The sequence below is a fragment of the Prionailurus bengalensis genome, chromosome B2, assembly GCF_016509475.1.
Source record: "Prionailurus bengalensis isolate Pbe53 chromosome B2, Fcat_Pben_1.1_paternal_pri, whole genome shotgun sequence".
In the NCBI taxonomy this organism is placed as follows: Eukaryota; Metazoa; Chordata; class Mammalia; order Carnivora; family Felidae; genus Prionailurus; species Prionailurus bengalensis.
The window spans coordinates 31,590,796-31,657,246 of record NC_057349.1 but is presented as its reverse complement, the minus strand read 5'-3'; the positions used below and the strand labels follow the sequence as shown (position 1 = coordinate 31,657,246).

Below are 66,451 nucleotides of genomic sequence, written 5' to 3'. Positions count from 1 at the left end.
TATTGTTTATTTATTTTCAAGAGAGAGAGAGAGAGAGCACCAGGGAGGGGCAGAGAGAGGGGAGACAGAATCTCAGCTGTCAGGACAGAGCCTGATGCGGGGCTTGAACTCACAAACCTCAAGATCATGACCCGAGCCAAAGTCAGGTGCTTAACTGACTGAACCACCCAGGTGCCCCTAATGGACATTTTTCATCTTTGCTTTGCTTTTCTTCCCAGGAGCATTTGACCTTGCTGACTGCCCTTTGAAGTTCTTTTCTTTGCTGGCTTTTGTGAAACCACTCTCTTTCTCTCTCTCCCTCTCATCTGGCCTCCTACCTCTCTGCCTGGTCTTTCTCAGGCTACTTTCCATGACTTGGTCCAGGCTCCCTTCTCTCCTCATCTGTACACTTATCTTAGTCACTCGCGTACCCATCGCTATGCTGGTGACTCTGCAATGTGTATTTTTAGCCCAGATTGCTCCCTTGACCTTCACTCCCCGATATCTGTCTCATGAATCTCTCCAACTGAATGTCCCCAGTTGCTTAAAATTAATGTTTCAATTTAAACTTATTGAGCAAGCACCAAATATTCGTTAATTTGAAACTTGTCTCTTCTCCCAAACCCACTCCTTCTTCATTATCCCTGGTTTCGTAGACAGAATCACCAACCACACAGTTGCCCAAGCCAGAAACCTTGAAGGATCCCCAGATCACACTCTTTCTTACCTTCCCCGCCCCACCTCCCATTCTAATAAGCAAGTCCTAGCAATTTTACTGTCTAGCTCATCACCATATCATTATTTTAGCAACCCTGCTGCCACTCCCTGCCTACCTACCTCTGGCCTTTCTCCAGCTCCGGGCACCATATGTCCACTGTCTTCATGGGTGAATCACAAATGCTCCCTGGGCTTTGCAGTCTCTGCTCAGGACCTCCCCTGGTCGTTCTTGACTTACTCCCTTAATCTTGCTTCTTTCTAGCTCCTAACTCTCGGGCCTAGGGCTCCAACCTAAATCTCATCTCTGGACTTTTGGATTCCAGGGCCTGACTCAGTTTCCCCTACTGGGTTGTGACTCTAGTGCTCTATGTGCTTCAAAGACAGTCTTCATCCTAGTTCTGCCCCTGAACCCGACTCCCAATCTTAGCCACTTGGCCAGCCGCAGGTGGCCTGTGCTAGTCCCCACAAGGAGGGAAGGCAGCACTGCTCAGGGCCCCCCCCCCCCAGGCCTTTGAAGATGTCTCCTTACTGGTCCTCTGACTTCTAGTTTGCCAGTCCCTCTTTGGCCCAAGCTCCTCCCAGCCTCTGACGTGAAGACCAGAACCTCTCGCTCTCCTACTCAGTTCCTTAGTGGCTGCCCCTCCCCTTCAGGTAAAATACTCGACTTGTTCACTTCGCACGCAAGGCCCTTCAGGATCTGACTTCCTCTGTGAAACCTTAATGTCCTCACAATATGGTGGAAAGAGCACAGGTTTTACAGAGTGGCTTTAAACCTCGGCTCTGCCATTTCTTGGCTCTGTGATATTTGGCAAGTTACTCTGGATTGCAACCTTCTCCTGTACAAAATGAGACAGGGATGTTGTAAAGGTTCATGATTTATAGGATTTTGTGAATCATCTGTCACTGTGCCTGGCACATAGTAAGTGCTCAATAAATGTTAAAGATTGTTGTCTCCCTTCCCTCCCATCTTTGTAGTTTGTGCTTCAATCACAACACTGACTTACTAGGGATTCTTAATTATGTCCTACTTTTCATTGTCCATGCTGTGTGCATGCTTCTTCCTCTATCTGGAAAGTTTACTACATACTGTCCACTCCCCCTCCACACACACACACAAAAGCCAACACATGCCTTTTTTCAAGAATGAGCTCAACTCTCAAATACTATGAAGCCATCTTTGATTCTTCTAGGTAGAATGAGACATCTTTTTTTTTTTTCTTTCCTCTTATTTTATTTATTATCTATTATTTTTAAAGTTTATTTATTTATTTTTTAGAGAGAGAGTGTGGGAGGGGCAAAGAGAAAGAGGGCGAGAGAGACTCCCAAGCAGGCTCTGCCCCATCAGCACAGAGCCCGATGCGCGGCTCGAACCCACGAACTGTGAGATCATGACCTGAGTTGAAACCAAGAGTCAGATGCTCAACAGACTGAGCCACCCAGGTGCCCTGAGACCTCTGTTTTCTAATGCTGCCTGTTTGGGTTATCTATTGCTGCTCAACAAGCCACCCTAATATGTAGCGTGTTGGCAGAAATGCATTGCATCTCACAATTCTGCGGGTTGACTGGGCAGTTCTGCTTCAGTTAGTGTCAGCCGGGATGGTGGGGTGGTTGGATGTTTCAAAAGAGCCTCAATGGTTTGGCAAGCAGTTGACACTGGCTGCCAGCTGGGGCTCAGCCACTGCCAGCATCTGTGGACCTTGGTTCTGCTTCCTGTGGGTCTCTCAGTGGGCTGCTTGGGCTTCCTCACAGCATGGTGACTGGGGTCCAAGGAGGCATGTTCCAAGTGGCAAAAGTGGAAGCTGCAGATCTCATAAGGCCTGACCTCAGAAGTTACACATTCACTTCTGCCACATTCTGTTGGCCAGAACAGGTCACAAGGCCAAGCCAGATTCAAGGGAAGGGGAGACAGACTATACATCTTAATGGGAGGAGTCACAAAGAATCTGCTGCCATCTTCAACCCCGCCCCCCCCACTCCCATGGCACTCTGTCACTCACCTTTATTGTAGCTCTAATTACACTGTAGTTTTAAGACCCGCTCATGCATCTGTCTCTGTGCCAGCCTCCGTCTCACAGCTCAGAAACTGACAACCCACTCAAGTATTTCATTTGGTTCACAATGTGCTTTTATTATTCTTTTGAATAAATTATAACACTTAAAAATTGAGAAATTTTACAGAAAAATTGGGATTTATAGCTTTTCAAAAAAAAAAAAAAAAGCTTTAAATGTGCTAATGCTGGCTCCGAATTCCTTCATGGCAGCACCTGACCAGGAGCTGCTGCCTCCCCAGATAACCTTACCCTGGCACTTGGCACATTACCTGCCTGGCCTTCACAGAAATGGGAGTTTGCAGTCCTTAATTTAGGTCCTTGAAGGCAGCGTTTGGGTCATCTCAGATACTGGGCACTTTCATTGCCAAATGAGGTTCTTATGAGATTTTAAAACTTGAGATTAAAAAAGAAATTATATGCAGCTGGAGGTGATAGTTAAGAACACTAACATCATCGTTGTCAACAAGAACAAACTTCTAGAGTACTTAGTCTAAGTTAGGGAATGTTCCAAGCACTTGCCAGTAACTTAACATTCTCTGCAATGTCAGGAGGCAGGCACTTTTAATATGTGCATCTTATAGATGAGGAAACTGAGGCATATAGCACTGAAGCAACTTGCCTAAGACAAGCAGGTATAAACAGGAGGAGATTCACATGGAGGAGAGAGAGAACAGGTAGGGGCAATAAATCTCTCCGCATACATAGCCATCAGCATTGGAGTCTTGCAAGGAGATGAACAACTAACCTTCAGGACGCCCGGCTGGCTCAGTCCCTTGCCTCTCTTGATCTCAGGGGCATGAGTTCAAGCCCCATGTTGGGTGTATTGATTATTTAAATAAATAAACAACTAACTTTCATTTAGCCCTTTTATTAGCTCGTTTAATCATTACAACAACCCAATTCAGCAAATCTTCCCTTTGGCATCACCGCTTTGCTTCACATCTTTTCCTTAATAATAATAATAAAGAGCATTACAGTTACAGCTAAAGCCCATCCCATTCCTTCCCTTTTCTTGGTGGTGATCACCATTTTATTGGAATTATTCCCATGCACATTTTGTACTTTTTACAGATGTTTGTTTTCCTAAAGGTGTATCATTGTTTTGTGTCTTTAAAAACCTACATAGATAACATACATCACCCATTTTTGCAACTTTCTTTTGCTCATTATATTGGTGAATATAGCTATAATTCATATTTTAAGTACTGTGTAGTAGTCCATTGTAAGAATAAACTATATTTATCTATTCCCTTGCTTTAAGGACAGTTAAGTTCTTACCACTTTTTCTTGACAATCAAATCATACTGCAATGCCCATACTTACTCTTGTCTCCTTGTGCACATGTAGAAATGTTTTTCTGAAGAACACATCTCAAAGCAAGCTTGTTGGGCATTAAGGTATGTGTGTTTTCAGCATTAAGTATGTTGACTCTTGAACAACATGGGTTTTAACTGCGTAGGTCCACTTATATGCAGATTTTTATATATTATGGTACTATAAATGTATTTTCTCTTCCTTGTGATTTTCTTAATAACATTTTCTTTTCTCTGGCTTACTTTATTGTAAGAATACATATACAAAACATGCGTTAAACATGGTAAGGCTTCCAGTCAACAGTAGGCTATTATCAGTAGTAGTTAAATTTGGGGGATTCAAAAGTTATATGCAGATTTCCCACTGCACAGTGGATCAGCAACCCTAACCCCGCATTGTTCAAAGGTCAACTGTAACCTTCAAATTTGTCATAGCTGTTTACACTTTCAAGCAGAATGTGGGAGTTCCTATGGTCCCACATTTTTGTCAGTCTTTGGTGTTATCAGAGTTATTTTAATTTTCCTGAGTTAGTGTGTGTAAAATAGTATCTCATAGTTTTTTTTTTTAAATTTTTTTTTCAACGTTTATTTATTTTTTTTGGGACAGAGAGAGACAGAGCATGAACGGGGGAGGGGCAGAGAGAGAGGGAGACACAGAATCGGAAACAGGCTCCAGGCTCTGAGCCGTCAGCCCAGAGCCTGATGCGGGGCTCGAACTCACGGACCGCGAGATCATGACCCGGCTGAAGTCGGACGCTTAACCGACTGCGCCACCCAGGCGCCCCTCTCATGGTTTTGATTTGCATTTGTTCATTACTAATGAAGATGAGCGTCTTTTCATCTATTTATTGGATGACTTGCCTATTCATAGCTTTTGCTCATTTTCTCCTGCCTTGTCCTTTTCTTATTGATCTGCAAGAGTTCTTTATAAATCCTGGGTACCAAACCTTCATTGATTATATAGGTTGTAAATATTCTCCAAGTCTACAGCTTATATTTTTTATTTTTTTGTGATGTCTCTAATCTTATAGAAGTTTAAAAATGTTTTAAAGATACAGTCGTACGTGTCCACATTTCCTTTTATTGTTTGTGCTCTTTGTATCTTGTTTAAGAAATCTTTCCCTACTCTGATACCATCAATATATTACCTTACAGGTTTTTTGAACAGTTTAAAATTTTGTTTTCCACATATTTAAGCCACCTGAAATTTATTTTGAGGTATGTTGTAATGTAGGGATCTATTTTTTTCTATGTGGGTAGCCAATTACCCCGAGACAATTTAACAGACAGTCCATCCTTTTCCACCGATCGTACATCACTTTTGTCATATGCCAAGTTCACATGTCTTTAAAGGTCTAATTCCAAGAAGTTCTAGTCTGTAACAGTGGTCTAGTTATTTGCCCATGTGCCAGGACTACACTGCTTTAATCACTCTGGTTTTATAGTAAAGTTGTGATATGTGGTAAGGCTAGCACCCTGGTATTCTTCCACTTCAAACTTGTATTGGCTTTTCTTGGCCATTTACTTCTTTATAAAAATGTTAAGAACAGTTTGTCAAGTTCCGTAAAATATATTGGTGGGGTTTTGATTAGAATTATACTGAAATTTGTATATTTGAGAAAAGTTGCCAACTTTATATTGAATTTGCCTCTTCTTGAGCATGGAATATCTCTCTGTCATTTTTTGTCTTCTTTTCAAAATGTTCTCCAATCAGGTTTTATCATTTTCTCCATAAAAATCATGTTGTATTTATTTCTAAGTATTCTATAGTCTTCATTGTTATTACAAATGACATTTTCTCTCTTTTAAAAAAATTGATGGGGCGCCTGGGTGGCGCAGTCGGTTAAGCGTCCGACTTCAGCCAGGTCACGATCTCGCGGTCCGTGAATTCGAGCCCCGCCGTTGGGCTCTGGGCTGATGGCTCAGAGCCTGGAGCCTGTTTCCGATTCTGTGACTCCCTCTCTCTCTGCCCCTCCCCCGTTCATGCTCTGTCTCTCTCTGTCCCAAAAATAAATAAACGTTGAAAAAAAAATTAAAAAAAAATTGATTTATTTTGAGAGAACTTGCGAGTGCTGAGTGGGGGAGGGGCAGAGAGAGAGGGAGAGAGAGAGAATTCCAGGCTGACTCTCACTGCCAGAGTGGAGCCCAACACATGGCTTGAACTCACGAAATCATAACCTGAGCTGAAACCAAGAGCCAGAGGCTTAACTGGCTGAGCCAAGCAGGTGTCCCCAAATGGCAATTTTTAAAAACAAAATCTTCTATTTGTTGTTGTAATATAGGCATATTGATATTTGCATATTAATCTTGTCCCCAGAAAGGGGTGTATTAGTTCTAATTATTTGTGGGTTTTCATAAATTTTCTTTGTCACTAATCAAGTATCTATGTGTAGTGATGGCTTTATTTCTTTGTTTTCTTATTGTGCCAGGTCAGACTCCCTAGAACAAGTTGAATACAAACAGTAAAAAGCAGTATCCTTGTCTTGACTTTGGAAGTTATTTTCTCATCTTAGTTAACTGGATTTTTTAAAAAAAATAATGAATTAGTGTTAAACTTCATCCAGTGTGTTCTCTGAAGCTACTGGGGCAATCATTTTTTCCTATTTATTTATTTATTTATTATAAAGTTTATTTATTTATTTTGGGAGAGACAGAGAGAGTATGAGCTGGGGAGGAGCAGGGCAGAGGGAGAATTGCAGGCAGGTTTCTTACTCTCAGCTTAAAGCCCACACAGGGCTCAAACTCATGAAACTGTGAGATCATGCATGACCTGAGTCAAAATCAAGAGTTGGATGCTTAACTGGCTCTTGAGCTGATTCTTTTTTTTTTTTAGACATTTATTTATTTTTGAGAGAGAGAGAGAGAGAGAGAGAGAGAGAGACAGAACGTGAGCAGGGGAGGAGCAGAGAGAGAGAGAGGGACACAGATCTGAAGCAGGCTCCAGGCTCTGAGCTGTCAGCACAGAGCCTGATGCGGGGCTCGAACTCACGAACCGTGAGATCATGACCTGAGCCAAAGTCGGACGCTCAACAGACTGAACCACCCAGGCGCCCCACTTGAGCTGATTCTTAACTGACTCTTGAACCACCCAGGTGCTCCCATTTTTTTCCTTTTACTACATCCAGTTGTAAATATCTTTCTTTTTTTGTTTCTTTGTTCTTTCTTTTTTCTCTCTCTCTCTTTCTTTCTTTCACTTATTTTTCATTAATAGATTTTTAAAGTACACCATCCCTGTGTTCCTGCAATAAACCTTCTTGGTCTCACACACACACACACACACACACACACTTGCACGGATTCTTCCAGATTCAGTTTGCTAATATTTTATTTAGGATTTTAATTTTATAAGTGTGACTGTCCCTCTTTCTCCATCGTCTGGGACAGACGTATTATAAATAAACAAATGGTTTGTAAGAGTTGGCAAAATAGGGATGTCTGGGTGGCTCAGTCTGTAGAGCTTGTGATTCTTGATTTCAAGATCGTGAGTTTCACATTAGGCGTAGAGTTTACTTTAAAAAAAAAAGAGTTGGCAGAATAATACATCTGTAAAATGTGTGTGTGTGTGTGTTTTAACTTCTCATTCAATTTATTAGAATTTACAGATCTGTTCAGGTTTTCTGTTTCTTCTGAGTCAGCTTTGGCTGCTGTTCATCTAATTTCCCTACCTCTTCAGGACCAAAACCTCCTGTCCCATCCTTGGGTGGCTGGTAAAACATTTCTAAGTTAATAGAACCAATTCTCTCCCAGTCCCCTTCTAGCAACCATGGTCAGCTTATCCTCTGGCTTTCAGTTTTCTCTTCGTTTCTAGAACTTGGGATTTTAATTTTTCTTTTGAAAACTCAGTCATGTTTACTTTCCCCCCATATTTTATCCAGTATTTCTAGGTGATGGTACATTTAGATTTTTAATTCCTCCATCTTGCTTGATTCTGTTCTCATTTTATAGATAACAAAGCTTGGGTTCAGAGTGGTTCAAGAGCCTGAGAAAGGCCACACCACTAATACTTTTGAACACAGTACGGTTCTGAATCCTGGGCTGTTGCCACATTATTCCATGCTGCCTTCTGCAGTCAATGAGACAAGACCAGAAAAGGGGATTACAAAGTTAAAAGGAAAGGGTCTCATGGGCAGGATGGAGAAAGCCTGGGATGAAGCCGGGACTGTGGGGATGAATGATGCTAGGAAGTATGGAGGAAGTGATGGTGTTAAGAAAATGGCATATGGGACTCCCGGGCTGCATTGCTGGAGGGAGAATCGTGGCCTCAAACAATCCTCTCTGAGATTCTGAAATATGTAGCCCCCTACTCCAGATCCTGGCACGCAGGCATCCATTAAACCAATATTTCAACTCAATATTTGTGGAGTGTCCAGTTCGAGGTCCCCTGAATATGACAAGAGCGAGCATCTGCAGACATGATCCCTGCCCTCAGAGCACTTACATCTTCCAGGGAGACAGACATCCATCAAATAATGAACAAACACAGAACTGCAACTATGCCAAGTGCCTCAGAGGAAAGGTACACCTTGGTGTGGGGGCTCAGAAGAGGGGGATTTGACCCAGGAAGGAAGGTCAGGGTAGTTTTCCTGAGGATTGGCAGAGGAGCTGAGATCTGAGGAATGAAGAGGAGCTAGCTGAAAGAGAAATGGGAGGAAGAGCCTTTCAGGCCTGAGGGCCTAGCCTGCACAAAGGCTGTCTGCGGGAGGAAGTGCAAAGCGGACAGGAAGTGGAGGCTTCAGACTGAGTGGAAATGTGGTGGGAGAGGAGTCCGGAAAGGCCCGCAGGATCACAGTAGGCAGGGCCTTCGAGGCCAGGTTAAGGACTTGTGTCTTTAACCTAAAATCAATGGGAAAGCACTGAATGGGTTTAAGCCGGGTGCCCGAAACAATCGGATTTGCATTTCAAAAAGGCCTAACTCAGGTATGCGGGCTTGTATTCGCGAAGGCCATTCCCAGCCTCTCCAGCTATTGCCGTGATTCAGAGGACAGCCAGATGGTCCAGATGGTAGCTGGAACAGGGAGGTGGAAGGATGGACAAGAAGGGACAGACTTGAGACACATTTTAACGAATACAACTGATCAGACTAGAGGTGGATTCAGTATTGACATGCTCGCCATGAACACCTCTACGTCAAATTTTTCAAAGGCAAGGGCTACATCATAGGATGCCTGTTTGTAAGACCCAGGTCCCAGAACAGCCCCTGACAGGTGGTGTGGACTCAGTACACACTTCCTGAAAAGGTGAAACTGACCAGCAGTCCCCCAAGTGATCCTTTTGCCTCTAAAGGTTCTTTCCTTGCTTCTTTTATGTGTCAATAATCAGCCTCTCTGACACATCATTGGGAGAAATCTGCCAAATTCTAAAGGGTATACTTAGGGGGGGAGTTAACCCAAGAACTAAGGTCTACCTTTTCCTTTAATGTGAATGGTAACAATAAACTTACTGCAAGTGTTGCCCAAGGCAGCAACTCCCCCAACAGAATCTTCTAAAAGGGTGAATGGTAGGTAGGGGTGCCTGGGTGGCTCAGTCAAGTGTCCGACTTCGGCTCAGGTCACGATCTCACGGTTCGTGAGTTTGAGCCTCGAATCAATAGCTCGTGCTGATAGCTCAGAGGCTGGAGCCTGTGTCAGTTTCTGTGTCTCTCCCTCTCTGCCCCTTCCCCGCTCACACTGTTTGGCACGCTCTCTCTCATGAATGAACATAAATAAATAAAAAAAATAATAAAAATAAATAAATAAATAAATAAATAAGTGAATGACAAATAAATAATAACAGCACCCTCCTCAGTGCCAGGCTGGGGCCAGAGGCACCATGGGGAGGGGACGCTTCCCAGCGTTCCCAGCACAAGAAGCAGCTTCCCAGCACAAGAAGAGGACATGAAGAAAACAATTTCATGAAATAAGTAGAGATAACAGGACAGGAAGTGCTTGTGTTGGGGCTTGACAACACTGGGGGGTAAGGCACACACTGAAGAAGACGTCCTTGGGACACTTGTACCTGAAGGAGTTCTAAGTTTTTCTGCACTCAGACACACGACCTGCCACGGTTTGGGGACTGAGAAGCCTGGGCGAAGAAAAAGGGGGGAGGTGGATGCGTAACAGAGAGAAAGAGAGAAATTGAGAGAGAGAGAGAGAGAGAGAGAGAGAGAGGTTTCCCCCCTCACCCCCCACCCCTTCCTCCACCCAAGACTTTCTTCTTCCCTTCTCATTGATCCTGGCTGGCCTGGTCCCACCTCCCCCGTGAGGCCCTTCCTAACCACCCTACAGGCTCCCAGTGATCCCCCTGCTCCAGAGGTATGGAGCCCCTTCGAGGGACATTTGCCATTCACCCTATAAGGACAAAGCTAACATCTCATGGAGCACCTACAGCAGTGGTTCTTTGCCTTGGTGCACATCAGAATCACATGGAAGGTTTGTTAGAACACAATGGCCCCACCTACAGAGTTTTATGTGTTAGCACCCTCAGTTTAAGTGGCGGGGTGAAGATTTCGTTCCAGGTCTCTCCGACTCTAGTAACCTTTCTTTCTCTATCTTGCTCCTTTGCACTGTTAGTTACCCTCCTGCAGGTATGTTGTTCCTCAACAAAACAGTCCATTGCTTTTTTGTATACTTTGTATCTCTTGTTTTGCCTAATCTATATATGCAGGCTTAATTGAGAGAGGCTGAAAGATTTGGGGAACTAACCCAGGGAAGCTAGAGGTGCAACAGAATCTGAACTAACCCCCACCCCACAACACCTCCTTCTCCCAGCACTGGGGAGGGAGAACACCTGGTCAAGTAGGGTAGTTATTCTTTCCTTCCTGCGTGGGTGAAGGAGACTTACCTAGGGCAACGGTTTGCTAGGTCTCCCATATGATGTCACCCAAATAAACAGGCACATCTTCAAAGTTCAGTCATGGAGGCAGCAGAGAGGAGACAGGGGTCGAAATGTGAGAAGTGGACAGAAGGGGAGGGTGGGGTGGTGTTGACTGGGGAGCCGGGGAGGGACAGAGGAGCCATAGGAAGGGAGATACAGGGGCCAGGGGCCGCTGGCTGTTCCAGAGTTCAGCAAGAGGGCGGGGGAACAGAGACCGAAGAGGCTGCGAGGGAATGAGCAACGTGAGGCTGCGCTGACGCTCCTGGCAGCGCCTGGAACCAGAAGAGAAGCCGGGTTCATTACATACGCATCAACTTCCACCTCGGTATCCTTCCATCCTTCCCGACTCCTCCGCATCTGTTTCTCTCTCTCTTCGAAACTTCAGGAGCAACGCCCACCTCTCCTCCCGCCCCACCCACCGTCCCGGGAGCTCCCCAGCCGCTGGATACCTGCGGTTGGAGAGGAGGGGAGCCAAGATCAGGGGCTCCGGGGAGCGGGCACAGAAAGAGGCTCCTACAAGGGTGAAGTGGGTGCTGTCTATTTCTGCAGGGCGAGAGGGCTCTGGGGGTGAGCTCCAGGCCACCAGGTCTGCGAGATTTGCTGGGGCTCGAGGTGCCCCTCAGTCGGTATTGAAGGTGTTAGGGACCAGTGGAAAAGAGAAATCCCAAGCGTGGGCTGGGATGCCCTCGGGTCTGTGGATCAGATCGAGAGGCTGACTTCTTTGCCAGCGGGGCGGAGAACTGAGCGAGCCGCAGGAATTTGGGGCGGGTCGGGTGGGGGCGCGAAGGGCAACGGAAACAGGAAGTGAGGGGCAGAGAGGCTGAAGGGGGTAGAAGGAGCATCAGTTACTCCTGGGGAGGCCGGTCCTCCTCCCCGACCCCCGCAGTGCCCGAGACCCGGCGCGCAGCCGAGCACCCCGTCCCCCGCCCAGACTTGGGGCCCGGCTCGCTCGCGGAACTCGAGGCCCGGAGCCAGCGATGGCTTCACTTGACGCCCCCACCCCTCAGCTCTGGGCCGCTGCCTGGACAGGCACAGAACTACACCTCCCGCGCGGCCCTCCCTCCACTCAGCCCGCGGCTCGGCGGGCATCGGCTCGCTCACTCCTGGGAACTGTAGTCCCTGGTCCTGTCCGCCTTCTTTGGAGGCGGCCGAGATGTCCAGCTCGGGGGTTCTGGCAGCGCTCCCCACTTCCCTCCCTCTTGTCTTTCCAGCTATGGAAACTAGCTTCTTGCAGTGAGAAAAAATTATCCTCCTTCCAAACATTACGGTGGGTCCCGTTGGAGTCTACCAACATGCCTTACTCTCAAGCCACTTTCCTGCTTTCCCTTTGCTATTTAAATCCTGGATCTCAAGCTGGGCGATTCAGCTTTTAGGGGGCAAGTTTGAGAAGACTTCAGACAACGCTTACCTCTTCACCCTGTCCCTTTCAACTTCATAGGTTGGTCCCCGCTAGTTTCGAACATATTTGCTGATTTGGGGACTCAGAAAAATGGGATTTACATACCGTGAATAACCTTTGACATTTCCTCCCCATTTCCAAAGTTGATTCCACATGATTTCCAGCTTGTCTCCCCAATCTCCCCCCACCCCTTCTAGCACACCCGTGATAAACACACACAGAACTGCAGGTTTCAAAGAGGAAAAGAAGCAAATTTGTTGTTGGTAGGGGAGCATGAAGGGGAGGGTTCTTCACCTTCCCCAACATCTTGTAGAGATGGGAGGTTGAGGGGCAATAGAAAAGGCAGTAGATGGGGGCGCATGCCCCACTCTGTACAATATAGAAGAATCTGATATAGACACTTTGTATAAAAGCCACTTGTCCTCATTTGTGTCCTCTTGCTGACTGGCTGGGCTGGGGGGCACTGGGGAACAAAGAAGCTGGGGTGGTGGGCCAGGACACAGGGACACCCCCTGGTCCCCATCCTCTGGCGTCCCCTTGTGGGGTCACTTTGGATCCTTGGTGGGGGCATAGCAAAGCTCCAGTGGCCGGGACACCTTCCAGAACTTCTCATTCACCAGTTCCAGGGTCAGCGAGCCATTCAGTGTCTACAGAGGGGGTAGAAGAGAGAGGCAGGGTAAGAAAAAGTTGGAGAAGGTGGTAAAGGATATGAATGAGAGGCAGAAAGTGACCAAGGGAGGAAGAAAGAAAAAGGAATAATAAAAAAGGTGGGGTAAAGCAGGGGCATAGAGAGTGAGTAGGAAGAAGATAAGACACAGACGTGAGATGAGAGATGCAGAGGGAGAGTGGAGGGTGGGCTAGTTAGGAGGTCAGGATCCAGGGTCTGTATGGCCCCAGGCCACCCTCCCAGCCTCTCCCCTCTTATAGCACTGCCCTCAGAGGCTCTCACCGTGAAAGCTCCACCCCCGGGGGCGATGTAGATGGTGTACTGCTTTTCACTGACACCTTCCAGACTGGGCAAGGCAGGCTCCTCAGGGCCGTCACCTCCTCCGGTACCCCCACCCTCTCCACCACCCCCATCAGGTCCCCCGGCATCAGAGGCGCCCCCTCCAGGCCCTCCTGGCTCCCCGGCTTCTTGCTGCTGCCTCCGCTCAAGGGCAATACGCAGGGCCAAGTACTTGGAAAGATGGTCCACTGTAGCATTCCCAGTTGTCTTCACATACCTGAAGTGGGAAAGAAGGCAGGTTTTGGGGACAGGAAGCCGCAAATGGAAAAGGGAAGTAGGGGATTTTCCAAAAGGGCTTCTGGGTTAGGGTTTCTTTCTGGGTTTGGGTGAAGCCCACTTCTGATGGACATCTATATGATCTTTTTGATTTCTCAGAGGTCAGGGGAAAAGACAGGGCTCTCACCTAGTCTGGCAGTATTCTCCCTTCTCCACGAGCAGGGGGTGGGGCCGGAACACGAGCTCAATTTCTCCGCCTGGCTCCGGGGGACTGGGGGCCCCAGGAGGGCTTGGGGGGCCTAGGGTTCCCCCTCCCAAAGTCCCTCCCCGGTCACCAGAGTCTTCAGAACCGGCGCCCCCACCCACCCCGCCGGTGCCACCTCCCCCTGTCCCTACACTGCTCCCCCCTGCACCCCCGCCACGGGGTCGCTTGGGAGCAGGGCCTGGGGCAGAGTCAGGGGCAGAGTCTGAGCTCACATCCTCTCCATCCCCCTCTCCCTCCCCAGGCTCTCCTTCCCCCCCACTCATCGTGGTGGTCTGATCTGACCCGGGCATCGGCCGCCTCACACGCTGGGCCCTGTAGAAGCAAGTGGTTGAGGTTAGAAAGCACCACAGATAAGGGGTTTAAACTTTAAACTTAAGAGAACAAGAGATCAGGGAAATCTTAATGATGACACCTAATATTTATTAAACACTAACTACACGCCAAACACACTGCTAAGTATTTTGCACTGATCGCCTCACATAGTACAAATCTTAGAAGCATGTGATTATATTCTATTTATGGTTGAGAAAACTGAGGCTTAGAAATGTTAGATAACTTGTGTGCAACCACAGCCTCTTGCCTCTCCACATGGACTCCAAGAACCAGTCGCATAGGTTTGTAGAAATGCAGAATTTCAGGCCCAACTCCAGACCTACTGAATTAGAATTTGCATTTTTCACAGACCCTCTGGTAATCTGGATGCTTATTAAAGACCGAGCAATGCTGGCCTAGAAGGTCATTTAATTCCCCGCAAGGTGAATCCAGAGTTTATGCTCAAAATCACTCCACTGTTCTAACTTCTAGAAAGTTAGAGGGTGAGCTAATTTTTTCTTAAGAATAGTAGTACCAGTTGCTAACTAGGAAGCTGCAATTTACACCCCTGGCTTCCAGACCTTGACAATCAGGCTGTGGTTAGCTATTAAAATGCTAAGGTTTAGAAGCTGGCAGGCAGCAAAGACGGCACCAGGAGTCTGACCCACGGATCTGTCCCACCAGCCCTGCTATCGCCTCTCTCCCGGCCCGAACCTGTGCATGGCCTGCATGCGCAGCCCCTCTTCAATGCTGGAGCTCAGTGCCTGTTGGTTGTGCAGGCGACTGAGGCGGATGAGCACCCGGTCTTGGTGGGCCTCATATTCCTCCCGGCTGGGATAGATCTTAGAGATCAGGGCATCAAAGTTGGGATCTGGCCGCAGAGACCGCTTGGATACCAGCTTCTTGCGGCAGGTAGGGCACTCCTTGTTCCTGGGGTGGGAGAGAGGAGGCCCTCAACGAGTCAGTCTCAGTCGCTAGGACACTGACGCCCCAACTCTGTACCCTTCACCCCATCTCAAACACATCCCTCCCATTACCCGCTCCGCAGGGCCGTGACAATACAGTCGGAGCAGAATCGGTGGAGGCACTCCTTGGTGGTCATTGTATTCTTCAGCATGTCCAGGCAGATGGGGCACATGAGTTCTGAATGCAGTGACCGAGGGGAAACCGCAATCTCTGTGCCATCCATGATGGCTTCCTGGAGACATCAGTGAGTGGAAAGGTGATGGTGGGTTGGGGGGAAAGGGGTTTTAGAAACAGGTGGTCAATGGAATGGGAGTTTTGAGAAATACAGTGAAATAACAGAATCTGGGTACCCCGTGTTGACCACTTGAGGAAGACGGGAATTCTGAGAAAGAGGAGCTAGTGACTTGGAGAGAATGGAGAACAGAAAGGAGTAGTGTGCATTAACTGAAAGTAGGAGCTTTGCAACAGGAGGATCTGAGGTTTGGTCAGAGGTCTGGGGCAGAGGTGGCACAGATGTGGGGTTTGGGGAAGACTTTTTCAATCTAATTTCTTAAAGTGTGGTCTGGGTGCAACCTGTATCAGAATACCCTATGGTGCTTGTTTAAAACACAGATTCTGGGGCTCCATCTCATTATGGTATCAGAATATTGGCAAGGCGTGGTGAGGGGGTGGGTTGCGCAGGGGAGGGCTCCATTTCTAGTAAACTTGGAAGGAAAGTCTTATATGCATTGACCTTTGACACTGAACTGAGGAACACTGAAGGTAATGTCTATGTGTTTACTATTTTTCAGATGAAGGCAGTCATAGTCGCTCTACATCTGTGGCAATAGCTGATGTGAGAATGAAACGAGATAAATGTGAAAGTGCTTGGAAAAGATTAAGGTGATTCAAAGGTGGGGTCAAGGGAGTCTGTGACATCAGGCAGGGTCGGCAGAATAGGGCGAAAAATGGAAAAGAGGCTGTGAGATAGGGGTCTGTTTGAAGGGTTTGGGGAAAGGGAGTAAGCTGTGAAAGGAAAGTCCCTATCACCTGCGGGGTCCGGTGGAGCTCGTATAGACTCAGTTCCCACGTTTTGCTGGCATTCTGGGCATTCGCCGGCGTCGTCATGGTGACAGGGCACAGACCCCCCACCCGGGCTCGGCAGCGGTGGAGGAGGAGAGGTAGGCTGGGGAAAGGGGGAAGGGGGGGAAGGGTGTTAGGGGGGCCGCCCTCGCGCAGACCCCGCCCCTCCTGTGGCTCCCCCCACAACCTCCGCCCCGCGCCGCGCTGCCCCTCACCGGGCTCCAGCCGTCCGCGCCCCGTTGCCGCAGCGCCTCTCACTGGGCCCGGGCTCTCAGCCCCAGTTCGCTCGGTCCGCAGCCGCTGCTCAGACAGCAGCTCCCGCCGCCGCCGCCGCCATGGCCCGGGCGCTGGGGCCCTACGTCACTTCCGTTTGTCCCTCCGCTACCCCCCCCCCCCGCCCCCGCCAGCGGAGACGTCACCCGCCACTCCGGGCTCGGGTGGGACGCGACGTGGGCTCCCGGGTTCCCCCGCCTTCGGGCGCGTCCGCCTCGCGTGAGGAGCCGGCGTCCCCGGAGTCCCCCGATACGTGGGGACCGCGGTCTCAGTCCCCGGGCCGGCACCGTCGCGCTGCCAACCTTAGCCACTGTTCCCTTCCCGAGGTCCCCACCCGGGGCCTCCGCTCCGGAGGGCGGGGCCTGGGATCTCTTGGACCCCGGGAGGGTAGAGAGGGGTTGGAAAAGGGGCCACCTCCCCCACTCCGCGTCCCCTAGCGGCTCTGGGGGACAACTGCCCCCCTCCCCACAACTCCGTAACCCCAGCCCGGCATTCCGGGGAGGGGAGGGGGAAGGCTGGAAAGGATCTTCGGCCTTTTCAGTCCTCCAGTCCTGTGAACGCAACTAAATCCGGATGAGCCCGGGATTCCCCTTACCACCCTGGGGACTTGCTGCACCCTTCGCTTTGGCTCTCCCTAGACCCTCCGACCCGCTCTCCCCTCGAGGTTTGGGGACAGCGGCTCGGGACGTCCAGACTCAACTCTCGGCCGGAGCCATAGACTCGAGAATTGCGTTTGGACAATCAAGAGCCGCGGCCCGGGGCGGGGGAGGGAGGCGCACGGGAGGAACAGGGGAATGGAGACACCACGCGGAAGCAGGGACACACACACACACACACACACACACACACACACACACACACACACACGATGGGGCCCCTATAGGGGAGGGGGTGTGCGCGTGTGGGTGGGTGGGGGCACAAGGGGCAGAATGTCTGGAGTGGGAAGCGGACAGAAGCCTCCTCCAGGACTTTTCTGTAAAGGAAGGGGACAGGGAGGAAAGAGAAGAGGAAGGGGCAGAGCGATCCCCATTGAGGGCAGGGGATGAGATGTGGGGGGGGGGGGCGGGGGGAAAGACCGTAGTGGGCGTCCTGTCTCCTCCAGCCTGAGCTGGGGCTCCCGGACTTGGGCTGCAGCTGCCAGGGGGTAGCCTGTTTCTGGGACAAGGCAGCAGTGGGTCCCCTCGCCCCCTCCCCCAGTTCCCCCCTACTTCTCTGTCCTCTCCTTCAGTCCGTGGCCAGTCCTTATGTGGGCTCCAGAGTCGATTAGCGCGGACCCCCTCCCCTTTCTCCTCCTCCTCCCAGCCCCCTCCCTTCTGCTCTCCTCCAGCCCCTTTCATCGGCTGGTCCATTCCCCTAATCCTGGCCCCCTCCCCTAATCCCCCCCACCCGACCCCAGGCCGGCTGCAGCTATTGTAAGGTGGAGAGAAAGGGGAGGGGGGGGACTCAGAAAAGGGAGGGGGTAGGGGAGGGCCACCTGTTCCAAGACCCCCTCCCAAGGCCAGACTGGACACCAGGATGGGGCCATGAACAAACCACCCTTGGGGACCATAAGGACCCAGGGAATTGGGGAGAGGGTACTGGGGCTGTAGGACCAGTGGAAGGGGGTGGGGGCAGAGACCCCCTCCCTCTATAAAGACCCAGAATGTCACGCATACACAGTGACATACACTCTCTCCTCTCACACCCGGCGGCGGGGGTTGCCCTGGGAGACCAGGCAGTGAAAGGGAACAATCCTTCGGGAAAGGGAAAGGAGGGGGAGGTGGGGAAGGGTCTGAGGGCTTAGACACAAGAAGAACCGGAGGTGGCAGGGAAGAGGATTTGGAATTTATTAGGGTCACAAGCACCCCTGCCTCCCATATTCAGCATTCCAGAGCCATACACTGCCACCCCTTTTGTAGCCTGGGAACTCAGAGTCCTCATCAGCAGGAGGCCGGGTGGAGTGGTGGGGGAGTGAGCAGAATCCAGGGTCCGTGAAGCAGTTACATGAAAAGACCTCCTGGGAGGGGCAGAAACATTTGGACAGATGCATAGGTGGAGACAAATGGGCTGGGGGGGGGGGTGCCCAGTTCAGTCCCTCGCCTATGGGAACTTCTGCTCTTCCCTTAGTGGCTCCAGACTCCCTTCTCTTGCTTTCTCTTATCATCTGGGTTCCACTTCTCTGCCTTCTCCCTCCCCATGATGGCCTCATACCAGTGACTTCCACTGAGGCCCCTGTGATGTATCCACTGTCTTCAGATGCCAAGAATGCGACCACATCTGCCACATCTATGGGAATGGTGGGGAAAAGGCAGAATCCTATTCACTTTCATAGATCCAAAGTCATCACCTCCCACCAGAACCCCTCCCCACCAACACACACACACACACACACACACACACACACCAACCACCAATCCTGGTGAGATCCTTTCAGATCCCACAAAGTTTGGGATTTCTTCATTCAGGCCCCCTCCCTAACTCCTTTTCCTTATTCAGTGCTCACCCTCAGGATCCCCCAAATGCCCCATCGGGATCATTCCAGTCACCTGTAAGAAAACACTCATACATGTGTAAATGTTTCTTTTACCTTTTTTTTTTTTTTTTTGGTAGGCTGTCTGTGGCACCTTTTTCTTTTTTCATTCCTTGTACACTTATTGAATATCTACTATTTGTCAGGCCCTGTGCTCAGCATTCTGTCTGAAGCCCAGAGAGATTGGGTGTCTGAATAACTCTGCCCTCTACCCACAGCCTCCTACCTTGTCCAGCACTTTCTGTGGCACTTTCTGTGTCATGGGTGTTGTAATGAACCCTGGGAGGACAGAGTTACAGCGGATCCCATGTCTGTGGGAGGGAGAGTGGCTGCTGACTCTGGAAAGGGCTGAACACTGACACACCCCCTCCCCAGACCTCCCACATGGCTCAGCAAATCCCTCTGTACCCCCAGCTGTGTCTGACTAACCGGCCAAGTTCTCGAGCTGCAGTCTGGGTCAGCCCAATCACTCCAGCCTTGGATGCTGCGTAGTTTGTCTGTCCCATGTTCCCCACCTATAGGTGAGTCAGAGATTTGGAATGAGTCAGGAGTCCCAAGGAGAGGCTCTCCTCTCTGTGCCCAATTGGCTGGCTGACCTTCTCCTAACTCAACCTGACCTTCCCTGTGATGCTACTGATGTTGATGATGGAACCATGACAACCACTGGACACCAGGAGTTGGGCTGCAGCTTGAGTGACTAGAAAGATGCCCTGGTGGGAAAGAGTAACAAGGCAGAAAGGAACAGTTGGGTGACAGTCCTCCTCCAGCTCCCTCCCCCAGGCTAGAGAAACCAGAAGTCACAGGTTCAGAAGTCGCCACCTTGAGGTTGACAGCTATGACTTTGTCCCAGTCATCCTCAGACATGTGGAGCAGAAACTCATCCCTGGTGATCCCAGCACAGGACACAACGACGGACGGTGGGCGAGAAAAGCAGGCCTATGGAAGGGGGCGGTTACACACCAAAACCCAAGTAGAGCCGGGTTAGTGAAGACAATCAATGTTGGCTCTTTAAAGGGGGCGAGGTCGTCTCGCGTTCACCTGTACTTGTTCCAGCAGGCTCCTGACCGCCCCGGCCTCAGACACGTCAGCCTGGAAGGCTGTGTGGCCCCCGCAGGGCGCCACCTCCTCGCTACCCCGCCCGCCCAGCAGCCGCACCGTCTCGCTTGCCGCCGCCTCGTCCAGGTCGCAAGCGGCCACGGCGGCCCCCTCTCTGGCCAGGCGCACACTGACAGCTCGGCCGATGCCGCTACCCGCGCCTGAGGTGGGAGAGAACACACGGAGTGGGGGGGAAGGGGAGAAAGGGAGGAGGAGGCAGGGTCAGGGGTCAACAGGGCGCAAAGTAGTAAAATTCGGACCAGGCGCCAGAGGTCACAGCGGCTGCAGACCCCAAGGGCGTCCCCGGACAACACTCCGGCACCCCGACCCGCCCTGGAAGAACATTCCCTCAACCTGTGACCAGGGCCAGCGCCGAGCGGAGACGGAGCTGAGACGCCATGTCCGCCGGCGGGTGGGCGGGCACTGAACCCAGCACTGAACCAATCCTAGCGCAGAGGAGGCGTGGCAAGAGCAAAGCCGCGCCAACCTAAGCCCGGCCAGCGTTGAGCCTTCGGAGGCCACCAGCACAGGCTGACCCTCCACCGCGGGGGCGTGGTCACGCGCCACCGCTTGGGGGCCTGGGGAATGGGAAGATGAGGGGCCCTCATTCTCTCAAAAAAGACAAAGACCGCGTTTGGGGCGGAAGATCCGAGGACTTTATTTCCGGTTACCACCCCTACCCCTCAATTCAGTGATATCAAAAGAATAGGAAAAAAAAAATCAGGCCACGAGATTGGCAAGTCCACCTCCCCCCCCTCCCCCCCCAATCACTCCCAAATCAGGACACACGATTGATGTTTAATTGATGTATATCCCCCACTCTTCCTGCTACCCACTCTATCCAGGACTCTGGTCTTCCCTGAAGCTTCCACCAACAGGTGGGAAGGGAGGGTGGACCTTGGATAAACCTGTTCTTGGTAGCTTGGTTTTCTGCAAACAGGTTCGGTAGGGGACACGGGGTAGGCTGTCATCACCTCTCTTCTCCAGCCTTCTTCATGGCCCCATTTGACCCCCTAAACCCAACAACATGGTTAGCACATGACTAACACTATGGTCCCTCTGACTTCTCATTCTCACTTCTGCAGCTCTTATAAGACTGCAAAATCTTGATGGCCCTAATGCCAACGTTACCACTTCCCTAGCTTACAACTTCCTTCAGCAGACATCCCTGGCCAGGGTCCCCAACTTCCACAGACCCCTGACCTGGAAAGGCTTACACACTAGAGATTTAGGGCTGGAGTGGGGACGGTTTACCCCACCTCTCACTCGAGGTGGGCAATCAGCACCATCATGACAACTCCCCCTAGCAGCCCCAGCACCTCCAGAAGTGACTGCAATGGTGATGCCTCCCTCAACAGCTCAGGCAACACGGACACCGTTGCTACATAGATGAAGCCACCTGCAGTGAATGGCAGAACCCAGCCAGGACCTGTACCACTTGCAACTTCACTGCCCACTGCCCCTCCTTCAGTTAGGAGGGCACAGGCTGTGCCTGCCAGTGCCCCTATTGCCGTCAGTAGTTGCAGACGCATCGCCTGGTGGGCAGAAAAGACAGAAAGGCATTCAACAACATCTAAAGATGATCAGTGGTTAGGCATGTTTGGTGGGGTACAGGTATATATGGGAAGGGTGCAGGTCTTTGGGACCTGAAGAATAAGGCAAAAAGAGGAGGATCTAGAATCGACACTTTCTGAAAAACCTAAAAATATCAAAGAGGTCCTTTCCACAGAACTTCTGATTCGGAAGGTCAGGGTGGGGGCAGTGTAAAACACCCTCATAAACCATTCAGACGGTTTGTGGACTAGAATTCAAGAAATACTGAGCCACAGGACAAAAAAACAGAAGTTCTTCTCCCTCGTTTCTAGAGGCTGTATTGTTTGTAACAGCACCAACTTGTCTGAAACTAATGCGAGGCGATCTTGGGTTTTGGGTGGGTGAACAGGACAGGTAAAGACTGAGGCAATCATGTCTCGCGCACATCATTACCAACCTGTTTTTTGCTGCACCCAGACTGGACCAGGATGGCAAAGTCCCCAACTTCATGCGGCACTTCATGTAGCAGAACAGTCATTGTGGTCAGGATCCCTAGCCCCCAACCTCCTCTAAATGAAGCACCAATAGCCAGACCATCTGTGAAGTTGTGTGCCAGGTCAGCAGCCAGATTCAGGTACCCTGATACACGCAGATCTTGTACAAGTAAAAAGGAAGACAATGGTTAGAGTCATCTACCACCCCTTGTCCCAGCCCTTCAGCCATTATCACATCTCCCCCCAGAGACCACTTCACATCCAGCCCCTTCATGTTTCTCAGACACCTGCCATTACCCACAGTGTATATTCCATGTGATTTGTGATATCCTTTGCTCAAGTTTATCGATAACCCTGGCCCTCACCTGAACCTTTTTTTTCCTCTTCAGAATTCTGAGGTCTCACTGGCCCATCTTTGAGCCCTGTGCTCCCTCCTCTCCTCTTCCGAGACCCACCTGCTTCCTTTTCTTCTTCCTCTGAGCTCTGTTTCTCCTTTGAAGAACGCTCTGAGGGAAGAAGTTAGTAGAGTGGAGAACAGAAATCTCCAGAAATGTCCTCAAAAGGGAAGTCCCCTCCTGCTGAAGAGCCGTAAGGGGATTCTGCAGCAGGCAAGGTGGCTTTCAAGGAAAGCTGTTCCTGTACTCACCCTGTCTTCCATGCCCATGACCTCCCTGTGTGTGACCATGAGCGTGTCCATGTCCGTGACTGTGTCCATGTCCTCCTTTCACATGTCTCACAAATTTCTCCACCACAAGAAAGGCAACAATTCCACTGAGGACCCACAGTCCCACAGACAGAATGGGTCCCTGGCCTGGGAATAGAGGCATTGGGACATTAAGGGAAATATGGATTCCAGACTCCTCCTCCCCAAGTGCAGGAGGAGAACAGGGAGGGAAAGACCTCTCTCAACATCCCAATACATCTCCATCCACCCCTTCCTCACCACTGTGGGAGTGTCCATGTCCAGGCTGCTCCTGAGGGTGGTGAGAATGAGGTTCTAGAGGAAGGGGGAGAAAAAGCCAGATGAGTGAATACCCTGTCCAAGGGGCATGCATTTGGGGGAATATTAGAAGGTCAAGGATCACAAAGGATGAAGAACCCTTCTGCCCAGAGAATAAAATATGTTAAGATTTGCAGTAGTGGCCAAAAATCACTTACCCAGGGCATGAGGAATGAGGTGCAGAAAGGCATCTCCCAGGAGCCCACCGGAAGCAAAACTGAGCAAGATCTGGAGCAGAGAGCGGTGGCGGGGGGAGTTTGATTCCACAGGGATAAGGAAGAGGACAAAAAATGGAGCTGCGGAGATCAGCACTGTGGCCCCCAGTGCCTGGTGAGGGGAGAGTCAGGGGTTAAGTGGTGTGGGGTTTCCCAACAATCCAGAACCGGCCCCTCTCTCTCCCATCCCCTGGGGACTCACATAGGCCCAGAGAGTGACAGTATCCAGGTCCTGCTTGATGCCTGGAGCCCCAGACTCCCCATAGCCTCCATGGCTGTGCTCATGGTCATGTCCATGTCCTCTGTGGTAGAGGGTCTCATGGGATTGGCCATGGCTATGGCCATGGTGCAAATCCTCATGTGAATGTCCATGTTCGTGACCGTGGGTATGCCCATGCCAGATGCTCTCGTGAGTGTGGCCATGGCCATGGGCATGACTGTGTCCATGGTGAAAATCCTCTTGTGAGCGCCTGTGGCTGTGGCCATGGAAGTCTTCGTGCAGGTCCTGGTGCAGGTCGCCATGACCCCCGTGTCCGGCCACTAGCAGCCCCAAGGCCGCCCAGGTCAGCAGTCCCATGGCCACCCAGTGGGGAGCCCCCAGGCCCCTGGCCATCACGCTGACCAGAGGGACAGAGATAGTGACTCCACTTGACCCTCAACTCTACACCTATGCAGGGTCAGTTTTACTCCGTTCGTGCCCTCCGTCCACTTCTATGGGCCGCTCCCCCATTCCGTTCTGTCCCCACCCACATTGTTCCCAAGACTCGGTCTCTTTATCTCGAACCCCCTCCCGGATGTAGGGCCCTGGGACACCGCTCTAGGCTTTGATCCTCCACTTTACGGACTCTCTGGGCCCTAGTCTCTATGATCCACTAGAAGATGGAAAAGGTCTGGAAAGGACGGTTGGGTAAAGCAGGGAATTCTCACCGGCTTCAGGATCTTCTCCTTTCCCGGTTTGCTCGGACGTGGCAGTCCCGCCTCTGGCTCCCGCGAGAACAGGAAGTTCCGCTCCACCTCCGTCCCGACACCTTTACCAAGATGGCGACACACCGGTGTCGGCGAGGCCACGCTGCTCTGGCGCGCATGCGCAGGTGTGGAGGTTATTTGAGGGGAGGCTGGGCGAGGCCGGCTAACTGGGCTGAGGAGACCGCCTCCTCCGTTTCCAACTAGACGAGGGGGCGGGAACTAGCACGGAGACTTCCCGTCTATACCAAGATGGCTGCTATATCGGCGCTGTCATTTTGGTACAGAGCAGAGCGAAGCGCTTAATTCGACCCGGTTCAGGCCAGAGTCTTTTTCTCTGGGGCTTCCTCGTGCTCAGCTAGTCCCCCGGTCAATACGTGGGAATCCCTGGTACCTCTACGGTATCCTTGCACTCACCCAAGAGTCATGTCTTGGGCTGCTCGCCCGCCCTTCCTCCCCCAGCGGCATGCCGCAGGGCAGTGTGGGCCGGTGGGGGTGCGAAAAGAAATGCATTGTGGGGTCGCCTCCCGGTGGCGGCGGCGACGGCCCTGGCTGGATCCCGCGGCGGCGGCGGCGGCGGCAGCAGCCGGAGAACAACAAACCCCGGAGCCGGAGCCAGGGGAGGCTGGACGGGACGGGATGGGCGACAGCGGGCGGGGTGAGTGTCCTAGCGGACGGACCGGCGAACCAGTCACCGCGTTATCTGCGACCCCTCCCCCCCGTCCCCTGGAGCGCTTTCCCTGGCGCTCCCGCCCCCTTGTTTGTAAACATGCGTCCCCTCCCTCCCGAGGGCCTTAGCGCCCTCCCCCACCGGGGCGGGGCGGGGGAGCTTCCGCCCTCCTAGCTTTGGCTGTTTGAGGCCCTACAATCCAGAGGTCGCGGGCATGGGATTTGAGTCCTCGAGTTTGGGGACTCTGGTCGTTTGAAGGCAGATGCTGCGTCCTAGGAAGGGTCCCTTCCACCTGTTTTCCTTGCACGCTCTGGCTACACGCTGGGAATGGAGGGCCTGTCAGTTCCACCCCACGTGCTGCCCCACCCACATAAGACATGTCTGGCTTGGGGTGACCAAACGGATTGCTTGGAATTGTCCCTCACTTGAACTATCCTGCCTTTTGTTAACCCCCTCCCCTCACCACAATTAGGAGTTAAACCGTTGTTTGACAACAGGGTGTTTCTGGACTTGAGGATGGGTGGGGTGGGTTGGGTTGGGTTGGGGTGGGGCACGGCGGGGGATTAGAGAGAATTAAAGTCTCCAGTTGGATGATCTAAGACTCATTTTCTCTTTTTGTCTTTCTGTCTGTGTGTCTCTGTGCCTGTACGTACCCCTCCCTCAGACTCCCGAAGCCCAGACAGTTCCTCCCCGAATCCCCTTCCCCAGGGGGCCCCTCCCCCTTCTCCTCCTGGCCTACCCCTACCCCCTTCAGCAGCCCCAACCCTTGGAGGTTCCGGGGCCCCACCCCCACCCCCGATGCCACCCCCTCCACTGGGCTCCCCTTTCCCAGTCATCAGCTCTTCCATGGGGTCCCCTGGTCTGCCCCCTCCAGCTCCCCCAGGATTCTCCGGGCCTGTCAGCAGTCCCCAGGTGAGAGGTCGTGGCTCACTGACTGCCTCTCCACTTTCATTTCCTTGTTTTCCTTGTGACCCCAGATCCTTGTGTGAACTTCCCCATGGCCCACTGACCTTCCAGTCCTCTAATCCTGGCAGGCCTGTGGTCCTTGTGAGACCCCTTGCCCTTCCTGAGGTGACTGATCTTTCAGTGCATGCTTCCTTCCCAGCCCTATAAAACAACCCGATATTCTGATGTCCCTTTCATCTATCAGTTATTTTTCTGCCCTTTTTATCCCATCTGCCGTCCTGAGATATATGCCCTTCAGGGCCCCTGTGTTGCACAATTTCAAGGAGAACTGTATGTCTAATTTTTGGGGGGTTGTGCTCCAAGGGTGGCCCTTCACATAGACTGCAATGTAAATAATGTCTTCTGTGATGTGCAATGCAGGGCCCTGCCTAGGTGGTAGGGGATGATTTCCATGACCTCTGAGAGATTCTCCTTCCCAGTGAGTCTCCCTGTGACTTCCCTATTTCCCCCATCCCAGATTAACTCAACAGTGTCGCTCCCTGGGGGTGGGTCTGGCCCCCCTGAAGATGTGAAGCCACCAGTCTTAGGGGTCCGGGGCCTGCACTGTCCACCTCCTCCAGGTGGCCCTGGGGCTGGTAAACGGCTATGTGCAATCTGCGGGGACCGAAGCTCAGGTATGGGGCTCAGAGATCATTGGAAAGGAAGAAAGAGAGTATCTGACATTAACCATCACCTGTGGGATTCCCAGGGGCTCATGGGGTTGCATTGGAGCAAGTGGATGGGAGGAAGCCTGGTGATGACTAAGGGACCTGAAGCTCAGATGTGGGATGGGGGATGGGGGATGGTCAGGGGGAAGAGGGGGCTGGTATAGGGTTTTTGAACAGTAAGGAGAGTGGGACCGGGTCATCCCTCATGTCCTGGTTCCCCATCTGTGTGGATGGATTTAAACTAAGTTTGCTGGGAGGGAAGTTGGCAAGGGACTTGATTGTGAGGGGTCTACATGCGGCCTTGCTGTTGCTGTTCCCATCTCCTTCAAGGCAAACACTACGGGGTTTACAGCTGTGAGGGCTGCAAAGGCTTCTTCAAGCGTACCATCCGTAAGGACCTGACCTACTCGTGCCGGGACAACAAGGACTGCACAGTGGACAAGCGCCAGCGAAACCGCTGTCAGTACTGCCGTTATCAGAAGTGCCTGGCCACTGGCATGAAGAGGGAGGGTAAGGGCCTGCGTCAGCCGGGCTTCCTTGGCTACCCTATGGGAGAGGAGGGAGGAGGTGGAGGGAAGACTGCAGGAAACTAACTGCAGACTGTACCTCTCAGAACTGGACTGTTCTCCCTCCTCCTCCAGAGGGCGATATTTGATTTCTCTCTTCCCTCCTCGTCAGCTCTTGTCTCTCGAATTCTGCTCTGTTCTCTTGAGTTTCCTTTTTTTAATGGGGCTGCTTCTCTGTGTCCGGCACCCATGACCCCTCCCATCTGGTGCTAGGGTAGGATAACTATTCCTTACCCATGATGAGTTTCTCTGTCTCCCCTTCACTAACCTGAATAGTTCTTCCTCTTTTGACCAGTGCTTGTGTGCCTGTGATTTACCTCTCCCTCTCTCTCTGTCTCCCTGTTATCTGTGATTCCTCCTCCAAAGTCTGGGACTCTATTCTTTGAAGCTGCAGACTTTACTGAAGACCTCAGGGCTGCCTCCCCTTCTCTTTCTCTTATCTTCTTAAGTCTAATTCTGGAATTTTCAGACACTTTAAGGTATCTTGGTCCAATGCCTCATTTTAGAGAAGATGAGCCTGAGGCCTGGTTTTCCTGGGGTCATGCAACGAAAGAGGGGGCAGGGTTGCAATCAGAACCCACAAGTTTGAAGACCCGGGCCAGTGATCCTTTCACTGTGACTTTGTTGAATCGGAAGAGCACCAGATTTGCAGCCAGGCACACTTGGATTTAGATGGACGACTTGCTCTATGTTATGAGAACTTGGACAAGCTGTCTAACTTCTCCAAGCCCTAAAATTTTCATCTTTAAAAAAAAAATTTTTTTTTTAACGTTTTATTTATTTTTGAGACAGAGACAGAGCATGAACGGGGGAGGGTCAGAGAGAGAGGGAGACACAGAATGTGAAGCAGGCTCCAGGCTCTGAGCCATCAGCCCAGAGCCCGACGCGGGGCTCGAACTCACGGACCGTGAGATCGTGACCTGAGCCGAAGTCGGACGCTCAACCGACTGAGCCACCCAGGCGCCCCCTAAAATTTTCATCTTTAATAACAAAGATAAGAGATCCTGGAATTTTCATAATAATTGAGTGAATGTTAAAATGTATTTGGCCCATTTCTTAGACCCTAGGTTTAAATGTTAGTTTTCTTCCTAATTCCTTTATCCTGCCTTCTTCTTCTCCTTCTTGGCTTATTTATATGCTCTTTTATAGCCCCTGCTTCCAGACTCCCTAGTCTACCATTTCTAGTGACTTCTCTAATTTCTATAAATATCTCCTAAGGGCCTTGAGAACCCTGATAAGGCCCTAAAGACATTTCAGAACCCTTCACGGCTGACTGTTGACTTTCCACTTTTTCTTCTCCTCCCCTCCCCCCACCCCAGCGGTACAGGAGGAACGTCAGCGGGGGAAGGACAAGGACGGGGATGGGGAGGGGGCTGGGGGAGCCCCCGAGGAGATGCCTGTGGACAGGATCCTGGAGGCAGAGCTTGCCGTGGAGCAGAAGAGTGACCAGGGCGTTGAGGGTCCTGGGGGAACCGGGGGTAGCGGCAGCAGCGTGAGTGATGGGGTCAATCCACTCTCTCTCCTGATGGGGGATGGGGGACGGGAGTCTAGGTTGGTTCTATTTCCCTCTCCCCTCCCTTTACCCTCCATCCCCCCTAACACTGCCTGGGACTGGAAGTGCTGCCAAACAAGGTCTCTCAAACATCTGAGGTGGGTGTGATAGCTTTCTCTGTCCCCATCCCAAAACAACCCAGTGGTAGAACCATGGGCTAGTCCTAAATAAATAATTGTTTTCGCGAATGCCAGAAGAGAAGCCTGACTAACGGGGATTGGTTCAGATGGGTTTGAAGGGAGACTCTAGATAAGGAGGTGGTGTCAGAAACCTCTTACAAGGGGGGGACTTCCAGTGTACCTCCAGACCTTCCGTAACTCTTACCTCCCCATCCCCTGCAGCCAAATGACCCCGTGACTAACATCTGTCAGGCAGCTGACAAACAGCTATTCACGCTTGTTGAGTGGGCGAAGAGGATCCCACATTTTTCTTCCTTGCCTCTGGATGACCAGGTCATATTGCTACGGGCAGGTCAGTGACCTTGGATCCCCTTTATCTCTTGATATTTGATCCCTGTTTGACCTCTGACCTTCAGTGACCCCAGTGCATACTTACATACCAAGGGAGCCAAGTTCATTGATTTCCTCACTTCTTCTCTTCCCCTGATATGCTTTGAATTCCATGGTCTGAGCTCTGGCTCCTGACCCTTGCCGCCCCCCATGCAGGCTGGAACGAGCTCCTCATTGCTTCCTTCTCCCACCGATCCATTGATGTCCGAGATGGCATCCTCCTCGCCACAGGTCTTCATGTGCACCGCAACTCAGCCCATTCTGCAGGCGTGGGAGCCATCTTTGATCGGTCAGTGGCCTTCGGCTAGGCTGGCCTGTAGGTAGAGGGGGTGGGGCTATAGGCTGGTCCGTGTCCAAGGCTGGCTGAGCTGTGACCTTTGAGTGACCTGCAGGTCCCTCTCCAGGGTGCTGACAGAGCTAGTGTCCAAAATGCGTGACATGAGGATGGACAAGACAGAGCTTGGCTGCCTGAGGGCAATCATTCTGTTCAATCCAGGTAAGAGGAGGATTACCCCTGTTTCTCAAGACCAAGGCAACCTTGGAGCCTCCTCTTCTCCGGAGACTCCTAAGTTACCCAGCTATCCCCCTCAATCTGGAACTCTCCCAGCTGACCAAGAAAAACCCACATGCACTGATACGTTCCCCTTTGGCCCCATTCCACAACTTAGCCAGGCATCTGTTAAAGGGCCAGTAGGTGGGGCCCAAAAGGGACATCGTGTGGGCCACATCTCCACATTTGTCCTGATTTGATTTGTCTTCTTCCTCCTCTCTTCCCTGCCATCCCAGATGCCAAGGGTCTCTCTAACCCCAGTGAGGTGGAGGTTCTGAGGGAGAAAGTGTACGCATCACTGGAGACCTACTGCAAACAGAAGTACCCTGAGCAGCAGGGACGGTGAGAAGGAGCTGTGGGGGTGTGGGGTTGTGGGGTGACATGAAGTTGTGTTCAGGGCCTGTGTGGTTCCAGCTGTCTTCTCCCACCTCTGCTTCAGGTTTGCCAAGCTGCTGCTACGTCTTCCTGCCCTCAGGTCCATCGGCCTTAAGTGTCTAGAACATCTGTTTTTCTTCAAGCTCATTGGAGACACCCCCATTGACACCTTCCTCATGGAGATGCTTGAGGCTCCCCACCAGCTGGCCTGAGCCCAGACCTACACGTGGTGCTCCTCACACTTGAGGAGTACACATCTGAGAGGGACTCCAGCCTTGGGGGCACGGTGGGGAGGGGCCGTGTCCTAGAATCTTGGTGGGGTGAGGAGTACGGGGCAGAGTTGAGACCTCCAAGGGGATCCATAAACCCTCCAAGAGGTTTGCTTGATATCCCAAGTCAGAGGGGACCCCAGATCCTTGTGAGGGCTGGACCTCATCCTTCAGTGACCTTGAGTCTCTGAATTTGTCTTGGGTCTGTCATGATTTGGGGTGATTTCTTACCCCCTGCCTGGAACGATCTCTCCTTCCCCCAGCACAAAGCACTGGCCTTGCTCACAGGACCTTGCTTCCTTCTCATCTTGCCTCACTCAGCTACCCATGTGAAGAGAGAAAATGGGAACTCTCCCGGAGATGGATACTGGGGGGCAGGCCCCCCAAACTGATGGACATGGGAGTAGCACTCTGACAGGCTTTCCTCCAGGCCTTGACCGCCTTGACAGTAGCCCAGCAGGTGGGGGCTACTCTGGAAGAGGGAGGAGCCCTGTCACTGTCTCCTGTTCAGAGCCCCCCTCACACTTCACCTCCTGCTGCAGTCAGACTGAATAAAAAGGTGGTGGTGGTTAAGGGGTGGGTGAAGATGTAGGAACCGATCTGCTATTTTTAATTTCCTCTGAGGATAGAGACTTGCAGTTAGACTCAAAGAAGTACTGTACTTTCCCAGGTTGACTAAGAAATGCCAGTGGTGGAGGTGGTGTTTGGGAAAGGCAGGGCCCTGAGATGGTCTGTCCCTGGGGCCCTTCAAGCACTGGCCTTCCCTATCCCCTCCCCCATCTCTTGTCTAACTTGGGGAAGGGGCCTGGGATGTGATGGCAGGGTGGTTTGGTGAGTAGTCCTCAGGCCCTTCCTTTCACAGCCTTCCCCCAGACCTGGGCACAGTGTAGACTGGGGACACAGGACCCTGGCCTGAGAATTGAGGGGGGGATGGTCAGCCTGCAGAGTTAGGGTGCTGGGGCTGCATGATTTTTGCCTCGCAGCCCTTCTCTCTGGGTTTCCTTTCCCTTCTCTTTCACTCACACATAAAATAGCTTTCAAATTAAAATCGCTGTTTTCTGGACTGAGGTGACTGTGTTGGGGGGGGCAGCACTGCGTTGGCCGCGTGTGTGTGTGGGGGGGCATCCGGTCGGGAGCTCCGGACGAGCTCCCTTGACGCCGCCGCCGAGGTTCCCCGGGGCCTGAGAGGCGGGCACAGGGTGGGGGACACAAGGCGCGCTTTGTCGGGGAGGGGGGAGAGGGTGTGCCAGGCTGGGGGCGGGGCCGGCCGGAGGAGGAAGAGGGGGGCAGCTGATTCTCAAAGGCGCCTTGTTCGCTTGCGCCCTCCTAGCGCCAGCGGGCGGCGGCGCCTCGGCTCGCTCCTGTCTTCTCCGGCCGCGCCACGGGCTCCGGGCAGACCCGGCGCCGTGCCGTCCGTGGGGGCGCACTGGGCGTTGAGCGCGGCGGCCTCCTCAGGCGTTGCCCGCCTGGAGGCGGCCTCTCGTCCCTGAGTGACCCTGTTTCCCCCGACTCTTCCAACTAGCGTCGACGGCCCCCTGAGTCCCTTGCCACCTGGGCTCCCGGACTCCCTGACCTTGTCCCCCCCATTTTCATCTCCTTGGACCTGATTATCCTGTGTGTGTCGGGCTGTACAGTCTCTGGCTCTCTCCGCCCCCAAACTAAGTCCCTCTGCCTCCCCTCTAACCACCTGCCCCCCACCCCCACCCCCCTGCAGCCGTCGGGTTGCAGGTCTCCAGTCGCTATCTATAGCCTTGTCTATAAATACCCCCACCCTAGGCCGGCTCTGTAATTACACTGGGCGGGGCGAGGGGAAGTAATTATGGAGACCTGTTGGGGGGAGGTAGAGACCCCCAGGCCCGCCTCTCTCCTCCCACAGTGCCCTAAATCCCGCCCAGGACTGCTGAAAAGGGGCTCTGGGCCCTTAACGGGGAGGGAATTGAGGTGGGGGCTTTGACTGGACGTCTGAGTCCTAGAAAAGGAAGGGGCAGAGGAAGAGATATTGGGGTTCCCGAAAAAGGAATCGGGGGTATAGGCCATTCAGCCTCTGCAAGGAGCAAGGGTCAGCGAACGAGGGCTGCTGTCTCCCACCGCCCCCCCCCCCCAACCAGGTGGAGATCGAGGGTGGGGTTTCCCCTCGGTGGCTGTGGGCGGGCGGTTGGAGGCGGGGGCTGGGCCGGGGGCGGGGGCGGGGTGGGGGCTGTGGGCCGCCGGGGTGGCCGGGGACACACAGGAGCGGCGGCCACTGAGGAAGGAGCAGCGCCAGAGCCCCGACGGCGCCTCGTTGCATGGAGCTGGGCCGCTGAGAGCTGTTGCTACCCGACAGCCTCTGACCTCCGCAGGACCCGGGCGTCCGAGGCTCAAAGCCTGCTCGCTCTCTCCTGTCAGCCTTGGGGGCGTTCAGCGCCTCCGGCCGCCGCCCGTAGGTCCTTGGGACCGGGCGTTCGGGTCGCCAGCCATGGAGCGGTGCAGCCGCTGTCATCGCCTCCTCCTGCTGGTACCGCTGGTGCTGGGGCTGAGCGCCGTCCCTGCCTGGGCAGGTAAGAGGAGTCCGACGCCTGGGTTCTTGGAGTCAGGCTGCAGCTCTGAGTACCCCCCTGGGTAGGAGATAGCTGATGCCCGAGGCAGAGCTTCCAAGTTCAAAAAGGGGATTTAGGGGGCTAAGGGTCCAGACTCGAGGGCAGGTCACTCGGTTCCCTTGGAACAAAGATAGGGATCTCTTTGCCTCCTTGGAGTAACTGGGAGAGGGCAGGTAAAGCTGAAAGGTGGAGGCTCACCTAAAGAGGGGACTGGATGCTGAGGTACTCTGGGAGAGCCAAAGCTGGCCAAAGCTGGTGCAGTCCAGCCAATGCTGGGGTGGCCAGGTAGATGCCAGTGTTGATGGGTGAGGACGGTGTGTATATCTTCCGGGCTTTCTATCTATATGTCTGGGGTGAGGGGCGAGCATCTGTGGGTCAGAGCAGAGCCTAGTGAGTAGAGAAAGAAGGGATGCCTGGACTGTTTGTCCCACTGGCTTCCCCGACAGGATCCCCTTCCCCCTCCCTGTGCCCTCGATGCTGCCACGCGGCTGGCTCTGGGGAGCACTGGGGCTGGCTGCCAACAGGACGGCCGCTGGACAGGCTGGGATCAGGTGTCTGAGGCGAGAGCCAACTCTTTGCATTCCTGCCCCACCCCTCCCCCTCTGGCCAGTGGGGCTCCCCTGGGACCCTGGTGTCCACAACCCAATCTTTTCCTTCTTTTTCCCAGGATCCAGAAGTCCTGGCACCTAGGAAAGGGATTTGATGTCAGACAGGAGGGGGCTGGGAGCACCTGGGTCCTAAGCAGGCAGGAGCCAGCCTCCCACTCATAGAAACACTAGAGGATAATTTGCATGTAACTCCACCATTCATTTCTTCTCCGATATGGAGAGAAAATGGTCAGAATAGCAGCATAAAGGATTTAGATTAGATTACAGAAGGAAAAACTTTCAAGATGTGAGGAGGATGAGGCTGAGGGACTGGAAATTGAAGTGTGTGATGTTTCTGGACTCTTGGAATCTTTCTTAAGGAGGAAAGGAACCCTCTAGCATGGAGGCAGGGGATGGCTGAGATGACTGTCTCTTGTTTTGGGGCTGAGGGGCTAGAGGTGGGACTCTGTAGGTAGATAGGCTAGTGTGGACTTCATTAGAGTAAAAAATGGGGCACTTGGGGGCCAAAGGTAGAATGGTGGGGGTGATGGGGCTACTAGTGGGGAGCGTGTGGGGCAGACTGAGGCTGGAGTCAGTGGGGCACATATGTGGCCTGAGGTGGGCAGATGGGTGGGCAGACCTGTGGGTAGACTGTCTATAGGATGGAACTGTACTCCTGTGGGGTTTGGTGAAAGGCGGGGGCCTCTGAGGTCTCCTTGGCCTGGGGTCTCTGTGAGTCTCTGTCTCTCTGTCTCACTCACCCTTCCTTTCTCAAAGCGGCCCTTGTGTGTTGGTGTTTGCGGAGCTGCCACACTCAGGGGCCAGGCTAGGGCGGGGGGGGGGGGATGTTGGTGAAGGGGAGGGCATGGCCGTGGTTTCCCCGCGCCTGGACTCAAAGGGCCTTTTCTCTGCCTGTCCGCCCCACCTCACCCACCCCACCCAGCTCTCCTCTCCTGATCACTCTGGCCCCTGCCCTGCCCCATGCTTCTGTGAAAATTTTGCTGGACTTTTTTTTGGAATTTTTCCAATCTGGAGCTGATGGCGTGAGGAGTGCGAGGGAGAGGTGACCTTTGTCTTCCCGGGAGTGTGAGCCTTGGGAAGCTGAATTCAAGGTGGATAGGGCTGATGGCCTGGGTCTTGAATCTTTGGATCCAAGAGGTGGGGGTGGTGGGGCAGGGTTGAAGTTCCAGGTGTGGGGAGCTTGCCCGGGTTTTGGGCAAGGACTCTGATGGGATCCACAGATGTGTGGCTCAGGGCCCTGGACCTGCTCCGGCTCCTCGTGGCAGCTTCAGCTCCCACCCCCGCCCCCCCCCCCCAGCCCATCTCCCAGCCAGGGGTATAGACTCCTGGGGTGGCTCTTTCTGCTCTCTCCTTCCTCAGCGTGGTCCTCCCCACCTCCCCAAACATGGAACTGAAGCAGCCCGAAGCCCCGTTCCCTTAGATCTGCCTCTCTGCTCCCTGCCTGGTGGCCCCCCTGCACCTCCTGTGCCCAGGATGATCGATTGCCCAGATGTTGTTTGTGCTGGAGATATGGGAAAGAGGCCAGAGACCCAGGGACCAAGAGATACAGAAAGGGAGTGAGAGAGGGAGAAAGACAGGGAGACACAAAGATCAACAGATGTGGAGACAGGGAGAGTAAGACAGAGAGAAAGAAGGGGAGATGGTGGAGAGTAGAGAGAGATTCATAGGCTGAAAGACAAAGATCAGAGGAGACTGAGTGAGACACACTGAGAGGGAGAGGGGCAGGGGTCACATGGAGCTTAATACAGGGCCAGTGCCCAGGTGATTCTGATTTCCCGTCCATTTAAGGGGCATTCAGAGACAAGTAAGGAAGAGGTGACCTTTCTTTTCAGGGAGTTTGAGCCCCAGGAAGCTGAGTTCTAGATCCCAAATACCCCCATATCTTGGCCGTCCTGAGGGTGTGTCCCTTCTCCTGATTCTTATGGACTTTCCCAGGTGCACCCTCTGTGGATGTGCTCCGGGCCCTGAGGTTCCCCTCCCTTCCTGATGGTGTCCGGAGGGCGAGAGGCATCTGTCCAGCTGATGTGGCCTACCGAGTGTCCCGACCTGCCCAGCTCAGTGCACCCACCCGCCAGCTCTTCCCAGGTATGGGTGACATGGTGAACTAGTGAGAGCTGGGGTAGGTCATGGGGTGGGGTCTAGAATCAGACACCAGAAGGGAAGGGTTTTCTGGCTCTTTGTGCCTCTGATTCCACCTGGTTATGTCTCTCCCGGGTACCAGGAGGTTTTCCCAAAGATTTCTCATTGCTGACTGCTGTCCGGACCCGCCCTGGCCTCCAGGCTCCCCTCCTGACTCTCTATAGTGCCCAGGGTGTCCGACAGCTGGGCCTGGAGCTTGGCCGACCCTTCCGCTTCCTGTATGAGGACCAGACTGGAAGGCCTCGACCCCCCGCTCAGCCAGTCTTCCGAGGCCTCAGCCTAGCAGATGGCAAGTAAGTCAGTTTGCTCCTCTGGTCTGCCTGGACTACACCTTCAGGAGCTCCCCTCTGGCCACTGCCCCAGAACCCCTACTCCCTAAACTAGGAAACCTGCCAACGTTTTTGGCTACATGTCACCAACCTAGCGACACTTCAAGCCCAGGTTTTGGGCTTCAGCTACTTCAAGCCCAGATTTTGGGCTTTAGAGTTTAAATCCTTGCCTGTGCCTTAGGCAAGTTACTTAACTGTTTTAAGTCTCAGTTTCTATGGGCTGTAAAATAGGGATGAGAATCATGAGAATCAAATGAGAAAAGTAGTCCCTGGTGCATTGTAAACACTCAACAAATGGTAGCTGTTATGATGCTTCTACGATTACTGTCATTGGCTCCAACCTTTCCATCAATTGCTCCCCAGCCCTGTTGACTCCCCGCCCCCCATCCGTCAGTCACTTGAACCGCTCCCTCCATGACCAGGTGGCACCGCGTGGCAGTGGCTGTGAAGGGCCAGTCTGTCACCCTCATAGTTGACTGCAAGAAGCGAGTCACCCGGCCTCTCCCCCGAAGTGCTCGTCCGCTGTTGGACACCCATGGAGTGATTATCTTTGGTGCCCGTATCCTGGATGAAGAAGTGTTTGAGGTAACAAACAGAGAACAGAGAACAGAGGTATTTCTGGTCTCATATCTTGTGTCTGTTCCCCTTCTGGGACGAGTACTCCATCTTCTTATGCCCTGACCCTTCATTTGACCTCTTATTAGTTTGTATTTCCATATCCTCAGGGGTGATTTTCTTTTCTTTTCTTTTTTTTTAATTTTTTTTTCAATGTTTATTTATTTTTGGGACAGAGAGAGACAGAGCATGAACGGGGGAGGGGCAGAGAGAGAGGGAGACACAGAATCGGAAACAGGCTCCAGGCTCTGAGCCATCAGCCCAGAGCCCGACGCGGGGCTCGAACTCACGGACCATGAGATCGTGACCTGGCTGAAGTCGGACGCTTAACCGACTGCGCCACCCAGGCGCCCCTGGGTGATTTTCTATGTAGGAGAAATAAGTGCCCATGTGTATGGCAGGACAGATGTCTCCATCAGTCTTCGTCAGTCCGCCTATCCATTCATCTCTTTAACTAATATCTCTATCTGCACCCACCCATTCATTTACTCATGTAATTCCCACCCATTCATTTATGTGCTCACACACTAATCAAGCATTCAGGTTTGTATCCACATGCTTGCCCATCTTCCTCTGCCCTGCCACTTTCTTCTTCACTCATCCATCAATCTATCCATCTTGAACCCATCCATTAGTTCCCTCATTCATCCACCCACCCAGCCCATCTACCCATGCATATGAGGATGCATGTATTCATTCATCCACTCATTCACCCACCTATATCCTCACCCAACCACTCTCCATCCAACCATTCATTCATTCACATGTTCCCTTCCATCCACCTACCTACCTACCATTCTGTTTTCTCTATTTCTCACCTCCATTTATCTACCCACTAATTCTTTCATTCATTCATTCGCTCATTCACTATCCACCAACCCTCCAGCCAGTGGTGCATTTGAGCCCCCATCCATCCATCCATCCATCCATCCATCCATCCTCTCACCTAGCCAGTCAATATTCTCTGAATACCTGCTGTCCCAGTTTCAGGGGGAACACAGAAGAGTAATATAAGGTCTCTATTATTCTTAGCAGCTCCTGGCTCCTCTTTGAAGATGAGACAATAACCCCAAACTACAATATAAGGCAGCCTTATGCTAAGTACCATGTGTGGGCACAAGTAAATGCCATTGGAATTCAAAAATGGCTTCCCTTTCCCCCATTTCTAGAGGTTCTGAGAATTATCATCATCACTGCCATTGGCAGGTCAAAGCAACTAAGGTTGGGCCATTGTTTCCAGGGCTTTTGTGAAAAAGTTGATGCATTACCATAGGGGCAGGAGGTAGGCAAACAGTGTTGGACTTAGAGTTGGAATGTTTGAATTCTAGTCTTGAGTCTACCATTGAAAGTGACCTTGGGGGCAGTCATTGTCCCTTTGAGCTTTTCTGAATGGAATATATCAGACAATAGGCATAAATATCCTTATCCTACTGACTTTCCCAGTTGTTGTGAAGGTCCAATGGGATTATGGATGAGAAGGTCTTTTGAAAACTGAAAAGGCTGATAACGATCTTCTCCCATTATGTTGTTTTACATAGGATTGGCTCTTACCTTGTGTCCCAAACTCTACCTTCTGTTTCTCTCTGAGGCCCTCTCTGCCTCCCTCCATTGGTGTTTCTTCCTTGTGTCTTTGCAGGGTGACATCCAGGAGCTTGTCATTGTCCCAGGGGTGCAAGCTGCCTACGAATCCTGTGAACAGAAGGAGCTGGAGTGTGAGGGAGCTTGGAGGGAGAGACCTCAGAAACAACACTCTCACAGGGCCCAGAGATCTCCAAAGCATCAGCCACCAAGACTTCATAGGCCACAAAATCAGGAACCCCAGCGACAGGTGAGAGAACTGGGTGAACCCCAAACCACAGCATACCCCAGGGAGGGAAGAAACCCATACACCTCCCCAGGGCAATTCCCCCAATGTTCCAGAGCTCCCCATACTATTTTGGGCTCCCATCCTCCCCTCCACTAGGGCTGCTCCCTAACCATACCTCCCTATTCTCATCACTCCCTCCTCCCAGTCCTCATTCATCAACCTTTTTATTTTCAATTAAAAATAAAAAGTGTCATTATGAAGAATTCATGGCTGGGAGCTGTGTCCCCTGCTCATGTCTCCTTTCCTCTGCCAGTCTTTCTGGGACTGTGTCCTTGGGTTTCCCATCCCTTCCTTGAATTAAGAGATTGGGGGACAGTGTGTATGTGTGTGTGTGGGAAGATTTGGGGACAGAGGATGGCAGATGGGAGAGCATGGAAGGGGAGAGACAGAACGAGTGAGAATGAAGCTGTTATGGTAAGACCTAGGAAGAGAAATGGGAAGGAGCAGGAGATAGAGAAAATCCCAGAGGAGGGCTGGGTCTATGGAATTCTGTGTAGGAGCCCAGTCTCTGGCCCCCTGCACAGGGAGATGCAGAGTAAGGGGCTGTGGGGGAGGGGAGGGAAAGGAATTCTGGATTGGGTAGGGTCCAGATGGTTAGGGGTGAGATATGATCTGGGGTCAGTGGTCTGAAGTTTAGATGGTCAATCTCTTAATCATGTCTCTGCTTCTGTCCCACATGTGGGATCCACCCCCCCTTCCCACCTCTCCCCATCTTCTCCTGACCCCCTGGCCTCTCCTTTCATCCTCAACTCCTACCCTTTTCCAAACTCCCACACTATCTCATTTCCCTCTCCTCACTCTTGCACCTCTACCTCTTCCTACTATTCCCACTGCCCCTTCCCGAACCCCAGCCCACTGAGTCTTTCTTCTATGACTACGAGACCCCCTATTACGATGAGATGACTACAGGGACGACCCCTGATTATCAGGTAAACTTGAGGGACCCCATCAGTTCTCCCCTTCCTCCTGCCACCCCTTGCAAACATCTCCTATGACACCTTCCTCCCCTCTTAACATATGGGAAGAGACATTATATATTTAGATTATAGGAGTTTCCTCACTGCCCCCTTCCATGTCTCTCTGCTGCAGAGGCCACCGAGCCCCAACCGCAGGGCGCTCCCTTCCCCCAGGGGGCGTCGGACCCCTCCCAGAAAGCCTACCCCACCTGCCAAGAGGTCAGCAGCCCGGCAGGCGCCCCCCTCACCAGGCCGGAGGCCATCTCGAATTGGAGGTTCTGGCCAAGCACGGGGCCAGCCTCCCCCCTTCCGACGCCCAGCTCGGCGGGCAGCTCCCCCCACTGCCCGGGCCCCCCCCAGGACCAGAGGAAGCGGTTACCGGCAGGTAGAGCTGGGGCATCCAGATCTGTGCCCCCAAACCTCTATGACCTCGGAGATTCACTCTCCCCAAACTGTCCCCCCTCCGAAGGGGCTGCAAGATCTGAGATAACCCCCACCCCCCAGCACAGACAGACATTGCCCACGGGGTGAGGGGGTGGGGGGACAAGGTGCTGCTTTGCCTCCTTTCCCACTAACCTTTCTCTTTCCTTTCCCACCCCATGCTACTCTTCCCCTTCCCCTTGGGGTTAGGATCCCACCCCAGGTGGAGAGGAAGGAACGCTGGAACCAAGCCCTTTGCCACCCCATGAGGAGGTAACTTCATCCCCAACCCTAACCCCCGCTGGGGGCAGTGGGCATCTGTGACCCACCCCCCTTGCCCCATGTCATCTTGGTGAATCAGCCATTCCTCTGGCCGGAGGGTTCTTTGTCACGTCCATTTGTGGCCTTCCAGTCACTCCAGACCTATTGGTCTGCTTGTCTTTCTAAGTATAGCCATTTTTCTTCAGTGTCCATGTCTCCTTCCATTCTTTGATTCTGGAGTAACCTCTCCATGTTGATGTCAAAAAGTTTTATTTTCTGTATTGTATTTCTCTTCCCAGGAGTCACTTTCTGTCCAGTGCTGTCACATTTTCTCTTGTCTCAGTTTTTCCATCCATTTCTTTGTTCTCTGGAATCCTTTGTCTACCATTGTCTCTATGGACTGTTTACTCTGTGTCCAGCCCTCCGGCCATCCTTCTTTCTTCTTGTAATTTATCATTTCTTCCCACCAGGCCCATTTTTGGGGCATCCCTCCTCATTTTGGGTCTTTGATGGCCATCCCCTTTCTGTGCAACCACTTCCCTTGCTCTTCTTGGGGGAAAAACTCCAGTCCCAGTTACCCTCAGAATCCTTTAAGGCTAGAAGTTGCCACACCCTCGGGTCCAGGGAAAACCTCCTCTCAGCCCTAATGCCCCCATCTACCCCTCTCCCTCCCCATCCCCGGGAAGGAGCAGACAGATCTCCAGGTCCCCTCCACAGCCGACAGGTTCCTGACAGAGGACTATGGGGAGGGTGGCACAGACCCCCCAGCAGGGCCCTACGATTACACATATGGCTATGGGGACGATTATCGTGAGGAGACGGAGCTTGGCCCTGCCCTGTCTGCGGAGACAGCCCACTCGGGAGCCGTAAGTGAAAGGAGCTCCTCTTGCATTCTTGACCTCCAGTGGTAGCTCTAAGAATCGCTTCCTGTTGTTTTTGATTCTTGTCTGTTGGCTGCAAGCTACTTCCCATTGATGATTTGCCATTTTCTGTTCATATAAGTTGTATATGTAGCTTGAAAGGATTACTTTCTGCTTTCTCTTGCCAAATACCTTGCCTTGTGACTCCTCATGGATTCCTCTTCCCAGGGAAATTGGTATTTTCTTTCTTTTTTAATCCTATGGCCACCTCCTGTCTTTCTTGGCCACTTTCTGTCTTAATAAAGCTGTACTTCAGAAAGCTTTTGGTCACTAAGCCCCTACTTTGTGTTCGTTTTCAGTCTGTCTCCATCATTTCTTCTTGGTAAAAACAATTTCTTATCCGTGTTGCTGCCAAATGATCTAACTTCCTGTGTCATATTTTCTAACCTACAGCCACTTCCTGTCTGCCCTTTCCTGTCTTCTCTGGCCATGGCATCCATCTTGGTGACTGTGAAAATTTGTACTGAAAGGGACTTATTTATATTTTGCTTCTAGTTTTTCATGCTGTCTTCATTAGCTTTCCTCTGCTAATAAGCCACTTCCTGTGTGTCTCAGGTCATCCAAATCCAAAAAGTTTCCATTGTGGGCCTAGATATTTGTCATGGCTACCTCCTGTGTGTTCTAGCCTCAATGTTTGTATTTTCTGGAAGAATCACATTTCATTGTCGTAATCCCCTTTCCAGGAGTCACTTTTTATCTGTTTTGTGAACTTCTTCTTTCTCTTGGTCATGGTAGCCATGTTGTTGTTGAAGGTCCACTTCCTGGATCCTCTTTTCTTAGCTGTTTCCTGTCTGTCCAACCACTTCCTGTTTGTCGAGTTCATTTTCTAGCCATCTTGGCCATGTTTAATTTTTCTTGGCCCTGGCATCATTCTTGTTTCCAAGTGTTTGTCCCTTTGAAATGTCTCCCTTAATTGTTTCCCAGGTCTTCGACCACTCCCTCTCAGTTGGGATATTTCCTGTCTACTCCATTCATCTTTTGCTTGCCTTGCAATTAGAGCTGCCTCCTCTATACTGCTGCCTCATCCCACACTTCCCTTCTCTAATATTGCCACTCTGAACCCTCTGCTGCCTTTCCCTTTTGCTGCTTTTTGGAAATTTGGGGTTGATCTGGGATATGGGAAAGTTCAGAAGTTGGTCATTGCTGTTTGGCAAGATGGAGGTGGAGGGGTACATTCTGAAGATCTTTGCTGGGAGAGTTGGGGGTGTTGGGGAATGATTTCCATTCTTCCCATCCTTATCTTGGTTTTGGCCTTAGTGTTGGGAGTGGACATCTGAGAAGTGTAGAAAAGCAAGAACTGGTGGGCTTGGAGTATATATGAGGGCCAGAGGAAGGGTGTAGTGTCCCTGCTGGGAGAAGAATGGGGCCGGGGGAGTCTGCTCTGGGGCTTGAGCAACAGTCCAAGAGCTGTATTTTTCCAAAAAAACCAGTTATGAGGTCTGAGTTTGGCATATCAGGGGGGCCTGATCTCCAAATCTATTTAGAGTATGGATGTTTAATCCCTGGAGAGTTTTGAACTTTGTGAACCCCTTGAAATTCTAAGAAAAATTCTGTGCACAAAGGCATACACCTTTTCTTTTCTGGAAAAGACTTCATGGATTATATCTGATTCTCATATGGATCCATGCCCTCCCTCCAAACCCCGATAAAATCAATCCACAATCTTAGAGAGATTCTTATTTGGTGGATTGGGGTAAGGGTAAGGATGTTGATGTTTTCTTAAAGTTCTAAGTATTCCTGGGGTCAGAGAGAGTTTGGGGGAGGTTGGGGGGTTTGGAATCCCAGAAAGGGTTGTGGTGAAAACCTTCCTGAAAGAGGTCCTAAGGGAGATGAGGAAGTGTATTTGCTAAGGTGGGGCTGGGAATTGGGAGGTGGAGGGCCCTGAGGTCTCCTTGGAAGGCTTGGGAGGTCTGGGAAGAGGGAGTCTTAGGAGAGGGCTGGGAGATTTTGGGGGTAGGGTTAGGGAGGTGTCCAGAGGATCTGGGAATGAAAGAAAGTAAGAGTTAGGATGGGGGTAGTATTGGTGTCCTGGCTGCTCACCGGTCCCACTGGGGGTTACATGTGTGTCTTCTTCAGGCTTCCCGTGGACCCCGGGGGCTGAAGGGAGAGAAGGGGGAACCTGCAGTGCTGGAACCTGTAAGTTGGTCTGTTGATCACTGAGCTGAAGGAAGGGGGAAGAAGAAAAAGAGGTGGGTTGCTAGCCCTGTAGCCTCTGACTTTCAACCTTTGGCTCTACAGGGTATGCTGGTGGAGGGGCCTCCTGGCCCAGAAGGCCCTGCGGTGAGTCTAGCTGTGACCTTTAGCTTCCATTCTTTTCTCAGAGACCCTACTTACACAATCATCTTTGCCTTCCCCACATATGACCAGGCTTCCTTCTTGGAACTCTGGAGAATCCTTCCAAAGCTTCCCAGATCCTCAAATCTCTTTTATAGAGACCACTCTTCAGCCACATACCCCTCTTCTATGTGAATGCCCACACCTGACCCACTCCTCATTTGTTCCTCAGGGGTTGATTGGTCCCCCTGGCATCCAGGGCAACCCAGGCCCAGTTGGAGACCCTGGCGAGAGGGTAAGGGAGCAGCGTGTGTGCACATGCACACGTGTGTGTGTGTGTGTTATGAGGGAAGGGCTGCAGAGGAGCCTCTAGAACCCAATGGGGGCACCATGCTCAATAACTCCTCATTAGCGGATTGATTAATGAACAAAGGGCTGGTGTGCTCTCCAACACCCAGAAAGGAGGACAGGTTCTGGATGGGGAGGGGAATAATCTGGTGTCTCACTCTCATTTTTCTCTGTGGGAGTGGGAGGGTTCAGGAAAGATCTAGAAAAGTCTACATTTATCCTGTAGACGGATTCACAATGATGCCAGGACCCTAACACTCCCCAACTATCACCTATCCTCATTTTCTCCCCACTCCAGGGCCCCCCTGGCCGAGCAGGGCTCCCTGGATCAGATGGGGCCCCTGGACCTCCTGGCACATCGCTCATGCTCCCAGTGAGTTGTCTTCTGGGCTTTGGAATGGGGAAGGTAGGGGAATCATGTTCTGTCACCAAGAACCAGAAGACCAGGAGAGCAAAGGAGGATTCTCTAAAGACCATCAACTCAAAGAGATTGATCTTTGAGGTGGATGGACTAGATCTCATTAGATGACCTGGAACCAAACATGGATCATCTAGAACTGGGCAGAAAATCCTATATTTCAGGAAGTCTAGAACTTCTAAAAACTCTAGGAGAATTTTCCCAGAGGAAGAAGCCAGAGAGTAGGGGAGGAAGATGCGAGTAGTTTCTGAAAATCTCTATGTGATTATCCGGAAAACTTCTGTGGGAGACAGTGGAGGAAGGCATGGGGTGGAGCTGTCCCCGAACCTGGGAGATGGGGCAGAAATTCTGGATGAAGCCTCTGGTTGGGAGAGTCACATGAGTTTCCTGGAAGAGAACCTACACCTTCTTCTCTCTCTGCCCCTCAGTTCCGGTTTGGCAGTGGTGGGGGTGACAAGGGCCCTGTGGTAGCAGCCCAGGAGGCTCAGGCCCAGGCGATTCTGCAGCAAGCACGGGTAAATAAGGCTGGAGGGGCATGGAGGGCAAATGAAGACTTTAGGATGGATTGGAAGGGTAGGTTGGAGTAACTGTGGAGGAGGGTAAGGTCTGGGTTGGTTTGAGGCTGAGAGTAAGGTTTGGGGGAATACAAGGAGTGGAAGTGCAAATTTGGAAGGTGGAAGGTGTACTGGGGTTGGGAGTTTCCAGCTACCTCTTCCTCAGCTCTGCTGTGTCCCCTGCTTCCCTAGCTGGCGCTCCGAGGACCCCCTGGCCCCATGGGATACACAGGCCGCCCTGGACCCTTGGTGAGTGAGTGAGGTATTGGGGTACGGAGTTCTTTGTGTGTGTGTGTGGGGGAGTAGGGATAGTTCTAGAAAGGGACCGTGTTGAAAGTTATTTTGCTTATTTGGGGGAGGGCTTTGAAGTCACTGTTGGGTGTATCATTTAACATAGCCACCTCTCTTCTCTGTCACAGGGACAGCCTGGGAGCCCTGGCCTGAAAGGAGAATCTGGAGACCTAGGACCTCAGGTGACAAGCCCCACCCATTTGATCCCCTATCCAGGGCCTCCCTTTCTGTCTATGCCCTTAACCCTGCCCCTGACTCTTCCTCACCAGGGCCCCAGAGGACCTCAAGGCCTCACAGGCCCTCCTGGCAAGGCTGGGCGAAGGGTGAGTGGGGGTGTGGTGGGTGTGGGTGGGAGAGAGGGCACACACAAAGTGTGAAGGAATGTGCCTCTGCTTGCTCTGACACTTCCTTTGCATCCCAGGGCCGAGCAGGTGCTGATGGAGCTCGAGGGATGCCTGGAGAACCAGGAGTGAAGGTAACAAGTATGGGTCCCTGTCTGATGTCTGTGGCTTCTAGCACTATCTAAGCTCTGGGGATTACTGAATTCCCCAGGTTTCCCCATGAAGCGACACTCATGACAAAGTAGGGATGGGTAGGGTGGGTAAAGGGCTGGGACCTCACTTGGGCTGCCCTCTTCCCCTAGGGTGACCGAGGTTTTGATGGACTCCCAGGGCTACCTGGGGAGAAGGGACATAGGGTGAGTATATTGGGGGTAGTGCATTGTGACGAGGGGTAGACCTTCCATGGAGGGGTGGGGAGGTAGGGATCTCAAGGCAAGAGGGTCCCAGGAGGAACTCAATGGGTGAAACTGATTGGTTAATTAAAGAGGGTCAGTATCTGCCTGAATTGGGGGTTCTGAGGCCCCTTTTATCTCTTCCCCCATTTTCCAGGGTGATACTGGTGCCCAGGGCCTTCCTGGCCCCCCTGGTGAGGATGGAGAGCGGGTAAGTATTGCTAGGGGAGGGGTCAGTATGGGAGAAGTGGGGAAGGTGAGGCTGCTACATCATGTCTTCCACCTCCAGGGAGACGATGGGGAGATTGGGCCTCGGGGACTGCCTGGAGAATCAGTGAGTGTCTAGGGGTTTGGGTGAGGGGGGTCTCTGGGGATGTCAGGGGAGCGGCATGGGCATGAAGGAGACACATTACCTCTCGCCCACACATGCCATATCTTCCCCTCACCTGATTGCAGGGACCTCGAGGTCTCCTTGGCCCCAAAGGCCCACCTGGTATTCCTGGACCCCCGGTATGTGACTATCCCTGACTTCTGACCCTGACCTCACCCCCTGACCTTTCCAACTCTCCAACCTTTCTAGCTGCCTCTTCCTCCCACACTTCTGGTTCCCTCTCCCTCCCCCCCCAGCCCCCAGCTCTGCTCCAGCCTTTACTCCCAGGTGCTCTTACAGGGCCATATGGTGCACTGTACTAAAGGCTCTGAGGGTAGCTTAAAAAAAATTCTGAAGAAAAACAAAACCCCACAAACCCACAGACCCATAGACCTACGCCCTGTGGATCTGGGCTGGCTATGTTTGCTTAGGTTTGGGATGAATTGGAGGTCTGACCGATGTCAGGCTGCCCTGTCCCACCCTCTGGAATGACCGGGCCTCTCAGAAACCACAGGTCCTTCCAGGGCCCTGGCCCCATCTTCCAGCCTGCTCACGCCCCTCTCATGTTTCAGGGAGTCCGAGGCATGGATGGTCCCCATGGTCCTAAAGGGAGCTTGGTGAGTAATGGGCACAGAGACACCACCTGGCCCTGAGCCAAGGCCCTGTTTCCATTTTGACTCCCTGCTTGGTTCTGGTTCTTGCCCTCTTGCTGCCCCTGCTGCGACTCAGCTCTTGGCCCTAAGTTTGTTGTCACCATCTTCTTTTGACCCTTGCCTGGTTGCTTGTTTCTAGGGACCCCAGGGAGAGCCAGGACCTCCTGGACAACAGGGCACTCCTGGAAACCAGGTGAGTTGTCGTGTCCAACCCCTCCCCATCTTTAGCAACTTCCCCTGGGCTTCCACAGTGGTTCAGACCCTGGATGGAAATTAAAGGTCTCAAGCCTTCACCACTCATGCTCTGAATGGGGATGCTGGCTATAGGAGAGAGTAGTCCACCCCTGCGGGGCTCCTGTGACTCCTCTCTCTCTCTGTATAGGGTCTCCCTGGGCCCCAGGGTGCCATTGGCCCTCATGGAGAGAAGGTAAGTGACTAAGTGATTTGGGGGACAGGAGATACACCGGGGGAGGTGTAGGGAGAGCCTTAAATGTGTGGCTGGGGCTTCAGCCATGGTGTGACCTGATCCCACTGGTGACCCTGAGCCTCATTGTCTTCCTGCAGGGTCCCCGAGGGAAACCAGGGCTCCCTGGCATGCCTGGCTCAGATGGACCTCCGGTGAGTGGGTCCCTACCTCTTAATCCAAATTCCACATGACCCTCCACCCCAGTGAATGACCTCCAAGTGCCTTTGGTGACTATCTACATAGTGTGTTCCTTACACCAGGAGGTCACTGGTGGTGCCTGCCCATGGTCACTAGGCTTCATTAGGGTCACAAGGGAAAGCTGGGCTAAAGAAGTGAAGGAAGGGGTGCAGGGAAGGTAACAGTGGCCAGATGTCACATTCTCCTTCCTTTACCTGCAGGGTCACCCTGGGAAGGAAGGTCCCCCTGGAACCAAAGGAAACCAGGTGAGATTGTCCATGCCTGCTTTCATCCCTGGAGGAGTTTCTACCCAGACTCTGGGGCCTCAAAATCCTTGGAATTTCCTTGGTTTATCATTCACGTGTGGCTCAAGTATTCTTGGTCCCATGCCTTGTATCCCTATCCAGATTCCAATGTTGTCTCTTCCATTTCTTCCACCCCCCAAGGCCTCCATAAGTCACACCCTGAGACCCCTTTACAGGTATCTCTCTTTCTTCTTCCAGGGTCCATCTGGACCTCAGGGTCCTCTAGGATATCCGGGACCTCGAGGTGTCAAGGTAATGGACAACCAGGCTGGGAAATAAAGCACTATGGTTGGGGGAGGCAGCTGGGATCTCAGGAGCTCAATCCTTCCCAACCTCCATCCCTGATCTCCCTGCCTCTATCTCCCTTCTAATTCTAGGGTGTGGATGGAATTCGTGGTCTGAAGGGCCATAAGGGTGAAAAGGTGAGCAGCATGCCTCCAGCTTCCCAGCACCTCCCTCCATTCTGCCCAGCACCACCCCTTTGGTCCAGCTCTTCCCCTGCTTCCTGTCCTCCAGCCTGCCCTGTGCTGCTTTCCAGCTCTGAAATCCACCCTTACACCCATATTTTCTAAAATGCTCCATTTTACCTCCTGACCCCCCCCCCCCTTCCACATCATCGCTGATGAGTTCTCACCCCCCTTTTTCTCAGGGCGAGGATGGCTTTCCCGGGTTCAAAGGGGACATGGGTGTGAAAGGTGACAGGGTGAGTAGAAGCCCACACACTGGCCCCCCAGTCCTAAGTCCTGATCCTCCTCCATTTTGGAGCCCCCAATCACTAGCCTATTTCCTGAAACCACAGAGTCCCCATCCAGTGGTCTTTTCCCCTTAAAGCCTGCCCCCCCGCAGAATGACAACCCTACAGCTGAGTCCCACCAGCCCGAAGATCACAGCACTCTCCCTTTCCCTGTCCTGCAGTAGCTCTGGGACCCTACTCAGCCTCACCGAGGCCTACCTCTCCTCTTGGAGCCCAGCCCATACCCCCAGTCCCTGACACTTGCCTCTTCAATCCTCTTACCCAGGGAGAGGTTGGAGTTCCTGGTTCCAGGGGAGAAGATGGTCCTGAGGGACCAAAGGGACGTACTGGACCCACTGGAGACCCTGGCCCCCCTGGGCTCATGGGCGAGAAGGTGACCGGGGATGAGGGAGTCTGTGCCTACATGCTCTAGGGACATGGAGGGGATGAAGGCCTGGGCACTAGGATCAGGATCGACTTTAGGGTGCCAATAGTTGGAGTCAGTTAGTCATTTGAAGACCATTAATTATTCACCTCTCTGTAGAAGGCTCCTCCTGGCTGCTGACAGTTAGGGGTGAGGGTGACGATGTATATGAAGTCAAGGAAAAGTTCCTGTCATGAGAATTTACATGACATAGAGGTGAGGACAAGGCATGAGGCTGGCATAAGGTATATGGGTGCAAGGCAGAGTGAAAATGTGTCTGGACTCAGAGCAGGAGAAATTCCAAGAAGGGAGAGTCAAAGAGGAGGTGAGCTAGACCTTCAGAGCTAACTCCAGCAAGCCCTCACTCACCGAGTGCCAACACCCCACCTGCTTGTCGTATCAGTCCTGCAAGGCAGGCTCCACTACAGCCCTGTGTTGCGGAGAGCTTTCAATGAGGCACCAAGAGGTTAAGATGCTTGTTAGTCACACAGCCAGTGAGGGGCATAGCCTGGGTTTGAACCCAGGCAGTCAGGCTGTAGAATCCCTGCTCCCAGCCTCTGCTTCACAGTTGTCTGGGCAAGGTGGGCCCTGAAGCATCAGGAGGAAGGGGTGCATGTCAGGGGGATTAGGGGTGATGCAGAGCATGGGTGGGGGCAGAGGCGTTCCTGAGTGTGGTGTGTGCGGGCCTGCAGGGGGACTGGTCTTGATGGAGTAGAAGTGTGCACTGGGCAAAGGGAACTGAGGTTGAAGGGTAGGCAGGGGCTAGATCACAGTCCTGAGGAACTTGATGGAACTGCAGATTTAAAGACACAGAAGGGGTGAGATCCCACCACCAGAGTTGGGGAAAATCTACTCTCAGGAAGGAGAGATTACAAAAGCCAGGCAGCCTGTGGAACAGGAGATGAGGGGTCAGGGGCTGGAGGTTTGCTGGGGAGCCTTGCCGGGTAGGGGCTGGCTCCTGTCTCTGGGGCTTGGGGTCTCTTGGGGGCAGGGATGGAGTGGTATCTGTGGCTCCTCTTGCTCCTGACTGCTCCCTATCTCTCCACAGGGCAAGCTGGGTGTTCCTGGTCTGCCTGGCTACCCTGGACGCCAGGGTCCCAAGGTGATATGATGCCCCTTTTGTGACCTTCCTCTTCCCTTCTCTGACCCCTGATTCCAGGAAGTACAGACTGACAGAGCAGTGGGGGACCCTAGAGTGAATTTAGTCCACCCCCATTCCACAGATGGGGGAACAGAGGGCCAGAGAGCAGCAGGGGTTTACCCAAGGACACCTAGTTATTGGCAGAGCATAGTCCTCCCTTCCTGCTGCCTCTGTCACCAGTTCTGACCCCCTATTGACTCTTCTAGGTCCTCCCTTTTTATGACTTTTCAATTTTCTCCTTCTCTACCCTCACCAGGGCTCCCTGGGATTTCCTGGTTTTCCTGGCGCCAGTGGAGAGAAGGGAGCCCGGGTAAGCTGGGGGAAGGGAGAGGGTGTAGAGGGCAGAGCTGCTCTGTTGGGGGAGTCATGCCCTGGGTGATGTGGTGTCTCTGCTTCCTTCCTACCAGGGCCTGTCAGGGAAATCAGGGCCTCGGGGAGAGCGGGGCCCCACGGTGAGTGCAGGGGGGCAGACATGTGGCTCAAGATCCAAAGAGGTGCTTTGGGATTCTTCTGACAACTCCCCTCCCCTCTCTCTAGGGTCCACGGGGTCAGCGGGGACCCCGAGGTGCCACGGGGAAGTCTGGAGCTAAGGTTAGTGGTCTTGGCAGGGCTCCATCCACCATCTGGCCCTTAGCCCAGCTCCCCGTTGACTCCTATGACTTCCAGGATAGCTAGAAAGCAGCTCCTCTTGCTCTCTGACCCTCTTTCCCCCCACAGGGAACATCAGGTGGTGATGGCCCCCATGGGCCCCCTGGAGAAAGGGTGAGTGTGGTTTGAGTCTCCTGATCCCTAATGCTCCCCAGGGAGCTTGAGTGGAGCCCATGCCCTCTCACCCCAGGGGGGAATCTGGATCCCCTGCCCATTCTCCTGATTCAACCCAGCTCTGTCTCTAGGGTCTCCCTGGACCTCAAGGCCCCAATGGATTTCCTGGCCCCAAAGGACCTCCGGTAAGCTGACCTCTGACCTGCCTTGGTTCTGTGAATCCTTCTTCTCCATCCTCCTTCCCAGCTCAGAGTTCACCTGACATCTGAACCCCTTCCAGGGTCCCCCTGGGAAGGATGGGCTTCCAGGACACCCAGGCCAGAGAGGAGAAGTGGTAAGTGATGCCCCTGGCCTCCTGAGACCTTCAACTTCCAGAGCTGTCTGGCAGGCCCACCAGGGAGGTTCTTCTGGCAGAGTAGAGATCAACCTGGTGCTGCTCAGACCCATGGCCAAGGGCCTGGTGGTGACCCTGCCGTTCCTCTGGGAACCTGGGGTCCATCCCACAGTGTCCATGCCTGATATGCTTTGACTGTTCTCTCCTGTTCCTCTCTCAGGGTTTCCAAGGGAAGACTGGCCCCCCTGGCCCTCCAGGGGTGGTAGGACCTCAGGTATGTCTGCCCTCTGAGGGAATGGACCCCAGACCCTGGAGTTAGTCTTTCTGCCCCTTTTGTCCCTTTTTCCAATCACATGCCCCAGCCCCTGCTTTGCCTGACCTGCCCCCCACCCCACCGGGGCTGGGATTTGGAGCAGGGACCCCAGCTTCAGTCTGGTTCCTGGGCCGGTTCTCATCTTCTTGAGCCTCAAAGGGGCAGTTCCCCAGTGGGGACACAAGTGGTGTGGTTACTCCAAACTGGGGAGTTAACACCAGCGCAGTAGCCTAGCAGAGCCCTAGGAGTCTCCCAGTAGCTTTGGGGCACAGCTAAAAGGGTTCCAGAGGGGTTATTTCAGGGTGGCCAGGGTGGCCTGTTTGGGCAGGGAGATGGGCAGAGGGTCTGAGATGGAGTCTTTCTGTCTCTTTCCCAGGGAGCAGCAGGAGAAACTGGGCCCATGGGGGAGAGAGGTCACCCAGGACCCCCAGGGCCCCCTGGAGAGCAGGGACTGACTGGAACATCTGGAAAAGAAGGAACAAAGGTCGGTAAAGGGCCAGGCAGAGGGGAATTTGGGGGGCCAGGGTTGGGTGCTGAAGGGAACAGCTAATTGGGGATTTGAGAAAGGCCAGAAATCTCTCTGTCCAATCTGGTAGCATGGCTGTGGCTCATCACTTTTTGTTTCATTTTAGGGTGACCCTGGTCCCCCAGGAGCCCCAGGGAAGGATGGACCTGCTGGTCTGAGGGGGTTCCCAGGAGAGAGAGGCCTCCCGGGCATTGCTGTGAGTGTGAACCCAATCTCCCAGCCGCACTGCCTGAGAAAAGTTACCGCTGTCCTGGCATCCCTCAGTGTCACCCCACTCCCATTTCTCTGAGCCTGCCCCCCCTCGACTTTCATCCTTCCCTGCATGTCTCTTGGACCCTCATTCTTGTTGTGTCCCACCCTCCCGTCTCACATCTGTTGCTCTAAATCTCTGGTTCATAGGGTGGACCGGGTTTGAAGGGAAACGAAGGTCCGGCTGGTCCTCCTGGCCCTGCAGTGAGTCTGGGGACCCTGGGGGACAGGAGGGAGGGCCCAGGAAAGAGTGGGTGTGGAAGGATGAAGAGTGGCATCTGGATCTAGGCAAGACTGTGGGACTGGGCAGAGGAAGCCTAGGGTCAGCCATAGTGCATCCAATTTTGGACTATTCTCCTGGGAACCATGGTCAGGGATCCTCTGGTGTGGGTGGGCTGTGGTCTCCTCCTTTGGGGTCTGACTCCATTTCCTGTTTCAGGGCTCCCCTGGGGAACGAGGTGCAGCAGGATCAGGGGGACCCATTGGCCCCCCAGGGCGCCCTGGCCCACAGGGTCCCCCTGGAGCTGCAGGAGAGAAAGGTGTCCCGGTGAGTGTGGGGTCCCTGGGGAGACACACACTGGGGAGGGGTCTGTGAGCTGTGAGCTGCTGGGCTCTGTAGGGTTTCCTGTGAGGGTGTTTGAAGGTGATGATTCCGGGTCATGACTCCTTTCTTCATTTCCTACAGGGTGAGAAGGGCCCCATTGGTCCAACTGGCCGAGATGGGGTGCAGGGCCCTGTGGGGCTTCCTGGTCCCGCTGGACCCCCAGGCGTGGCAGGAGAGGATGGAGACAAGGTGTGGGAACCCACAGACCCTGGACCCAATCTTTCCAGATGAGATCGATGATCTGGGCATACTTCCCATCCCCTTTCCTGTCTTAACCTCCCTGCCTCATCCAGGTCCTTTCTCTAATATCTCACCTGCCTTCTCCCTGCAGGGTGAGGTGGGAGACCCTGGACAGAAGGGCACTAAAGGGAATAAGGGTGAACATGTAAGTGGCCATGACTTTTGACTTCTGACCTCTGACCTTTAGCCTCATTTCCACCTGGTCTCTATTCCTGTCTTTGGTGTCTTTGACTCTCCTTTTCCCCTGCAGGGCCCTCCTGGACCCCCTGGGCCCATTGGTCCCGTGGGGCAACCTGGAGCAGCGGTGAGTGACTGATGCCCTGTCTGCCCCCACCAGGGGCACTGGCAGCCTCTAGTCTGCCCTCAGTTCCGCTTTGCCCTGTGGGGGCTCTGGGCCTGGTGCCCAGCTCAGTGTGGAGTTTGTGAATAGAGAACACCTGACCCATGACCATCTCTGTGTCCTTGTCCCTGCCCTCTCTCCACCTCAGGGAGCAGATGGGGAGCCCGGAGCTCGGGGACCCCAGGGACACTTTGGAGCCAAAGGCGATGAAGGAACAAGAGGATTCAATGGGCCCCCGGGACCCATTGGCCTACAGGTTAGTTGGAAGGTAGAGGCAGGGGCTGAGAGGTGGGGTCAGGATGGGTCTGATGTCTGCCCCAGACCCCCACCATCCCCTGCTGCTGAGGACTAGGGGGCGTGTGGGATTGGAGGGAAGGGCACTGTCTACCTGGAGCTGTGCTCTAGGGGGTTGGTCATCTGGGCACGTGCTGTGTACCCCCACACAGGGTTTGCCAGGCCCCTCGGGGGAGAAAGGAGAAACAGGAGATGTGGGCCCTATGGTGAGTGTGACCCCCTAGCCCTAAGCCCACCTACTAGTCACCCCCCCCATCTAGCGGCCCCAACACCCCACTGCCACCGATGCCCCTGCTCCCTGGTAGGGTTGTCCCTGTCCCCTGCCACCCCCAGGATGTCTGCCTCACCCAGCCCCTGGCCATTTCTGTGTGCCTAATGCTCTTTCTCTTCCCTCCCCATCTCTGCCCTATCTGCTTTCCCCAGGGACCTCCGGGCCCCCCAGGACCTCGAGGCCCAGCTGGACCCAATGGAGCTGATGTGAGTCCTCTTAGCCTCTGTCCCTTCAGATCAACGTGGCCAGTCCTGCCTCCCTTTCCTCAGACTATAAACTCTAGTCTCACCTCAGCTGCCGAGAGAAGCCTCTGGCCTGGAAGGCCTCCCACTGTCTCACTGCGCCTTGGGGAGCTCATCCAGGCTCTGTCCCTGGAATGGTACCTCCTTCCTTAAGCAGTTACCCTAACTTCTGTTCCTCTTTCAGGGTCCGCAAGGTCCCCCGGGAGGTGTTGGGAACCTGGGTCCCCCTGGAGAGAAGGTAACTGGGAAGGGGGTGAATGAATGGACTCGCCTTGGCGGGGGTATGAGGGTTGGATCGTCTGTTAGTTTTGGTTGGGGGTGGCAAAAGAAAATGAGATGGGGGGGAATAGCAGGATTTTGGGGGAGAAGGAGGTGTTTGACCCCAGTTTTCTTTCAGGGGGAGCCAGGAGAATCAGGATCTCCAGGGGTCCAGGGCGAGCCAGGTGTCAAGGTGAATGAAAGCTCTGAGGCCTTGCTCCCTAATCCCCATCACCTTCCTCAACCTCAGCGCCCCACCCCCGATGTGTGATCTGCTAGAGCTGGAGCTCTTCTACAGCCCAGGAGCCTGTGCTCCCCATACTCAGGGAGATTGGACCCCTGGGTCTGAGTGAGCCCCACACTCTTTCTTTGAAGGGAAGAGGGACCAGATGATTCCCTGTGGGCTTGACTTTCTGTGTGCATCCTGCTGTCACTGAGGGGACAGAGGGGAGGCTGAAGGTGTTTTGGAAGCAGGGGCTGCATCCTTGATCTTCAAGACCCCTTTGGGACCATCTGTACCCTCCATTCATCTTCCAGGGCCCACGTGGGGAGCGTGGGGAGAAAGGAGAATCGGGGCAGCCAGGAGAGGCCGGACCACCAGGGCCTAAAGGCCCCACCGGTGATGATGGCCCCAAAGGGAACCCTGTGAGTTTGGCAGGGGGGCAGGGCTGGGAGGAGGGTCTTGGGAATGAGAGACCTGGGAATATGGGTGTGTATGAGTGGGAGGGTCTTGGAGTGGGGAGAGCCCAAGGATGGGGGGAGTACTTGGGCGGAAGTCTCTGGGAATGAGATCTGGGAGGGATGTATGGGGTCTGGAATCCAGAGACAGAAAGTGAGAGATGCCTTCTAATTAATTCCCTGAAAGCATTAGAAGGCATAAAGTGCATGAGGTGAGAAAAGTGGGTGCAGGAGACCATCTTCTCAAGGGGTGCAGGCGGGCCTTGCCTGTAGAGAGGGAGGGTGTCACATGTGCCCGTGGGGGTCTGTGTTGGCTCTGGGTAGGCTTAGGGGGTTGTGACCTTGCCCTGTTCTTTTCTGGACTAGGGTCCTGTTGGTTTTCCTGGTGATCCTGGCCCTCCTGGAGAAGGTGGCCCTCGGGTGAGTCCTCAGAGAAAGGGGGGAAAGAGGGTGGGCTTCTGTATGGAGCCTCCATGTGGCTGATGCGTTTTGAGTGTGAGAAGCTGGGGGCGGGGCAGGGCAGGTGGAGGGATGGGAGGATTAGCAGTTTTGGGCTGATGCCAGCCGGGTTGGGGAAACCCTTGACCTTGGTTCATCCCTGCAGGGCCAGGATGGTGCAAAGGGTGACCGAGGAGAGGATGGCGAGCCAGGACAGCCTGTGAGTGACCAGTGACCCCTCCCTCTACCATGGAGCCCAAGCCTTCAGGCCCATTGCCCCCTTTTTATGCCCTACTCCTGAGGGGTCCACTGGCTGGAGGCTAACCACTCATTTACCCCTACTCCTCCCTCCATAGGGATCCCCTGGTCCCACTGGGGAGAATGGACCCCCTGGACCACTTGGGAAGCGGGTAAGTGAGGTGGACACCTGGGAACTTGTGGGGCGGTCCTTAGGGTGGATAGAGGATGGGACAGTAACACATGGGATGGGCAGGGAGGTGCTTGGGATCTAGGCTGTCCTTGGGTGGGGTGCACATGTGTGTGAACATTTGTATTTTTAAGTGTCTGTGTATAACTGAATGTGTCTGTTCTTGGGTTTTGCTATATATATTCTTGCCAGGGGCGGTGGTATTCACCAACTGATCAGAACAGACACTGGAGGAAGGGGCTAGCTTTCCTGGAGGGCCCCTGCTAGGCCAAAGATTAACCCTCTAGTTGCTGGGGCAGGAGGTGGGGCACCAGATGGTGTGTGGGCAAGGGGCTTTTTGCGAGATGCACAGAACTACTCGGTATTTTAACAACGGGTGCAGCTGTACCAGCTTGTCTGTGGCTCAGCTTCAGTGACCGCGTCTGTGCACGCCCAAGTGTGTGTGTGAGTGTGCGCGCATGCTCGCTGGAGCCCAGTAGGACAGGGAGGAGAAAGCGGCTGAGCCTGGCTATTCACTACCTCACCGACTTTTCCTTCCTGTATCCATCTGCAGGGTCCCGCTGGCACACCTGGTCCTGAGGGGCGGCAAGGAGAGAAGGGGGCCAAGGTAAGGGAGAGGCTGGAATATTCCCTCCGTCTCCTGGCACCTCTGGTTCCTCAGACTCCTCTCTCTAGATGTCTACCCTGTGTGACCTCCTCTATGTTGAGCCTCTTGTTCAGATGGGGGTTCCGTTCCTTATACTTACTCCTGCTCAAGGGGCTCCTGGGGTTTGGCCCCTCCTCTCTGCTTCATCCAGTCCGCCTTGGACCCCCTACCACCACCCACACTCCCTTCCTCTGCCCTTTAAGGCTCACTCCTTGTATGTGTTTCAGGGGGATCCTGGAGCTGTAGGTGCCCCAGGGAAGACAGGCCCCGTGGGCCCTGCAGGCCCAGCAGGGAAACCTGGTCCTGATGGGTTAAGAGGTCTCCCAGGCTCAGTGGTGAGTAATGGAATGGAAAGGCTTGGCTGGGGTAGGAGGGGTGAGGGGCCTTGAGGGGTACCTGTGTGGGGACACTTTTCCTCACCTCTGTGGCCTCCTTGAATCTACAGGGTCAGCAAGGCCGTCCTGGGGCCCCAGGCCAGGCTGGACCTCCAGGTCCTGTGGTGAGTGACTGTGGATTAGTGGGGTGGGTCGGGGTGAGGATGCTGGTTCCCTGGGGCAGGGGGAATCCAGCTGAAGCCCTGGAGGAAGTGGGAAGTGGTGGTGGGAGGGCCTGGTCCCACCCCTCCCTGGAGAGAGTGACTTCCTGTCTCCCCACAGGGACCTCCTGGGCTTCCTGGCCTCCGGGGTGATGTCGGAGCCAAGGGAGAGAAAGTGAGTGACACAGATATGTGGCCAAGTATCTCCCCTCACCCTCACCCTTGAAGCCTAGGGGGACCCTGAGTGCCCACCACTATGCTTCAGGGCTCCAGCACCATCTCTGGGGGTCCTTACCCAGTGATGACCGTTCACAGGCCCTGTTCTGTCAGACCCTGTGCCTAAGTCTCTCTTGCCTTCTGCGCTCTCACCCCCATGGGCTCCTTCTTCTGCATCCACGTGTCTCCTCTCTGCACCCCCCTGACCACTTGTCCCTTCTCCAGGGTCACCCAGGTCTCATCGGACTGATCGGGCCCCCTGGGGAGCAGGGAGAGAAGGGTGATCGGGGACTTCCTGGCCCCCAGGGCTCCGCTGGACAGAAGGGAGAGACGGTGAGGACATGGTCCTGAAAGGTCTGGGAGGATGAGTGTGGGGATTCGTGTTGGGGGTGAGGGTGGAGGTGGAGAAAGGGGTGAGGGAGGGGGTGTGGAGGAGGACCCAGTTGAACCACGCCCCTCTCCTTCCTAGGGTATTCCAGGAGCGTCTGGGCCTATTGGTCCTGGAGGGCCCCCTGGCCTCCCCGTGAGTACCCCATCTGTTCCTCACAAAATCCCTTAAACCCCACTGCTCCCCCCTCCATAATCCCCCAATGGCTTCCATGGCAACCACCAGCCTAACCAGCATAGGTCCCAGGGTCCTCCATATGTCCTTACATCTGCAGCATTTCCTTCCCCGTCCTTTCGGGGCCTCCCAAATGTCCCCGTGTTCCCTCACGCCTGCCCCTCCTGCGGTAAAGCCAGGGTCTGTGGACTCATGACTTTGCATCTCCATTCCTCCATATCCCAACCGTCCCCTGTGCTGACCATCTCTGTCTTGTAACCTCATTTCACAGGGACCTGCTGGCCCCAAAGGAGCCAAAGGAGCCACAGTGAGTGACCCCCAGCCAGCTCTGAGCTCTGCCCCCTTCCCCCAGCTGGACTTGACACTTTCTCTCCGGGGCAAATGTGCTCCCTCCAGTGGAGTTCCTCCCTGGCCTGGAGACTGACCCTTCTGTGACCCTGATCACATGCTTGACCTCTTGACCCTTCCATGACCTATCTACTCCTTTGGCAGGGCCCAGCTGGACCCAAGGGAGAGAAGGGCGTCCAGGGTCCTCCGGGACACCCGGTAAGTTACAAGCCAGGGCTTGCTTCTCTGTCCCTCTCTGTCCCAGTGTTTCTCCATTTCACCCTCATATCGACTTTGCCTGTCACCCTTTCCATCTGTCTCTCCACCCAGGGCCCCCCGGGCGAGGTGATCCAGCCCCTGCCCATCCAGATGCCCAAAAAGACTCGGCGCTCGGTGGACGGAAGCCGCCTGATGCAAGAGGATGAGGCCATACCGGCTGGGGGGGCTCCGGGCAGTGCTGGGGGGCTGGAGGAGATCTTTGGCTCACTGGACTCCCTGCGGGAGGAGATTGAGCAGATGAGGCGGCCGACAGGGACCCAGGACAGCCCCGCTCGCACCTGCCAGGACCTGAAGCTCTGCCACCCGGAGCTGCCTGATGGTCAGTGCCGGCCTCAGGAAACAAAAATAACAGTGTGGGCTTGAAAAGCAGAATGGATGGAGGGGGTTCTTGGGGAAGGTGTGGGGTGGGGGTGAGCGCTGAGGGGCAGCTCTTTGCCAACTAGGTCAGAAGTATTTCCCTATTTCCCGGTTGATCTGGTCCTCCCAGTGCACGGCAGCTCATCATCAGCCTGCTGCCTATGGGAAGCGACAAACATACACATGTGTACACATGTGCTCGCATTTACACGGATGGCCGTGTGTGCGAATCTACAATCACGTGTTGTATCCCCGTGAGGGTCAGCGCTCCTGCCTCCTCCGTTGGGAGCCTGGGGGTGCTGCTGGGGGGAGGGGTGCCACAGACGGGCAGGGGTGTAAGCGATGATGGAATGTGAAGAAGGGTGGGTGGTGGTGTGGGGCTCTGGGGGAGAATGGGAGGAGGAGACTGAGGGCATGGTGGGGAGGGCATGGTGGGGAGGGTATGGGGGGAAGGTCATGGGAGGGAGGTCAAGGAGGGAGGGCATGGTGGTGAGGTCATGAGGGAAGCATGTGGGGAGGAGGTCAAGGGGGGAGGACATGGGAGGGAGTGCTGGGGTTTGGAGCAGCATCGGGGGAGAAGTGGGAAGGGAGGCAAGGAGCACCTTGGGTCCCACCTGTTGGGGCGCTGATCCTTCCTTCTCCCTCACCCAACAGGAGAGTACTGGGTCGACCCCAACCAGGGCTGTGCTCGGGACGCCTTCCGGGTTTTCTGCAACTTTACAGCAGGAGGGGAAACATGTGTGACGCCCCGGGATGATGTCACACAAGTGAGAGCTGGCGCCTGACTGCTCATCCCTGCCCCATAGCATGGCCCAGTCAGGGCCTAGTGGTTTCTAGGTTTATGTGACAAGCACCCTCACCCCTGTGGAGCCTGCTGCCGCTTCTTTCCTTGACTCTTTCCTTCTCACCGGCCCTCTGCCGCTCACTGTGTCTCCTTCCCTTGACAACCCAAGACAAAGTTTGCCTCTTATTTACCCTCAGTCAGTCCCTGGCCCCCACTCTGGCCCCTCATTTCTCCCCCAGCCCTTTCTGCCCACCCATTCCCTGCCCCTGACCGTGGCCCAGCTACCCTGCGTCTGTAGATGCCCCGCAAGCCCGTCTCTGTCTGCCCCTGACTGTGGCCCTCTCTCCTGCCAGTTCTCTTACGTGGACTCAGAAGGCTCCCCGGTAGGTGTGGTCCAGCTCACCTTCCTGCGGCTGCTCAGCGTCTCAGCCCACCAGGATGTCTCCTACCCGTGCTCTGGGATGGCCCGAGATGGTCCCCTGAAGCTCCGGGGGGCCAACGAGGATGAGCTGAGCCTGGAGACCAGCCCCTACGTCAAGGAATTCAGAGACGGCTGTCAGGTGGGAACCAGAAGAGCTGGGTGGGGGTGGATCCCAGAGTCAGGCTGGGGGAAGATCTTTTGGGCAGAGGCACCAGGAAGAGCAGGAGGAGTCCAGCTTCTCGGTGTCAGATATGCCTGAGGGAGCTCAGACGGGGACGATGGGGGGCGGGGTAGAAAGGATGGAAGGTGGGGTTCACCTGCACGCACACACCAGCATCACCCAGAGTGAGTCGTGCAGGCTCGTGCACTCGTTTACACAGGCTGCCCACCAGAGGCACACGGGGGTGCAAATCACCCATCCCAGGAAGGCACAGGAGGACCCAGACACCCATCGTCTGTACATACATCCCCAGAATTGTCTGGACAGGGTCACACGGGGACACACAACATGTGGAATCATGTCAGATATTATCACACAATTACGCCACGGACACGTGTTTACACATCCCTATGGAGTCCCACAGACTCATACAACCACCACACGTAGACAATCTCAAGGACAAACCCAAGGCTGCACAGACTCGTTCAGGAGTACAGATACGCGCACACGTTCCCAATCCTGATGCTCTGGAAGAAATTTGAAGAAGAAAATCTAGCAAGTTGGATCATGTGACAGGGACTGGGGGAATAGCAGCTAGGGGCGCTCAGGCCTGAGGCTGGGGGACCCATGGGGCGTGTGCATGCCTCCACCATGCTCACTGCTCCCTCTGTCCCGTCTCCCCCCTCAAGACACAGCAAGGCCGCACGGTGCTGGAGGTGCGAACACCTGTGCTGGAGCAGCTACCAGTGCTGGACGCCTCCTTCTCAGACCTGGGGGCCCCCCCGAAGCGGGGAGGGGTGCTGCTGGGGCCTGTCTGCTTCATGGGCTAGGTCCTCCTCTGTCTGACCCTGTCCGTTGAAACCAGGCCCACCTGGAATCCCACAGCATCAGCTCTGTGCCACCTCCCGAGAGGGCTCCTCACCATCTAGGTGGCTTCGGGCCAGGGCACTGGGAGCCCCCAGCCAGGGGCAGACCAGGGGAGGGGTGAAGCGGGTGCCGGGACGCCCCAGGGGAGGGGTGGCATCTGGGGCTCTTGGTCCTCCCACTTGGAGCCTGTGACCCGTTGGACAGCCGAGACCCTTATTTAAAACGCACCTCCCAATCACCCCAAACAAGCAGAAGAGAAGAGAAAGGACACTGTGTATTTTGTATTTAAAAGTAATTATATTAATTATTTAAAGAGTGGAAAACAAAAGAACAAACAAGATAGAGAGATGCCAACAAAAATCAGCGGACTTTGGAGACAGGGCTCTCCAGGGGTGAGCCCCGGCACCCTCCTCCTTGCCTCAGGGCTTTCCTCAGTGACTGTGGGGGGAGGTTTTCAGGCCAAACCCCACCTCCCTCACAGCCCGCCTGTAGCACCCACTGTGAATGTTGGAATATATGGTCTCCTTTGCCTCAGGGTCTGACTCTCTCTGTCCAGTGTGGGGCTTTCTCATCTCCCCCTACCGGGTGTTTGGCTCCCTGACCCCCACACCGGCTGTCTCTCACTTGGTCTGGGGCTTGCAGGAACCGCCTGCTACTTGGGGAGCAGGCCGAGCCCCCAGGGGCGAAACAGAAGAGTGAGGGGTGAGTGCAGGGCCTGTATTCAGCTCTGTTGAAATATCGAAATGCTTCTTCCTCATCAGCTGGTAAATGGCCACGACTCAGCCCGCTGAGTGTTCCACCGCCAGCCTGGCCACCCTGGTCCCACCCCTGAGCCTCCCCCCCCCCCCTCGTCTTCCCTGATCCCGCAATGGAAGGGCTAATGTGTGGCATATGGATGGAAGGGACTCCCAGGACCTTGTCTAGCCCCATGCCCAGTGTCCTTTCTGACTGATGGTTAAATAATGTGATTGTCCCCTCCTGGGCGTATGAGTGTGGTGCTTGTGTTGTTATTTCAATCCCCACCCGGGCCCCTGTCCAAAACCCCTCTTTGCCTGCTGAGCTGTTACCAGAAATGGAAGGCTTAATCCCTATGCCCAGAGGGCCTGTCCTTTTGCGGTGTCAGGGCCCAGAAAAGAGTTCATAAAACCTGGCTGACAAGTGCGGACCGCCAAACTGATCTCCCGGTGACATCAGGTGGGAGCCCAGGGTTCTGTCCCACACAGGTGCTGGCATGTTTCTGGGTTCCTTGTTTCCAGGTCCAGCACAACCTCCCCCGCACCCCAATTCCCCATTTTTAGGACATCAGGGCTGGAAGGCGGTGCTTAGAAGGTCTGGTCTAAACTCTTTGGAAATAAGGACCTTGGGCTCCTTCCAAGACAGCGTTTCCTGCCCCTGGACCTCTGGTCACCTCGTGTCCTGCCCATACCTGTGTGCATTCCCAGCTACATAGTGCCGGGCTTTTCTCTGTGTCAAGGTGCACGGTCCTAGTCTCATCGCATGCTGTGCTGCCCCCGCTTCCTCCTTCCCCAGGGGCCCCTCTTAGGGCTTATTCAGCAGCTCTGTGCCCTCCGGGTCAGGTGTCTGGGTAGGTCCCTTCAGTTCAGGGCAGCCGCTCAGCCAGGCATCGCTAGCTGGCCTCCCCACCTCCCGTGGGGCTGCTCATCCTCACACAGGATTTCCTGGCTCCTGCCCGTCTTGGCAGTAGAATGAAACTTATTCCAGGGCTTATCTCAATCAGGACACCCCTTCCTCGCTCGCCGTCCGGTTGCGGGTGTCCGAGCGTGTGTACGGTGTCCCGGTGGCCGCAGACCCCCTGGGGCGGGCCTGGGAGGGACCCAGGGCCCCGGTAGGCAGCGCCCCGCCTCTCCTGGCGGATCCCGGACGGCACAGCCTTGATCGTCCCCGTGCCCTGAGGACAGAACCCCGATCTTTGAAACCCTGGAGTGGTGGAGCTAGCTCATTCTGGATCCAAAGAATCTCTCCTATGGGGCCTAGAGGCCCAGCCTGGCAGAGACGGTGGGCAGGGAAACCGTTTGCAGGTGAAAAGCCCCTCCGCGCATCTCTCCGCCTCTGCTGCCCCCTGGTGCCGGCGCCAAGCCCTCGGCCAACTAAAGGGCAAGCGGAATAAGACCTTCCTAACACGTTGTCCCTTTCTTCGTCCCCAACTGAACCCTCCTCACTCCCTCAGCCCAAAAGGCCGAGTGGAAGCCCCCTGATCTTATCTTTACGGGGTCAGGCGGTGGACGGTTTTTTGGGATCACTCGCCCTCGGTCTTAATCTCCAAGTCCTGAAGGCTTCCGACAACCCCCTTCCGGAAGCTTCCTTCTGGGCCTCAGCTAAAAGGAAGATCAGACGGAAATAGATCTTGCCCGCACTCACCCCCAGCTAAGCTGGGCCAGCGCTGAGGCTTCTCGTGCTTTCTCTGCAATTGGAGCCAAACCCAGAGTTTGCCCCCAGAACCCAAAGGGGAATGTCCCCAAAGGTCACTTTTGGTCAGATGCTGTGAGCTTAGAGGGCTTTTCTCCATGAAAACAATGCCATACATTCACTCAAATAACACTTATAAACTGCAGTTGGGTCCCAGGCCAATCCGCAAAAGCCTATTTAGCTAGAATGCTAACCAACCCCGGACAACCGTTTTACCAGCGATTCTGTGCCAAGTTGCAGACGAGGATGCCAGAACCACACAGCCCTCTCCTTCTGCCTCCTGGCTCCCCAGGGTGGGGGTGGGGGGGAGCCAAGCCCTGGCTCTAAGGAAAGATGGGAGGAGTGGCAGGGCAGGGCTCCAGAGGCGGGAGTTTTGGGGTGGGGCTGGGTGTGGGTAGCGCAGGTCCCCTGGTGTATAAACATGCGGGTGCTGGTAGCGCCTCCAGGGGCTTGTGGGCAGAGGAGGCTTCCAGATGGGCTGGGGAGTAGATAAAGAAGAGAGAGGCAGAGACTTTGGGGAGTTCCTTTGGGCTTGACTGGGTCAAAACCATGAACTCTTGCAGGAAATGCTGGGCTCTGAAACTCTTGACTGCCCCTCCAACAAGTTTAACTTGAACCCAATAAGGAGAAGGAAGTCACTGATGATGTTGGGAAAGATAAGGGATATGACAGATTTGTGCGTTAGCAAGGCCCCACCCAGGTTGGATGAGGCTGTGAAGGGCCTGGACACAGGCACACGGCCAGCCACGGGGGTTTAGTGAGATTTAGTGGGAAGGCTGTGGGGATGGATGCTGTAGCCTGTCACAGCCTTGGAGCTACTTCTTAGCCTTGGGCTGATATTTTTGGCATCCTACCTCATGGTCAAAAAACAGCTTGTAAAATTTGGACCACTTAGATCACTGCACCTGAGAGCACTACATATCCCAGAAGACCTCCCCCTCCTTGGCTATGTTGCGTGCTGGGATTTGTAGTTTCTACATGGATCAGGGTAGGTGGGAGTAGAGACAGATAAGGAAGGGAGTGGGTCAAAATGAGGCTGCAGTTGCCTCAGAAAGGAGTTCCAGAGCAGTAGGGGGTGGTGACCCAGTTCTGTGATTATGTAGCCCCGATTCCTGCAAGTTCGGTGTGGTCGGCAGGGAGGGTTAGGAACACATCCTAGTTTTTTCCTAACCAGCTATGCAGTTCAGAGGCCAGGATCACATTACCCAGCCCACATCTGCTCAAGTGAGCTGACATCACCCCCTGGGTGCTTGCAGTTGGTTTTCTTTTCTTATTTTCCCCCCTCACATTCCCCCCTACTGCCATTTCAGTAGGGAAGAACTGTCCACTGGTCCTTGAATGAACACCAGGGACATCTGTAGGGACACCTCCTTTAGGGCTACCCTCAAGCAGCCAAGAGTGTAGAATAAGCCTGAGAGCCAACCCACCACACCGCCTTCCCTCCACCGCCTTCCCTCAGGTGATGGGCATTTGGTCTACAAATTGTTGTGACAGTCCATTTGTTTACTTCGCTCTGGCTTCTCTTCCTCTCAGTAACATCTTACTTCTGCGCGGAAGGCCTTGTGAATCCCATGAACTAGGTGTGTGGTTTTCTAAAGAGTAACAGAAGCCATGTTGGATACTATGGCAGCTGGTGTAAAGGTCATGTTCCAGGTCTTGCCATTTCAGCTCTAAAGGGCTGGGATTCCGCAGGGTCTGGGGCCAGAGTACGTGGGTCTTGGTGATATATTCCTGTGTTATGTTCATGGCTCCCCATGGTCTGGGCTCTGTTGGTGGGTCACGTGGTGGGTAAGTGCTCACTAACTCGGGTACACCTGTACCACAAGGGCTGGTAGAGGTTTCTTATGGCTCTGCAACTTTCCCGTCTTTTTATTAATACCTCAGTATTTCCCCTACTTTTCAGAATTGAAAATCTATAGAAACATAAGTAAAAATTACAAATTAAGAAACAGGTTTCAGACATATTAGGGTTGGGCAGAGGGTGGGAAGTAGCACCGTACTTTTAATTGGAGCCCTGGTGACACACAGAGGGGGTCAGACAGAAGAGTCTGCAGCGGCAAATGGTCCAGGCTGGGTAGGGTTGAGCCGACTTAGGGCTGAGGGTGGTGCTGATGATAGCCGGCAGGAGATCTCTCGGCATTCCTTTTTTTTTCAATTTTTGAGTGAGAGAGCGTAGGCAGCGGAGGGGCAGAGAGAGGGGGGAACAGAGAATCCGAACCAGGCTCTGTGCTGATAGCAGCAACCCCGATGCCGGGCTCGAACTCATGAACGGTGAGATCATGACCCGAGCTGAAGCCGGATGATTAACCGACTGAGCCACCCAGGTGCCCCTCTCTGCATTCCTAACGAGGGCTTCTCCTGCATCTAGCTTGCTAGTGGTGTTTTGCTTCTAACTGGGGTGCTTATTTACTATGAGCATCAGTTTTCCTGTCTGTGAAGTGGGATAGCACTTGGTTTACAAGGCAGTAATCCCCCTTGTAGTGACAAGGGAGGGGAACTGGCCACACCCCCCTGGTTCAAACGCCTTGCCTTGGTTACTGGCGACACACTGGTGATTGGGGCACACTGCTCTCCTTTCAACTTCTGATTCTAGTGCTGTCAAGACCTCGTACTTCTGAAGTTTTTTTTTGTTCCAAACATAAAATCTGATTAAAACAGCTTAAGACCCAAAGGAAATTTCTTTTTTTTTTAATGATTTTTTAAAAAGTTTATTTATTTTGAGAGAGAGAGAACAAGTGGGACAGGGACAGAGAGAGAGGGAGAGAGAGAATCCCAAGCAGGCTGTCAGGGCAGAGCCCGATGTGGGGCTCGAATCCACAAACCATGAGGTCATGACCTGGGCCGAAGTTGGATGCTTAACTGACTGAACCACCCAGGCTCCCTCGAAAGGAAATTTCTTATAAAAATACCAGGGTACTCAGTATTTGAAGGAAGGGTTGACTTAGTACAGAAGAAAAAGGGCAGTTTTGAGACCTCAGAGCTTCATAGACTT

At 53.7% G+C, this 66,451-nt stretch overlaps 5 protein-coding genes across 14 annotated transcripts; 2 read left to right on the top strand and 3 right to left on the bottom strand.

Moving 5' to 3' along the window:
- Positions 1-12,541: 12,541 nt before the first annotated feature.
- Positions 12,542-17,088, bottom strand: RING1 (ring finger protein 1). Its single transcript, XM_043591131.1, has 7 exons — positions 16,354-17,088; positions 16,106-16,241; positions 15,148-15,308; positions 14,825-15,040; positions 13,721-14,110; positions 13,261-13,534; positions 12,542-12,958 (listed from the first exon to the last, which is right to left on the bottom strand). Exons 2-7 carry the CDS (start codon positions 16,181-16,183, stop codon positions 12,857-12,859), a joined length of 1,221 nt encoding a protein of 406 aa, XP_043447066.1. The 5' UTR covers positions 16,184-16,241; positions 16,354-17,088; the 3' UTR covers positions 12,542-12,856.
- A 1,125-nt stretch (positions 17,089-18,213) lies between these two features.
- On the bottom strand, positions 18,214-20,468 carry HSD17B8 (hydroxysteroid 17-beta dehydrogenase 8). The gene is made up of 9 exons (XM_043591130.1): positions 20,370-20,468; positions 19,959-20,176; positions 19,740-19,856; positions 19,538-19,630; positions 19,350-19,435; positions 19,147-19,231; positions 18,894-18,936; positions 18,602-18,676; positions 18,214-18,407 (listed from the first exon to the last, which is right to left on the bottom strand). The coding sequence occupies exons 1-9, from the start codon at positions 20,413-20,415 to the stop codon at positions 18,391-18,393; spliced, it is 780 nt and encodes a 259-aa protein (XP_043447065.1). The 5' UTR covers positions 20,416-20,468; the 3' UTR covers positions 18,214-18,390.
- Positions 20,469-20,648: 180 nt separating this feature from the next.
- On the bottom strand, positions 20,649-24,750 carry SLC39A7 (solute carrier family 39 member 7). 2 transcript variants are annotated; one of them, XM_043591128.1, is made up of 9 exons: positions 24,638-24,750; positions 24,185-24,285; positions 23,460-23,874; positions 23,201-23,369; positions 22,986-23,039; positions 22,689-22,853; positions 22,408-22,548; positions 22,006-22,202; positions 20,649-21,550 (listed from the first exon to the last, which is right to left on the bottom strand). In XM_043591128.1, exons 3-9 carry the CDS (start codon positions 23,868-23,870, stop codon positions 21,278-21,280), a joined length of 1,410 nt encoding a protein of 469 aa, XP_043447063.1. In that variant the 5' UTR covers positions 23,871-23,874; positions 24,185-24,285; positions 24,638-24,750; the 3' UTR covers positions 20,649-21,277. The 2 variants fall into 2 exon arrangements, with proteins under 2 accessions (XP_043447063.1, XP_043447064.1); XM_043591129.1 differs by lacking the exons at positions 24,185-24,285; positions 24,638-24,750 and having other exon boundaries at positions 23,201-23,353; positions 23,728-23,779.
- RXRB (retinoid X receptor beta) lies at positions 24,647-31,387 on the top strand. Of its 4 annotated transcripts, none has more exons than XM_043591127.1 (10): positions 24,647-24,878; positions 25,555-25,802; positions 26,314-26,470; positions 26,834-27,013; positions 28,389-28,561; positions 28,963-29,092; positions 29,287-29,419; positions 29,535-29,626; positions 29,917-30,022; positions 30,120-31,387. In XM_043591127.1, exons 1-10 carry the CDS (start codon positions 24,647-24,649, stop codon positions 30,265-30,267), a joined length of 1,599 nt encoding a protein of 532 aa, XP_043447062.1. In that variant the 3' UTR covers positions 30,268-31,387. The 4 variants fall into 4 exon arrangements, with proteins under 4 accessions (XP_043447062.1, XP_043447061.1, XP_043447059.1 ...); XM_043591126.1 differs by having other exon boundaries at positions 29,523-29,626; XM_043591124.1 differs by having other exon boundaries at positions 25,555-25,961.
- Positions 31,388-32,537: 1,150 nt separating this feature from the next.
- On the top strand, positions 32,538-61,566 carry COL11A2 (collagen type XI alpha 2 chain). Of its 6 annotated transcripts, XM_043591118.1 has the most exons (66): positions 32,538-32,861; positions 35,444-35,593; positions 35,730-35,940; positions 36,399-36,561; positions 38,228-38,419; positions 39,310-39,387; positions 40,045-40,107; positions 40,782-40,961; positions 43,092-43,151; positions 43,254-43,295; positions 43,522-43,584; positions 43,936-44,010; positions 44,484-44,570; positions 44,802-44,858; positions 45,029-45,082; positions 45,170-45,223; positions 45,322-45,375; positions 45,544-45,597; positions 45,791-45,844; positions 45,923-45,967; positions 46,090-46,143; positions 46,576-46,620; positions 46,796-46,849; positions 47,039-47,083; positions 47,221-47,274; positions 47,521-47,565; positions 47,803-47,856; positions 47,982-48,026; positions 48,254-48,307; positions 48,624-48,731; positions 49,810-49,863; positions 50,159-50,212; positions 50,310-50,354; positions 50,440-50,493; positions 50,620-50,664; positions 50,796-50,849; positions 50,945-50,998; positions 51,219-51,272; positions 51,688-51,795; positions 51,944-52,033; positions 52,237-52,290; positions 52,526-52,633; positions 52,772-52,879; positions 53,022-53,075; positions 53,181-53,234; positions 53,419-53,526; positions 53,717-53,770; positions 53,988-54,041; positions 54,262-54,315; positions 54,475-54,528; positions 54,873-54,980; positions 55,380-55,433; positions 55,618-55,671; positions 55,808-55,861; positions 56,432-56,485; positions 56,752-56,859; positions 56,970-57,023; positions 57,181-57,234; positions 57,501-57,608; positions 57,745-57,798; positions 58,109-58,144; positions 58,330-58,383; positions 58,495-58,762; positions 59,455-59,567; positions 59,938-60,144; positions 60,855-61,566. In XM_043591118.1, the coding sequence occupies exons 1-66, from the start codon at positions 32,780-32,782 to the stop codon at positions 60,993-60,995; spliced, it is 5,211 nt and encodes a 1,736-aa protein (XP_043447053.1). In that variant the 5' UTR covers positions 32,538-32,779; the 3' UTR covers positions 60,996-61,566. The 6 variants fall into 6 exon arrangements, with proteins under 6 accessions (XP_043447053.1, XP_043447052.1, XP_043447054.1 ...); XM_043591117.1 differs by lacking the exons at positions 40,045-40,107; positions 40,782-40,961 and adding an exon at positions 39,548-39,799; XM_043591119.1 differs by lacking the exons at positions 39,310-39,387; positions 40,045-40,107; positions 40,782-40,961 and adding an exon at positions 39,548-39,799.
- Positions 61,567-66,451: the final 4,885 nt, after the last annotated feature.

Bases quoted from the DNA above. Each gene is read 5' to 3' on its own strand.
- RING1 (XM_043591131.1), bottom strand. From the start codon at position 16,183: ATGACGACGCCGGCGAATGCCCAGAATGCCAGCAAAACGTGGGAACTG. The intron at 15,309-16,105 runs GTGATAGGGACT...TGATGTCTCCAG, and splicing joins AGCTCCACCGGACCCCGCAG to GAAGCCATCATGGATGGCAC. The intron at 12,959-13,260 runs GTGAGAGCCTCT...CCCCCTCTGTAG, and splicing joins CCGGGGGTGGAGCTTTCACG to ACACTGAATGGCTCGCTGAC.
- HSD17B8 (XM_043591130.1), bottom strand. From the start codon at position 20,415: ATGGCGTCTCAGCTCCGTCTCCGCTCGGCGCTGGCCCTGGTCACAG. The intron at 20,177-20,369 runs GTTGAGGGAATG...CTCCCACCTCAG, and splicing joins GGCGCTGGCCCTGGTCACAG to GCGCGGGTAGCGGCATCGGC. The intron at 19,631-19,739 runs GTGGCGACTTCT...CTTTCCCACCAG, and splicing joins TCATAGCTGTCAACCTCAAG to GGCATCTTTCTAGTCACTCA.
- SLC39A7 (XM_043591128.1), bottom strand. From the start codon at position 23,870: ATGGCCAGGGGCCTGGGGGCTCCCCACTGGGTGGCCATGGGACTGCTG. The intron at 23,370-23,459 runs GTGAGTCCCCAG...TCCCCTCACCAG, and splicing joins CTGTCACTCTCTGGGCCTAT to GCACTGGGGGCCACAGTGCT. The intron at 21,551-22,005 runs GTTGGTAATGAT...TCTGCCCACCAG, and splicing joins CTGGGTGCAGCAAAAAACAG to GCGATGCGTCTGCAACTACT.
- RXRB (XM_043591123.1), top strand. From the start codon at position 24,647: ATGTCTTGGGCTGCTCGCCCGCCCTTCCTCCCCCAGCGGCATGCCGCA. The intron at 28,562-28,962 runs GTGAGTGATGGG...CATCCCCTGCAG, and splicing joins CCGGGGGTAGCGGCAGCAGC to CCAAATGACCCCGTGACTAA. The intron at 29,627-29,916 runs GTAAGAGGAGGA...CTGCCATCCCAG, and splicing joins AATCATTCTGTTCAATCCAG to ATGCCAAGGGTCTCTCTAAC.
- COL11A2 (XM_043591117.1), top strand. From the start codon at position 32,780: ATGGAGCGGTGCAGCCGCTGTCATCGCCTCCTCCTGCTGGTACCGCTG. The intron at 45,376-45,543 runs GTAACAAGTATG...CTCTTCCCCTAG, and splicing joins CTGGAGAACCAGGAGTGAAG to GGTGACCGAGGTTTTGATGG. The intron at 56,860-56,969 runs GTGAGTAATGGA...TTGAATCTACAG, and splicing joins GAGGTCTCCCAGGCTCAGTG to GGTCAGCAAGGCCGTCCTGG.